The 72,089-nt window shown below is 38.7% G+C and overlaps 3 non-coding genes across 3 annotated transcripts; all 3 read left to right on the top strand.

Moving 5' to 3' along the window:
- Positions 1–25,979: 25,979 nt before the first annotated feature.
- Positions 25,980–26,087, top strand: LOC112739409 (small nucleolar RNA R71). Its single transcript, XR_003170346.1, has one exon. It is a non-coding gene; the product is annotated as a small nucleolar RNA R71 (small nucleolar RNA).
- Positions 26,088–48,938: 22,851 nt separating this feature from the next.
- LOC112739314 (small nucleolar RNA R71) lies at positions 48,939–49,046 on the top strand. Its single transcript, XR_003170246.1, has one exon. It is a non-coding gene; the product is annotated as a small nucleolar RNA R71 (small nucleolar RNA).
- Positions 49,047–61,931: 12,885 nt separating this feature from the next.
- LOC112738686 (small nucleolar RNA R71) lies at positions 61,932–62,035 on the top strand. The gene has a single exon (XR_003169632.1). It is a non-coding gene; the product is annotated as a small nucleolar RNA R71 (small nucleolar RNA).
- The last annotated feature ends 10,054 nt before the right edge of the window (positions 62,036–72,089 follow it).

Raw genomic sequence — 72,089 nt, 5'->3', positions numbered from 1 at the left:
AAAAACTAATAGAAATAGACTAAAAACTAACTAAAACATACTCAAAACTATATGAAATTATCCCCAAAAAGCGTATAAAATATCCGCTCATCATGTACATGAACTGGTTATTAGCAACCATGTCAATGAGTTCTTGAGCTTCTGCAGGCGTTTTCTTTAGGTGAATGGATCCACCTGCAGAAGTATCCAATGACATCTTTGATAGCTCAGATAAACCATCATAGAATATATCCAAGAAGGACCATTCTGAAAGCATGTCAGAAGGATACTTTTTGGTCAACTGTTTGTATCTTTCCCAAGCTTCATAGAGGGATTCACCATCTTTTTTTTTGAAGGTTTGAACATCCACTCTAAGCTTGCTCAGCTTTTGAGGAGAAAAGAACTTGGCTAAGAAAGCCATGACCAGCTTATCCCAAGAGTTCAGGCTGTCTTTAGGTTGAGAGTCCAACCATATTCTAGCTCTGTCTCTTACAGCAAAAGGGAAAAGCATGAGCCTATAGACTTCAGAATCTACTCCATTAGTCTTAACAGTATCACAGATCTGCAAGAATTCAGTTAAGAACTGAAAAGGATCTTCAGATGGAAGTCCATGAAACTTGCAGTTCTGCTACATCAGAGAAACTAGCTGAGGTTTCAGCTCAAAATTGTTTGCTCCAATGGTAGGAATGGAGATGTTCCATGTAAATTGGAATTAGGTGCAATAAAGTCACTAAGCATCCTCCTTGCATTATTGTTGTTGGGTTCGGCTGCCATCTCCTTTACTTGTTCGAAATTTTCAATAAGGTTGTCTCTGGATTGTTGTAATTTAGCTTCTCTTAGTTTCCTCTTCAGAGTCCTTTCAGGTTCTGGATCAGCTTCAACAAGAATGCCTTTTTCCTTATTCCTGCTCATAAGAAAGAGAAGGAAACAAGAAAAGAAGAGGAATCCTCTATGTCACAGTAAAGAGGTTCCTTATTGTTAGTAGAAGAAAAGAAGAAGAGAAAAATCTGAACTCAGAAAGAGAGAGAGAGGGTTCGGATTTTTGGTGGGTGAGGGAGAGATGTTAGTAGATGAATAAATAAATAGAGTAAGATGAGAGAGGAAAATTTCGAAAATAATTTTTGAAAAAGAGTTAGTGATTTTCGAAAATAGTTTTTGAAAAAGGTTAGTAGTTTTCGAAAATTAAATTCAAAAATTAAAATAATTAGTTAATTAAAAAGAAATTTGAAAAAGAGGGAAGGTATTTTCTAAAATTAGAGAGAGAGAGAGAGTTAGTTAGGTAGTTTTGAAAAGGATAAGAAACAAACAAAAAGTTAGTTAGTTAGTTGAAACAAATTTTGAAAATCAATTTTGAAAAGATAAGAAGTTAAGAAGTTAGAAAAGATATTTTGAAATCAAATTTTTGAAAAAGATATGATGAGAAGATATTTTTGAAAAGATATGATAGAAATTAGTTTTTAAAAAAGATTTGATTTTTAAAATCACAATTAATGACTTGATTCACAAGAAATCACAAGATATGATTCTAAAACTTAAAGTTTGAATCTTTCTTAACAAGTAAGTAACAAACTTGAAATTTTTGAATCAAAACATTAATTGATGATGTTATTTTCGAAAATTAGGAGATAAAGATAAGAAAAAGATTTTTGAAAAATATTTTTAAAATTTTCGAAAATAACTAAGAAAAATGAAAAAGATTTGATTTTTGAAAAAGGTAAGATTTTTAAATTGAAAATTTGATTTGACTCATAAAAACAACGAGATTTTAAAAATTTTTGAAAAAGTCAAATCTAATTTTCGAAATTTTAAGAGAGAAAAAGGGAAAGATATTTTTTTGATTTTTGAATTTTTTATGATGAGAGAGAAAAACACTAAAATGATGCAATGCATGAAATTTTTAGATCAAAACAATGAATGCATGCAAGAATGCTATGAATGTCAAGATGAACACCAAGAATACTATGAAGATCATGATGAACATCAAGAACATATTTTTGAAAAATTTTTAATGGAAAGAAAACATGCAAGACACCAAACTTAGAATTCTTTAATGCTTAGACACTAAGAATTCAAGAATTCATATGAAAAACAAGAAAAGACACAAAACATGCAAATGCAAAGATCAAACAAGAAGACTTACCAAGAACAACTTGAAGATCATGAAGAACACCATGAATGCATGAATTTTTCGAAAAAATGCAAGATGAAGATGCAATTGACACCAAACTTTCAACTTGACTCAAGACTCAAACAAGAAACATGAAATATTTTTTATTTTTATGATTTTATGAATTTTTTTGTATTTTCTTTTAATTTTTTCAAAAATCAGTTTGAAAAAGAAAAATAAGGATTCCAAAATTTTTAATATGAATTCCAGGAATCTTATGCTCTTTAGTCTAAAGCTCCAATCAAAGGGTCAGGCATGGCTTAATAGCCAGCCAAGATTTAGTAAAAATATGAGTGTAATTCATTCAACTTTTAGCCAAAACCTCTGTCCAAAAGAATTTAGACATGGTTTTATAGCCAGCATGCTTAAACATGCTTCATGAAACACTAGAATTCAGTCTTAAAAATTCTGAAGGAAAATATATTTTTGAAAACAAAATTTTTTTTTCGAAACCAGATGAGAAATTTTTTGAAAGATTTTTGAAAAATTTTTGAAAACAAAACAAAAAGAAAATTACCTAATCTGAGCAACAAGATGAACTGTCAGTTGTCCAAACTCGAACAATCCCCGACAATGGCGCCAAAAACTTGGTGCGCAAAAATTGTGATTACACTTTGATTATGTAAAATTCATTGCTCTTTCTTTCCCTGGCAATGGCGCCAAAAACATGATGCCAATACCATGGTTCACAACTTCGCACAACTAACCAGCAAGTGCACTGGGTCGTCCAAGTAATACCTTACGTGAGTAAGGGTCGAATCCCACGGAGATTGTTGGTATGAAGCAAGCTATGGTCACCTTGTAAATCTCAGTCAGGCGGATATAAAATAGTAATGGGGTTTTCGAAAATAATTAGTAAAATAGGGATATAAATACTTATGTAAATCATTGGTGAGAATTTCAGATAAGCGCATAGAGATGCTTTCGTTCCTCTGAACCTCTGCTTTCCTGCTGTCTTCATCCAATCAGTCTTACTCCTTTCCATGGCTGGCTTTATGCAAGGGCATCACTGTTGTCAGTGGATACATCCCCTCCTCTTGTGAAAATGGTCCAAGATGCCCTGTCACGGCACGGCTAATCATTTGAGGTTCCCGATCATGCTGGAATAGGATTCACCCTCCTTTTGCGCCTGTCACTACGCCCAGCAATCGCGAGTTTGAAGCTCGTCACAGTCATTCAATCATTGAATCCTACTCGGAATACCACAGACAAGGTTTAGACTTTCCGGATTCTCTTGAATGCCGCCATCATTCTAGCTTACACCACGAAGATTCCGATTAAGAGATCTAAGAGATACTCATTCAATCTAATGTAGAACGGAAGTGGTTGTCAGGCATGCGTTCATAGGGAATGATGATGATTGTCACATTCATCATATTCAGGTTGAAGTGCGAATGAATATCTTAGAAGCGAAATAAGATGAATTGAATAGAAAATAGTAGTACTTTGCATTAATCTTTGAGGAACAGCAGAGCTCCACACCTTAATCTATGGAGTGCAGAAACTCTAACGTTAAAATTACATAAGTGAAAGGTCCAGGCATGGCCGAGATGGCCAGCCCCCAAAATGTGATCTAAGATAGCATACCACTCATCAAAGATATCTAATACAATAGTAAAAAGTCCTATTTATAATAAACTAGCTACTAGGGTTTACAGAAGTAAGTAATTGATGCATAAATCCACTTTCGGGGCCCACTTGGTGTGTGCTTGGGCTGAGCTTGAGTGTTACACGTGTAGAGGTCATTCCTGGAGTTGAACGCCAGTTTTGGTGCCAGTTTGGGCGTTGAACTCCACTTTGCAACTTGTTTATGGCGCTAGACGCCAGAATTGGGCAGAGAGCTGGCGTTGAACACCAGTTTGCGTCATTTAAACTTAGGCAAAGTATGGACTATTATACATTTCTGGAAAGCCCTGGATGTCTACTTTCCAACGCAATTGAAAGCGCGCCATTTTGAGTTCTGTAGCTCCAGAAAATCCATTTTGAATGCAGGGAGGTTAGAATCCAACAGCATCAGCAGTCCTTCTTCAACCTCTGAATCTGATTTTTGCTCAAGTCCCTCAATTTCAGCCAGAAAATACCTGAAATCACAGAAAAACACACAAACTCATAGTAAAGTCCAAAAATGTGAATTTAACATAAAAACTAATGAAAACATCCCTAAAAGTAACTAGATCCTACTAAAAACATACTAAAAACAATGTCAAAAAGCGTATAAATTATCCACTCATCAACAAGATTTCTAAATCATTCAAAAACCAACTGAAGCCAGGGCATTTTGGCCAGTTTCACTGACCTTTTCTTTACTATTTTAGGGTAGTTTCATGCATTTTCTTAGGAAATAAGCAAGTTTTGGGTAAAAATTCACTTACATCTTGATTCAAGCAAGCATGGTGCACTTTACATGATTTCATGAGAATTTTGCATGAATTAAATGACAAATTGGATGATGCATGTCTCATGATGAGGATTAGAACTTTGACGCACTTTATTGCTTGATTTCAGGACAAAGGAAGCAAGAAAGAACCACGTTAGCAGCCACGTTAGTCTAACTAACGTGACCACTAACGTGGAATGGGAGCTAGCTTGCAACGTTAATGAGAAAAGTAATCGCCAATAATGTCCTCGAAGCCATCATAGCCCACGTTAAGAGTCACGTTAACTAAGTTAACGTGAACTCTAACGTGGAAGAAGAAAGTGGAGCCAACGTTAGTGACACTCACCTTTGTCACTAACGTTGGACCAATCTCATATTGGCCACGTTAGGGGCTACGTTAACTTAGTTAACGTGGACTCTAACGTTGGGAAGCAAAAGAATAGCCAACGTTAGTGACACTCACCTTTGTCACTAACGTTGGACTAAGCCACTTTAAGCCACGTTAACTCCCACGTTAACTTAGTTAACGTGGAAGCTAACATGGAGAAAGCAAATAACCGCCAACGTTAGTGACACTCACCTTTGTCACTAATGTTGGAATGAGCCACAATGAGCCACTATGAGCCACGTTAACTCCCACGTTAACTTAGTTAACGTGGAAGCTAACATGGAGGAAAGGATGATGAGCCAACGTTAGTGACACTCACCTTTGTCACTAACGTTGGAGATGGCTATCATCACCACGTTAGAAGCCACGTTAACTTAGTTAACGTGGATTCTAACGTGGGAAGTAGGGGCATCTTGGAACGTTAGTGACAAAGGTAAGTGTCACTAATGTTCTTGAAGGATTGGCAAGCCTACGTTAAGAGCCACGTTAACTAAGTTAATGTGGACTCTAACGTAGGGGGAAGGGAGGACTCTCAATGTTATTGGAAAAGGTGAGTCCCAATAACGTGTGCAAAGGACCAAGAGGCAATGTTAGTGGTCACGTTGGTGCCACTAACGTTGAAGTTAACGTGGATCATCCCTGGGTTAGGAACGTTAGTGAAAAAGGTGATTGTCACTAATGTTCTCGAACCCACACTCTTACTTAACGTTAACGCCACTAACGTCCTGAGCTAAATACCCTGCCTACTTCACACTTTCTCTCTGCAATTAAAGCTAAGCCCACTGAAGAAGATAACTGCTTCAAACTCAAGATCCAAAGGCCCATATCCAAGACTTGAAGAACCAACTAAAAGATCAGAAGAGTAGTATATATAGGGGTAGTTTTGAATTAGAGCAAGAGCTTTTGGGGAGTGGGAAATTTGAGAACTACTCTCTGTATAATTTACTCTGCACTTCTTGTTTATTTTTTGAGAATGTATCTTCCATCTTTGTTTTCCATTTCCAGAGCTATGAACAACTAAACCCCCTTCATTGGGTTAGGGAGCTCTGTTGTAATTTGATGGATCAATATTAATTTTCATTATTCTTCTTCTATCTTTTCTCTTGATTTTACTAGAAAGCTTTCAATCTTCATCCAATTGGGTAGTTATCTTGGAAAAGAAGCTATTCATACTTGGATCTCTTCTGAACCTTGGAAGAGGAATGAAGAGATCATGCTAGAAATGCTTTCTCATGTTGGACCAAATTGGGGTTGGAAGGATATGGTGACTATAATTCTACCAACACTTGATTTGGGAATGCATGTGGTATAATCAGTGACCATACTTCATCTCTTCTCATGAGCAATTGACCAAGGAATTGGCTATTGATCAAGATTTAAGAGATTGAATTACAAGGAATTGTAATTCGATCACTTAAGATTGCCAAGGAGATCAATGAACGCATTGATCGAGGAAGAGATGAAAATGAACTTTATCCGGAGAATGCAACATCTCCTAAACCCAATGAATTCCCCATTCTGATCTTACCCATTCTTTTTAATTTCTGCAATTTACTTTTATGAGCATCTTCCCCATTTCCATTTACAATCCTGCAATTTACTTTCTGCCATTTATTTTCAGCTCTTTACTTCCAGCATTTACATTTTCTGCTATTTACTTTCCCGCCATTTAATTTCCTGCAACTCTCAAACCAAATTCTGCTTAGCTCAACTAGAACATTCTTCCAATTAAAGTTGCTTGACCAATCAATCCCTGTGGGATTCGACCTCACTCTATTGTGAGTTTTTACTTGACGACAATTCGGTATACTTGCCGAAGGAAAATTGTTGAGAGACAAGTTTCCGTGCATCAAGTTTATGGCACCGTTGCCGGGGATTGATTTTGTATCAACACTGATTAAATTGGAGGATAACTAGATTGAGCATTTTTCTTTTGTTTGATTTAAGTTCATTTGAGTAATTTACTTTCTATTCAGTTATTTTCTTCCCCTTCCCCTACCCATTTTCTTAGTTGTTTACAATTTAGTCCACTAACCCACTAACTGTTTGATATATTGCATCACTCACACTAACAGTATTTCTGTAGAAATTACTTTCTGCATCTATTTCCTTGCTTGTGCCTTGTTGGTTGTATGACAGGGAGAAGAAGTGGGGCTTCAACTTCTTTTAATTTTGAACCTGAGAGGACCTTCCTTAGATTAAGGAGGGAAACAAGAGGAAAGAGAGTAGTTGGTGCTGAGGAAGAGGAGGAGTACTTTGAACCAGATATGGATGAGAATATGGAGAACCATCATGAAGAAGAGGCTCACAACCATGGCCGAGAAGGTCCAGCACATTAGGCTGGGCAAGAGAGAAGGGTTCTGGGTTCGTACATCAATCCAAACCCAGGAAATTGCAGGAGTAGCATCCAAAGGCCAACCATACAGGCCAACAACTTTGAACTAAAGCAACAACTCATCACCCTTGTTCAGAACAATTGTTCATTCGGAAGGAGTGTCCAAGAAGACCCCAATCAACATCTAACCACCTTCCTGAGGATATGCAATACTGTGAAGTCTAATGGTGTTCATCCTGACACCTATAGATTACTTCTGTTCCCTTTCTCACTCAAGGACAAGGCATCTAAATGGCTGGAATCCTTCCCAAAGGAGAGTTTAGCAACCTGGGAAGATGTGGTGAACAAATTCTTGGCAAGATTCTATCCTCCTCAACGGATCAACAGGCTGAGAGCTGAGGTGCAAACCTTCAGGCAGCAAGATGGTGAGACTCTATATGAAGCATAGGAGAGGTTTAAGGACCTGACAAGAAGGTGTCCACCAGATATGTTCAATGAATGGGTGCAGCTACACATTTTCTATGAAGGCCTTTCTTATGAATCAAAGAAGGCAGTAGACCATTCATCCGGGGGATCTCTGAACATGAAGAAGACCATTGAAGAAGCCATAGATGTCATTGAGACTGCAGCTGAGAATGACTACTTCTATGCTTCTGAAAGAGGCAACACTAGAGGAGCAATGGAGTTAAACAATGTGGATGCACTGCTGGCCCAAAACAAGCTTATTACTAAGTAGCTGGCTGACCTCACCAAGAAGATGGAGAGGAACCAAGTAGCAGCAATCACCACCTCATCAGCAACCCAAGAGGGAGTGAATGCAGAGGCAAAGGATGAGCAAGAACAAGCCAACTACATTGGAAACTCACCCAGGCAGACCCATGATCCATACTCCAAGACCTACAACCCTGGTTGGAGGAATCACCCAAACTTTGGGTGGGGAAATCAACAAGATCAAAGCCAAGATCAGAGACATCACAACCCCAACAACAATGCAGCTCACCAACAGTCCACACAGAGATCATATCAACACCACCCTAATAACACCTCTCCACATCCATACCAAAACGAAAACAACCCTTCTCATCACTCCAATCCCAACCCACCATCATCTGAAGATAGACTCTCCAGAATTGAGACTCTACTTGAGGGCATATGCAAAGAGATTCAAGATAATAAGGTATTCAAGGAGGAGGTGCGAGCCAATATCAAGAATCAGGGAGACACCATCAAGAGGCTGGAATTTCAAGTGGGATACCTCTCCGAGAAAATTCCCAAACCTACTGATAGCTTCCCAAGTGACACAGAGAAAAATCCGAGAGGTGAAGCAAAGAATGTTAGATGGGAAGATTGCAAGATGGTTACTATAAGTAATAAGGAGACTGAGGAAGAGCTGAACAACCCATTAGAACAACCTGAAGATACTTCAGCAGGAAAGCAGTGGGAGAATCATCAAGAAACCACAATTACACAGAAGGAGCTGACACAGAAGGAGCTGCTAAGACTCTATGCACCCTTTCCCCAATTACTAAATGGCTGTGTAGAGAAGAGACTATACTCAAGGTTTCTTGACATGTTTGCATCTCTCCATGTAAACATACCATTCATCAAGGCCCTCCAGCAAATGCCCACATACATTAAGTATATGAAGGAGCTGCTGACCAAGAAAAGCTCACTCAAGGGAGGACAAACAATACTGATGAATAAGGAGTGCAGTGCTCTCATTCAACCAGAGCTGCCTACAAAGAGGAAGGACCCAGGGAGTCTCTACATCCCCTGTGCTATAGGAGAAACAATGTTTGATAAAGGACTCTGCGATTTGGGAGCAAGCATCAACTTAATACCTTTATCCCTTGTGAAGAGGCTGCAGATCAATGAGATAATACCCACAGATGTAGTTATCAGGCTGGCTGACAAAACTCAAAAACAAGCAGTAGGAGTGGTTTAAAATGTGCTGGTGAAGGTTGGAAAATACTTTCTGCCCACAGACTTTGTCATCTTGGACATGGAAGAGAGTCACCTCCACCCAATCATATTAGGAAGACCATTCCTAGCTACAGCCAGAGCACTTATAGATGTGGAGCGAGGGGAGCTAATTTTGAGGATTCATGATGAACAACTCACTTTCAATGTTTTCAAGTCCTCACAAGAAACAGATCAAGAGAGCAAAGAACCAAGCAAAGATCACAGTGAGATACTGAAGGAAGAAACAAGTACTGAAGCACAACCAGTACATCTGGGAATCCCCTTAGTTGAGGAACAAGGCAATCAGTAGCTGTCACAGCTCAAAGAAAATCAGGAGGAACCTAAACCACCAGAGCTATATGAGACCATCAACAAAACCTACTTGGAAAAGGAGGTCACAAAGAGCAAGGCAACATCAAAAGGAACAAAGAAGAAGGTACCAAGGAGATGGAGGAACAAGAAGATCCCTACAGAGGACTTCTCCCCAGGGGATAAAGTAATCTCAGCTTACTTCCCAGCCATTCCCCCCGATCTCCCCACCATCCCATCTCAGCTACCTAAAGTTTTTACCATCAACAGAGTTCTCTCCTTGGAACATGTGGAGATCCTTGATGAAGCCAATGGAGATAGATTTACTGCAAGGGGGGAGGACTTGAAGCACTACCAACCACCCTGATGGAGGCAGAACGTCAAGCTAGTGACACTAAAGAAGCGCTTCATGGGAGGCAACCCATGTTTTACATGCTTTTAAAAATAGTTAATAATTCAAGGTTCATGAATTTCAAATCAACTTGATATGCACTTGACTAAATCATTGTGTGCAACCTATAGTGAGGAACAAGTTTGGTGTTCAAGGCACACTAAGAGAACATGAATGTAACCCACATCATGTCACTCTTAGGGGACTTGAACAAATCTTTTACACCATATGGCACCAAACTAAGTTTGGTGTTGCCAATGTTGCATACATGGATGTTGAGTTAGTCAGTTGGTTTGCACTCATGAGTAGCACTTAGTTAGTTAAAAACAATAATTAAAAAAAATAGTTAACCTTTTAATTTTGCCGCCAATTTCTAAAACTATGTTTTAATCACATTTCTTTTATTTTGTAGAAGCATTGATGGGGCAATTGAAGGGTTCGGATAACACAAAAGGAAGATACTACACACGTGTCTTCAAGGGGATTGCATTGGGAATGGTTGCCATGCAACATTGGAAGAAAAACAAGCTTGGAAACTGAACCAACCCATCATAAAGTTGGTGATCCTTGTGCTCACCATTGCTAAACCCCATCCGTCCATCACACAACCACCCCATCAATCCACACCTTTCATTCACTCATCACTTCCCTATATAAGTGAGTCCTAGTCTGTACTTCCCTTCACATTCCAATTCCCATTCCTCACACTACACACCTTCGGCATCCAAATCCCTTCATCACACCTTGTCCTAACCAACCGAATTCCTCATCTATCCGTACCTTCCACCCTTTCACACCTCAACTCAGACTCATGGCATCATCAAGCTCCAAGAGGCAAAAGAGGAAAGAACCAGTGGAGAGCATTCCTTTCGATGAGAGGAGATTCAAAACTGCATTCCATGAACTCGAATTTGAACGGATAAAGCTCAAGAAGATACTGCTCGAGTTAACATTCCAAATTGACGAGGATGAGTGCCCACATATTCGAGAGAAGATTGAACCAAGGGGTTGGCAAAGGCTTACGAACCCGGAGGGGAAGATAAATGCAAACCTCATCACAGAGTTCTATGCAAATGTGGTCAGAGAAGACAAAACCAAGGCCCCCACCTTCAAAAGTTACGTAAGAGGGAAAGAGGTGGACTTCAGCCCCAATGCTATAACAAGGACTCTTCAGTTGAAATCACCACATTTTGATGAGCTTGGTTATCAGGAAAGAGTGAGTAAGAGCCCTGACAATGATGAACTCGAACAAATTGTGAATGACATATGTGTTATAGGAGCTGACTGGGAAAGGTATGCGGATAAGAGACCCAGGTTCATCAAGAGAGGAGACCTCAGCCCTGAAGCCAAGGGATGGTTTGAACTCGTGAGGAGATCTATCCTCGCAGCAACTAACAATTCTGAGGTCAATGTCACTCGAGCTACTATGGTACATTGCTTAGTACAAGGTGGAGATATCAATATGCATGAACTTATAGCTGAGGGGTGATGACAAGTCATCTTAGCCTATTTTAACTAGCCTTTTTCTTTTGTTTTCAATTGAATTATGAACTTTCTTGAGCCATAAGCAAGCCAATTGGGTAGATTTTCATGTTTCCTTTGATTTAATCAACCATGTATGAATTCATGCTATTTCATGAGGTTTTATGCTAAAATTGTCACATATTATGAAAGAATGAATATCTCATGATTTTGAGCATAGCTTTGATGTGTTTGGTTGATTAATGATAGGTGAAGAAAGCTTGGAGAAAGGTTGAAGCAAAGAGGAATGGCTAGAAGTGAAGAATGGAATAAGTGAAATTGAACCTGGAGGCATGAAGTTAGCCCCAACGTTAGCCCCCTAACTTGGAGGCTAACGTTGGGCATGAAGATTACTCCCTGGGCTCCCCACGTTTGAGCCAACGTTAGCCCCCTAACTTGGAGGCTAACGTTGGCACATGAATTCCTCCCTGGCCATCCAACGTTTGCGCCAACGTTAGCCCCCTAACTTGGAGGCTAACGTTGGCACATGAAAACATAAGGGAGAAGGGCCAACGTTTGCGCCAACGTTAGCCCCCTAACTTGGAGGCTAACGTTGGCGCCACACACCACAAGGCATACAAGGGGTATACTTCCAACAAGAATAACTTGAGCTACAGAGCTCCAAATGAGGTGATTCAAGAAGCATTGGAAAGTAGGAATCAAGAGCTTTCCAAGCATATATGGCACTGCATGGTGGACACTAAAATTAAGGGAGAAAACTGCCCCGCAATGTGCATAAACGAACATGGTGGCAACCTGCAGTGAGGCCAACTGACCTCTACACCTTCAAAGGAGTATAACTCGAGCTGTAGAGCTCCAAATAATGTGCTCCCAACGGCATTGGAAAGTAGACATCCAGGGCTTTCCAAAAATGTATAATAGTATGGGGTGGACAATACATTTGAGCCTCCAGAACTGGCGTTTTCGCCAACGTTTGAGGGCTAACGTTACCTCAAACGCTGCACACCAAAGCCAGCGACCATGCCCTCTTCAAATGATCATAACTTGAGTTGTAGATGTCCAATTGAAGTGATTCCAAGTGGGTTAGAAAGCTGACATTCAGAGCTTTCCAACCATATATGATAGTCTATATTGGGCATAAAATTGGCAACATGATAAGAGGACAAAGTTGGCCCCATAAATGTGCATAAGGGAGGCCAACGTTAGGGTCAAAGTTAGACCCCTAACGTTGGCACCAACGTTCATACCAGCAAGTTTTGTGGGCTGCTATGAAAAGTTGGAGCCAAAGTTAGACCCCTAACTTTAGCTCCAACTTTTGGTCCAACTTTTGCAAACTCAACCCGGTTCAATTCGGTTCCTCCTCAAACTCCAAGAGCAATCAACCAAGGCCTTTATCAACCCAATTCCATCAAGAGCAATGGCCCAAATGATCATCACTCAAAGGCACAAGAAATAGATAAAATAGGAATTTCATTTAATTGTAATTTGTTTTTAATTTCATTTTCATTTCCATTTTGTAAAGCCTATATAAGGCATCATTTTCATATTTGTGAGGGGGCTGGCTCCAGAAGGGAGCACGAGGATTCAAGAGCTCTCTTTAAATTTTCTTTTCTTTGTTTTTGAATCTTGGGTTGAGAATTGAAGAAATTCTGTTTCAATCTCACCTTGAGAATTCTCTCTGTTTACTTGTCAGCATAATTTCAGTGAATTGTGATTTGAATCAAAACTCTCTTTACTGCTTTCTTCTCTATTTTCTTCTGCAATTATTCTCTGTTGGATCAAGGAAGGAATTGAGATCTAGACTTGGTCTCTAGTCTCATCCAACCCCTGAGATCTTCAACCTCTCATTTAGATTTTGCAATTGAGCCAAGTTGCTCTCTGTTTTGATTTTAAAGTGATTTTCCAAATCTGTTGAACCTGCTGCATCTTTTACTTCTCTGTTTGATTGTCATTTACACTTCCGTGTTTGATTTCATGAATCCCAGTACCTAATTTCCTTTATTCTTCTTGCAATTTAACTTTCCGTGATCTGCTGCTTTCTTTTAATTTCCAGCACCCACTCCCTTTTTAATTTCATGCAATTTACATTTCTTGCAATTTAAGATTCTTGCAATTTACATTTCTTGCTCTTTAAGTTTCAATGCAATTTACTTTCTGCACTTTAATTTTCCTTGTCATTTACATTCTGTTGGCTTCAATTGCCACTCAAATCACTCAATGTTAGCTTGACTAAACTAATCACCCACTAAAGTTGCTTGATCCATCAATCCCTGTGGGATCGACCTCACTCCCGTGAGTTTTTATTACTTGATACGACCCGGTACACTTGCCGGTTAGATTTGTGGTGTTTTGGAAGAGATTCGTTTCTCACCAAAATATCTCATCAAGTTTTTGGCGCCGTTGCCGGGGATTGATTAGATCCACAATGATTAAGTGGGTGAGAAGTCTAGATCAAGCATTTTCTTTGTTTTTGTTCTCTGCTCTAAGTTGAAACCAAGGTGTTTGAGTTTTTGCCTCACTAAGAAATTCTCATCTCTGATATGAGTAATTTCAATTTTCCTTGGTTGTGTGTTTTACAAAACTCAAATGGAGTTCAACTCATCTTATGATCAAACAAATTCTATGGGATATCACCCACCATCACCAAACTCTAATGATGACTGGGGATATCACCAAGAAACTTCAAATTCTGGGCACTCCAATTCATGGAGCTATGCTTCAGAACCACAAGATGAGAAAGAAAATCATATGGGATATTTCTCTCCACCACAAAATAATGCAAGTCATGATTCTAATGGTGGCTGGGAAGGGAATTCTAGTGCTCCATATGATAATCATCCAAAGATATCATCACTTGACCATACTTCAACCGAAAGCCCCTTTCAAAACTCACCACCCACACAAACTTCCATGAACCACTCAAGGCTTTCAGAGCTTGAGTCCAAGCTCGAAAAATATGCGAAAGAAGCACAAATATCCGAGAAAAGGCAAGAAGCTTTCTTCAAAAATATGAATGGAGAAGTAGAGAAAATAAAGAGGAGCTTAGAACCACTGAGCAAGAAAAATGAAGGCCAATTGATGGATATGAAGGAGAAAGTGGAAGAGCAAGATAAGGAGGCCACTGCATCAAGTGAACTTTCAATGAAGAATGAGGTGGTTGAACCTGAAACTACACTTGAGATGACAAGAGAACATGAAAACTCACAACTCTCACAAACCTCCCTGGACCAAAATGCCTCAATATCTGAATCCATGATTGAAAGGTATGATGAGGAGATGAAGAAATGTTGGGAAGATCGACAAACCTCCCCCATGATAGAGCGATTGAAACAAATGTTGGGTGTAAAAGAGGAAGTGGAGGAGCAAGAAAGTGAAGAAGTCATTCCAAACTCAAGTGAGGCAAAGAAGTACATGAAGGAAGAATTCACAGAACCACCATTGCAAGAGACTCTTGATGAAGACAAAACTCTAACAATCACACAACCACCAAAACATGGATTCAAAGAAGTGAAGGCAATTAACAAAAGCACCAAGAAGAGGATTGTGACCAAGACACCAAGGACAACATTCATAAGAAGGTCAACTGTAAACAATCCTCCCCCTGATCCAGCAAGCAAGATCAATCAAGCCAATTTCACAAGGAAGCTTGCTGAGGAGAGACCAAGACAGGGGGCACTAGCTGAAACTTCTCCTCCTTTGAAGTCATTTCTCTTAACAAATTGGAAGAAAAGGAAGAAAGTAAAGAACAGGTAGACAGTAGGTACAATTCTTCTCCTTGCTTTGTTTAAATTTCAATAAATTGGCATATGATTACATTCTAAGTTTGGCGTTGCCCTGCAACAAACTGTTTTCCATTTTCATGGATGATTGCATCAATTTTACATGAAAGTGACACACCAAGATTCTAAGTTTGGTGTGCCACCTATTTTTCTATGCAATTCAATCCAGCAACATCACTTGTCTGCATAATCATATTGCCTTTTACAGTGTTAATTTTCTTCTTAGTTGGATAATTTTTGTTTTCCCTTTGTTTCATTTATTTACTTATTTTTAATGCTTTCCTTCATTAACTGTTTTTGTTAATACATCACCAAGACATCCTTATTCATAACAGACTCTTCATTTGGTGATTGTATTTAACATATAACAGTTTCTTTTGTTTAGTTTTAGTTTAAATAAATTGACATAGGATTGCATTCTAAGTTTGGTGTTGCTATGCAACACAGTTTGCTTCAAATCTTTACTGGATACTTGCATTAATTCCAAGTGAAAGTGTCACACTAAGTTTGGTGTGCCACTTATCTTTTATGCAAAGTATTATGCTCACCTTCTTAAGCTTGCAATCACAATGTCTCTGTCTCTTGTGCCTTGATTATTATCTTTAATTTTGCTTGGTTGAAACACATGTACTACTAACATTCCTTGTGAAAGACATTCATGATCCATCTTAGCCCCATAGCCACGGTTCTAATAGTTGCTTGAGGATGAGCAAGCATTCTGAGTTTGGTATGGGAAGGAGGAGAATGGGAGGAAAATGACAACAATAGAGAAGATGAACTACAAGGTTGTAAAGTTCCTTTTCCTCTCATTTGTTTCAAGCACTATAAACTGCATGATTGTCTTTACCTTCTCTGTATGCATGTGTGTTAGAAAAGGCATAGTTTGATTTCTAAATTGCAACATGGTGCTATGTCATGATGATTTCCAACTTGAGTTTTGTGAATTCAAAAGCAACAAAGTATCATGATCATAAACAAACAAGGCATTAAAGAAGATTTTAGCATGTGCATAAAAGTATTGGGAAGCTAGTATGTTTGATTGTTGCTTAATTGCATTGGATTTTATTTAATTGAAGTTTTCATCTAGGACATTTTGTGAAATCTTTTGAAAATCATGAAAACCTTGAAGAAGCAAATGCAAAATAAAGCAAGAAAAGAAAAAGGGAAAAAATGAGAAAGCTGAAGGCTCTGAGTACCAATGGCAATTTATTTGCTAAGTACTTGTGGTGTTTATGTATCAAGCCAAATGCTTGAAAACAAAACACTTAGAAGTCAAGGCTAGGCTCAAAGTGCAAAAGCACTCCCTCAAAGCTCAAGGCTCTGAGCATCAATGATTAGAGAGTTAAGAAAAGAAAAGAAAAATGAGCTTAATGAAGTCCTCTAATCAAATGCTTGTGGTGCTTATGTATCAAGTGGTAATACTTGAAAACAAAGCATTTAGAAGTCGTAGCTTTGTTATCAACTCATGGGGCAAAGCACCCAAAAGGAGAAGCTAAATAAAAAAATCAAAATCTTGTTTCAAGGAAGAAATATAAAAGAAAGATTTCATAAATTGAGCTAGATGGAAGCATCAATCATTTACATTTCTTTTGTGATTGTAGCATGCTTAGAAAACTAGCTTACCATGAACATTGAGTTGCTATCCTTCTTGCCTTGGATTGTCAATCTTTATTGCATGATTCTTTTCTTGCTTGGGGACAAGCAAGCTTTAAGTTTGGTGTTGTGATGACAAGTCATCTTAGCCTATTTTAACTAGCCTTTTCTTTTGTTTTCAATTGAATTATGAACTTTCTTGAGCCATAAGCAAGCCAATTGGGTAGATTTTCATGTTTCCTTTGATTTAATCAACCATGTATGAATTCATGCTATTTCATGAGGTTTTATGCTAAAATTGTCACATATTATGAAAGAATGAATATCTCATGATTTTGAGCATAGCTTTGATGTGTTTGGTTGATTAATGATAGGTGAAGAAAGCTTGGAGAAAGGTTGAAGCAAAGAGGAATGGCTAGAAGTGAAGAATGGAATAAGTGAAATTGAACCTGGAGGCATGAAGTTAGCCCCAACGTTAGCCCCCTAACTTGGAGGCTAACGTTGGGCATGAAGATTACTCCCTGGGCTCCCCACGTTTGAGCCAACGTTAGCCCCCTAACTTGGAGGCTAACGTTGGCACATGAATTCCTCCCTGGCCATCCAACGTTTGCGCCAACGTTAGCCCCCTAACTTGGAGGCTAATGTTGGCACATGAAAACATAAGGGAGAAGGGCCAACGTTTGCGCCAACGTTAGCCCCCTAACTTGGAGGCTAACGTTGGCGCCACACACCACAAGGCATACAAGGGGTATACTTCCAACAAGAATAACTTGAGCTACAGAGCTCCAAATGAGGGGATTCAAGAAGCATTCAAAAGTAGGAATCAAGAGCTTTCCAAGCATATATGGCACTGCATGGTGGACACTAAAATTGAGGGAGAAAACTGCCCCGCAATGTGCATAAACGAACATGGTGGAAACCTGTAGTGAGGCCAACTGACCTCTACACCTTCAAAGGAGTATAACTCGAGCTGTAGAGCTCCAAATAATGAGCTCCCAACGGCATTGAAAAGTAGACATCCAGGGCTTTCCAACAATTTATAATAGTATGGGGTGGACAATACATTTGAGCCTCCAGAACTGGCGTTTTTGCCAACGTTTGAGGTCTAACGTTACCTCAAACGCTGCACACCAAAGCCAGCGACCATGCCCTCTTGAAATGATCATAACTTGAGTTGTAGATGTCCAATTGAAGTGATTCCAAGTGGGTTAGAAAGCTGCCATTCAGTGCTTTCCAACCATATATGATAGTCTATATTGGGCATAAAATTGGCAACATGACAAGAGAACAAAGTTGGCTCCATAAATGTGCATAAGGGAGGCCAACGTTAGGGTCAAAGTTAGACCCCTAACGTTGGCACCAACGTTCATACCAGCAAGTTTTGTGGGCTGCTATGAAAAGTTGGAGCCAAAGTTAGACCCCTAACTTTAGCTCCAACTTTTGGTCCAACTTTTGCAAACTCAACCCGGTTCAATTCGGTTCCTCCTCAAACTCCAAGAGCAATCAACCAAGGCCTTTATCAACCCAATTCCATCAAGAGCAAGGGCCCAAATGATCATCACTCAAAGGAACAAGAAATAGATAAAATAGGAATTTCATTTAATTGTAATTTATTTTTAATTTCATTTTCATTTCCATTTTGTAAAGCCTATATAAGGCATCATTTTCATATTTGTGAGGGGGCTGGCTCCAGAAGGGAGCACGAGGATTCAAGAGCTCTCTTTAAATTTTCTTTTCTTTGTTTTTGAATCTTGGGTTGAGAATTGAAGAAATTCTGTTTCAATCTCACCTTGAGAATTCTCTCTGTTTACTTGTCAGCATAATTTCAGTGAATTGTGATTTGAATCAAAACTCTCTTTACTGCTTTCTTCTCTATTTTCTTCTGCAATTATTCTCTGTTGGATCAAGGAAGGAATTGAGATCTAGACTTGGTCTCTAGTCTCATCCAACCCCTGAGATCTTCAACCTCTCATTTAGATTTTGCAATTGAGCCAAGTTGCTCTCTGTTTTGATTTTAAAGTGATTTTCCAAATCTGTTGAACCTGCTGCATCTTTTACTTCTCTGTTTGATTGTCATTTACACTTCCGTGTTTGATTTCATGAATCCCAGTACCTAATTTCCTTTATTCTTCTTGCAATTTAACTTTCCGTGATCTGCTGCTTTCTTTTAATTTCCAGCACCCACTCCCTTTTTAATTTCATGCAATTTACATTTCTTGCAATTTAAGATTCTTGCAATTTACATTTCTTGCTCTTTAAGTTTCAATGCAATTTACTTTCTGCACTTTAATTTTCCTTGTCATTTACATTCTGTTGGCTTCAATTGCCACTCAAATCACTCAATGTTAGCTTGACTAAACTAATCACCCACTAAAGTTGCTTGATCCATCAATCCCTGTGGGATCGACCTCACTCCCGTGAGTTTTTATTACTTGATACGACCCGGTACACTTGCCGGTTAGATTTGTGGTGTTTTGGAAGAGATTCGTTTCTCACCAAAATATCTCATCAAGGGGATTCAAGAGTCAGCTGAGAAGATTGATTCGGGTGCCAGCCTTTGGTACCTGGTATGCGAAATTGTTACTCAGGTTGTGAATTGTTGTTCGAAATTGATTCCCTGGCGATGGCACCAAAAACGGATGCATAGAACCATGGTCTAAACATATCTTCACAACTTCGCATAACTAACCAGCAAGTGCACTGGGTCGTCCAAGTAATAAACCTTACATGAGTAAGGGTCGATCCCACAGAGATTGTTGGTATGAAGCAAGCTATGGTCACCTTGTGAATCTCAGTCAGGCGGATATAAAATAGTTATGGAGTTTTCGAAATTAATTAATAAGTAAACATAGAATAGGGATAGAAACACTTATGTAATTCATTGGTGAGAATTTCAGATAAGCGTATAGAGATGCTTTCGTTCCTCTGAACCTCTGCTTTCCTGCTGCCTTCATCCAATCAGTCTTACTCCTTTCCATGGCTGGCTTTTTGCAAGGGCATCACCGTTGTCAGTGGCTACATCCCCTCCTCTTGTGAAAATGGTCCAAGATGCCCTGTCACGGCACGGCTAATCATTTGAGGTTCCCGATCATGCTGGAATAGGATTCACCATCCTTTTGCGTCTGTCACTACGCCCAGCACTCGCGAGTTTGAAGCTCGTCACAGTCATTCAATCATTGAATCCTACTCGGAATACCACAGACAAGGTTTAGACTTTCCGGATTCTCTTGAATGCCGCCATCATTCTAGCTTACACCACGAAGATTCTGATTAAGAGATCTAAGAGATACTCATTCAGTCGAAGGTAGAACGGAAGTGGTTGTTAGGCACGCGTTCATAGGGAATGATGATGATTGTCACGTTCATCACATTCAGGTTGAAGAGCGAATGAATATCTTAGAAGCGAAATAAGATGAATTGAATAGAAAATAGTAGTACTTTGCATTAATCTTTGAGGAACAGCAGAGCTCCACACCGTAATCTATGGAATGTAGAAACTCTACCGTTGAAAATACATAAGTGATAATGGAGTTCATTGGTCTCAGCCCCAGAGGGGAACCGGAGTAACCAAAGCTACTATGATCCAAAGATAAAACTCAGGATGTCTAATACAATAGTAAAAGGTTCTATTTATACTAAACTAGTTACTAGGATTTACAGAAGTAAGTAATTGATGTATAAATCCACTTCCGGGGCCCACTTGGTGTGTGCTTGGGCTGAGCTTGAATGTTACACGTGTAGAGGCTCTTTGTGGAGTTGAACGCCAGGTTGTAACGTATTTCTGGCGTTCAACTCTGGTTTGTGACTTGTTTCTGGCGTTTAACTCCAGACAACAGCGTAGAACTGGCGTTCAACGCCCTTTTACGTCATCTAAACTCGGCCAAAGTATGGACTATTATACATTGATGGAAAGCCCTGGATGTCTACTTTCCAACGCAATTAAAATCGCTCCATTTTGAGTTCTGCAGCTCCAAAAAATCCACTTTGAGTGCAGGGAGGTCAGAATCCAACAGCATCAGCAGTCCTTCTTCAACCTCTGAATCTGATTTTTGCTCAAGTCCCTCAATTTCAGCCAGAAAGTACCTGAAATCACAGAAAAACACACAAACTCATAGTAAAGTCCAGAAATGTGAATTTAACATAAAAACTAATGAAAACATCCCTAAAAGTAACTAGATCCTACTAAAAACATACTAAAAACAATGCCAAAAAGCGTATAAATTATCCGCTCATCACAACACCAAACTTAAATTGTTGCTTGTCCCCAAGCAACTGAAAATCAAATAGGATAAAAAGAAGAGAATATACTATAAATTCCAAACTATCAATGAAACATAGCTTCAATCATATGAGCGGGACTTATAGCTTTTTTCCTCTTGAATAGTTTTGGCATCTCACTCTATCCATTGAAGTTCAGAATGATTGGCTTCTTTAGGAGCTCAGAGTTCAGATAGTGTTATTGATTCTCCTAGTTCAGTATGATGATTCTTGAACACAGCTATTTTATGAGTCTTGGCCGTGGCCCTAAGCACTTTGTTTTCCAGTATTACCACCGGATACATAAATGCCACAGACACATAATTGGGTGAACCTTTTCAGATTGTGACTCAGCTTTGCTAAAGTCCCCAATTAGAGGTGTCCATGGTTCTTAAGCACACTTTTTTTTTTGCTTTGGACCTTGACTTTAACCGCTCAGTCTCAAGTTTTCACTTGACACCTTCACGCCACAAGCACATGGTTAGGGACAGCTTGGTTTAGCCGCTTAGACCAGGATTTTATTCCTTTAGGCCCTCCTATCCACTGATGCTCAAAGCCTTGGGATCCTTTTTATTTTCCCTTGATTTTTGGTTTTAAGGGTTATTGGCTTTTTGCTCTTGCCTCTTGGTTTTAAGAGCTTTTGGCTTTTTCTGTTTGCTTTTTCTTTTTCTTTCTATATATATTTTTTTTTCGCCTATTTTTTTTTCTCTGCAAGCTTTGTTCTTTGCTGCTTTTTCTTGCTTCAAGAATTATTTTTATGATTTTTCAGATTATCAAATAACACGTCTCCTTGTCATCATTCTTTCAAGAGCCAACATATTTAACATTCTTAAACAACAACTTCAAAAGACATATGCACTGTTTAAGCATTCATTCAGAAAACAAGAAGCATTGTCACCACATCAATATAATTAAACTAAGTTCAAGGATAAATTCGAAACTCATGTACTTCTTGTTCTTTTGAATTAAAACAGTTTTCATTTAAGAGAGGTGATGGATTCATAGGACATTCATAACTTTAAGACAAAGTTACTAACTACTAATGATCATGTAATGAAGACACAAGCATAGATGAGCACTTAACATAGAAAATGAAAAACAGAGAATGTAAGAACAAGGAATGAGTCCACCTTGGTGATGGTGACGTTTCCTTCTTCAGGAACCAATGATGTCCTTGAGCTCTTCTATGTCTTTTTCTTGTCTTTGTTGCTCCTCCCTCATTGCTTTTTGATCTTCTCTAATTTCATGAAGGATGATGGAGTGCTCTTGATATTCCACCCTTAATTGTCCCATTTTGGAGCTTAGTTCTCCTAGGGAGGTATTGATTTGCTCCCAATAGTTTTGTGGAGGAAAATGTATTTGAGGCATCTCCAGGATCTCATGGTGATGAGATTCATGCGCCTCTTGAGCTCCATGAATGGGCTCTCTTGCTTGCTCCATCTTTTTCTTAGTGATGGGCTTGTCCTCTTTAATGAGGATATCTCCCTCTATGTCAATCCCAACCGAATTGCATAGGTGGTAAATGAGGTGAGGAAAGGCTAACCTTGCCATAGTGGAGGACTTGTCAGCCACCTTGTAGAGTTCTTGAGGTATAATCTCATGAACTTCCACCTCTTCTCCAATCATGATGCTATGGATCATGTGGCCCAGTCTATAGTAACTTCAGACCGGTTGCTAGTGGGAATGATTGAGCATTGAATGAACTCCAACCATCCTCTAGCTGCAGGCTTCAGGTCCAGTCTTCTTAGTTGAACCGGTTTGCCTTTTGAGTCAATCTTCCATTGAGCTCCTTCTACACATATGTCCATGAGGACTTGGTCTAACCTTTAATCAAAGTTGACTCTCCTTGTGAAGGGGCGTGCGTTCTCTTCCATGTTTGGCAAGTTGAACGCCAACCTCACATTTTTCGGACTAAAATCTAAGTATTTCCCCGGAACCATGGTGAGATAATTCTTTGGGTTCGGGTTCTTACTTTGATCATGGTTCCTAGTGATCCATGCATTAGCATAGAACTCTTGAACCATTAGGATGCCGACTTGTTGGATGGGGTTTGTTAGAACTTCCTAACCTCTTCTTTGAATTTCATGTCGGATCTCCGGATACTCATTTCTTTTGAGTTTGAAAGGGACCTCGGGGATCACCTTCTCTTGGCCACAACATCATAGAAGTGGTCTTGATGGGCTTTGGAGATGAACCTTTCCATCTCCCATGACTCGAAGGTGGAAGCTTTTGTCTTCCCTTTCCCTTTTCTAGAGGATTCTCCGGTCTTAGGTGCCATCAATGGTAATGGAAAAACAAAAAGCTTATGCTTTTACCACACCAAACTTAGAATTTTGCTCGCCCTCGAGCAATAGAAGAAAGAATAGATGAAGAAGAAGAAGAAATGGAGGAGAGGGAGAAGGGGATGTGTTTCGGCCAAGAAGAGAAGAGAGGGTTGTGTTGTGTGAAAATGAGGAAGAATGGAAGGCTTTATATAGGGGAGGGAGGGGGGGTTAAGTTTCGGCCATATAGGGTGGGTTTGGGTGGGAAATTGATTTTGAATTTTGAAGGTAGGTGGAGTTTATGAGGTAGGTTTATGGGGAAGAGTGGATGGATGTGAGTGGTGAAGAGGTGATGGGGAAGAGAGATTGAGGTGATTGGTGAAGGGTTTTGGGGAAGAGTGTTTATGGGATTGTGTGAAAGATGGGTGAGAAGAAGTGAGTGGAGGTAGGTGGGGATCCTGTGGGGTCCACAGATCCTGTGGTGATCTTGTGGGGTCCACATATCCTGAGGTGCTTAAGGATTTACAACCTTGCACCAAATTAGGCTTGTAAAATACCTTTGCACACAACTCTGGGCGTTCAGGGCCAGGTTGGTGCTTGTTCTGGGCATTGAACGCCCATTTGTAGCCTATTTCTGGCGTTGAACGCCCATTTGTAGCCTATTTCTGGCGTTGAACGCCAGAACCATGCTTGTTCTGGGCGTTCAGCACCAGTTCTCCTCCAGGGTGCATTTCTGGCGTTCAAACGCCCAGATGCTGCCCATTTCTGGCGTTCAACGCCAGAACCATGCTCTGTTCTGGCGTTGAACGCCCAAAACATGCTTCTTACTAGCGTTTTAATGCCAGTAAGGTCTTCCTCCAGGGTGTGATTTTTCTTCTGCTGTTTTTGATTCCGTTTTTAATTTTTATATTTATTTTGTGACTCCACATGATCATGAACCTAATAAAACATGAAAAACAATGAAAATTAGATAAATAAACATTGGGTTGCCTCCCAACAAGCGCTTCTTTAATGTCAATAGCTTGACAGTGGGCTCTCATGGAGCCTCACAGATGTGCAGAGCTTTGTTGAGACCTCCCAACACCAAACTTAGAGTTTGGATATGGGGGTTTAACACCAAACTTAGAGTTTGACTGTGGGGGCTTTGTTTGACTATGCTTTGAGAGAAGCTTTTTATGCTTCCTCTCCATGGATGCAGAGAGAGATCCTTGAGTTGTAAACACAAGGTTGTCCTCATTTATCTGAAGGATCAATTCTCCTCTGTCCACATCAATCACAGCTCTTGCTGTGGCTAGGAAAGGTCTTCCTAGGATGATGGATTCATCCTCTTCCTTTCCAGTATCTAGGACTATGAAATCAGCAGGGATGTAAAGGCCTTCAACCTTTACTAACACGTCCTCTACTTGTCCATAAGCCTATTTTCTTGAATTGTCTGCCATCTCTAATGAGATTTTAGCAGCTTGCACCCCATAGATTCCCAGTTTCTCTATTACAGATAGGGGCATGAGGTTTATCCCTGAACCAAGGTCACACAGAGCCTTAAAGATCATGGTGCCTATAGTACAAGGTATTATGAACTTTCCAGGATCCTGTCTCTTCTGAGGCAATGTCAGTTGATCCAGATCACTTAGTTCATTAGTGAACAAGGGAGGTTCATCTTCCCAAGTATTAATGCCAAATAATTTGGCATTTAGCTTCATGATTGCACCAAGGAACTTGGCAGCTTGCTCTTCAGTAACATCCTCATTCTCTTCAGAAGAGGAATACTCATCAGAGCTCATGAATGGCATAAGGAGGTTCAATGGAATCTCTATGGTCTCTAGATGAGCCTCAGAGTCCTTTGGTTCCTTAGAGGGAAGCTCCTTATTGATCACTGGACGTCCCAGGAGGTCTTCCTCCTTGGGATTCACGTCCTCTCCTTCCCTTACAGGTTCGGCCATGGTGCTTATGTCAATGGCCTTGCACTCTCCTTTTGGATTCTCTTCTGTATTGCTTGGGAGAGTACTATGAGGGATTTCAGTGATTCTTTTACTCAGCTGGCCCACTTGTGCTTCCAAATTTCTAATGGAAGACCTTGTTTCATTCATGAAACTTACAGGGGCCTTGGATAGATCAGAGACTAAGTTTGCTAAGCTAGATGGATTCTGCTCAAAATTCTCTGTCTGTTGCTGAGTAGATGATGGAAAAGGCTTGCTATTGCTAAACCTGTTTCTTCCACCATTATTAAAGCCTTGTTGAGGCTTTTGATCCTTCCATGAGAGATTTGGGTGATTTCTCCATGATGGATTGTAGGTGTTTCCATATGGTTCACCCTTGTATTTTAACTCTGCTATTGCAGGGTTCTCAGGATCATAAGCTTCTTCCTCAGAAGATGCCTCTTGAGTACTGTTGGATGCAGCTTGCATTCCATTCAGACTCTGAGAAATCATATTGACTTGCTGAGTCAATATTTTTTTCTGAGCCAATATGGCATTCAGAGTATCAATTTCAAGAACTCCCTTCTTCATAGGCATCCCATTATTCACAGGATTCCTCTCAAAAGTGTACATAAACTGGTTATTAGCAACCATATCAATGAGTTCTTGAGCTTCTGCAGGCGTTTTCTTTAGGTGAATGGATCCACCTGCAGAAGTATCCAATGACATCTTTGATAGCTCAGATAAACCATCATAGAATATATCCAGGATGGTCCATTCTGAAAGCATGTCAGAAGGACACTTTTTGGTCAGCTGCTTGTATCTTTCCCAAGCTTCATAGAGGGATTCACCTTCTTTCTGTCTGAAGGTTTGAACATCCACTCTAAGCTTGCTCAGCTTTTGAGGAGGAAAGAACTTGGCTAAGAAAGCCATGACCAGCTTATCCCAAGAGTTCAGGCTATCTCTGGGTTGAGAGTCCAACCACACTCTAGCTCTGTCTCTTACAGCAAAAGGGAAAAGCATGAGCCTGTAGACTTCAGGATCTACTCCATTAGTCTTAACAGTATCACAGATCTACAAGAATTCAGTTAAGAACTGAAAAGGATCTTCAGATGGAAGTCCATGAAATTTGCAGTTCTGCTGCATCAGAGAAACTAGCTGAGGTTTCAGCTCAAAGTTGTTTGCTCCAATGGCAGGAATGGAGATGCTTCTTCCATGTAAATTGGAATTAGGTGCAGTAAAGTCACCAAGCATTCTCCTTGCATTATTGTTGTTGGGTTCGGCTGCCATCTCCTTTACTTGTTCGAAATTTTCAATAAGGTTGTCTCTGGATTGTTGTAATTTACTTCTCTTAGTTTTCTCTTCAGAGTCCTTTCAGGTTCTGGATCAGTTTCAACAAGAATGCCTTTTTCTTTGTCCCTGCTCATAATAAAGAAAAGAGAAAAAGAAAAGAAGAGGAATCCTCTATGTCACAGTAAAGAGGTTCCTTATTGTTAGTAGAAGAAGAAGACAAGAAGAGAGAAAATTCGAACACATATAGAAGAGGGGGTTCGAATTTGGTGAGTGATGTGGGGAAGAGATGTTACTAGATGAATAAATAAATAGAATAAGATGAGAGAGGGAGAGGATTTTCAAAAATAATTTTTGAAAAAGAGTTAGTGATTTTTGAAAATAGTTTTTGAAAAAGGTTAGAAATTTTCGAAAATTAAAATCAAAAATTAAAAAAATTGGTTAATTAAAAAGAAATTTTGAAAAAGAGGGAAGATATTTTCGAAAATTAGAGAGAGAGAGTTAGTTAGGTAGTTTTGAAAAAGATAAGAAACAAACAAAAAGTTAGTTAGTTAGTTGAAACAAATTTTGAAAAGATAAGAAGTTAGGAAGTTAGAAAAATATTTTGAAATCAACTTTTTGAAAAAGATATGATGAGAAGATATTTTTGAAAAGATATGATTGAAATTAGTTTTGAAAAAGATTTGATTTTTAAAATCACAATTAATGACTTGATTCACAAGAAATCACAAGATATGATTCTAGAACTTAAAGTTTGAATCTTTCTTAACAAGTAAGTAACAAACTTGAAATTTTTGAATCAAAACATTAATTGATGATGTTATTTTCGAAAATATGATGTAAAATTAAGAAAAAGATTTTTGAAAGATATTTTTGAAATTTTTGAAAATAACTAAAAAAAATGAAAAAGATTTGATTTTTGAAAAAGATTTTGAAAAATATGAGATTTTTAAATTGAAAATTTGATTTGACTCATAAAAACAACTAGATTTTAAAAATTTTTGAAAAAGTCAAATCTAATTTTCGAAATTTTAAGAGAGAAAAAGGGAAAGATATTTTTTTGATTTTTGAATTTTTATGATGAGAGAGAAAAACAAGAAAAATGATGCAATGCATGAAAGTTATGGATCAAAACAATGAATGCATGCAAGAATGCTATGAATGTCAAGATGAACACCAAGAACACTATGAAGATCATGATGAACATCAAGAACACATTTTTGAAAAAAAAATTTTTATGCAAAGAAAACATGCAAGACACCAAACTTAGAAATCTTTCATGTTTAGACTCTATGAATGCAAGAATGCATATGAAAAACAAGAAAAGACACAAAACATGCAAATGCAAAGATCAAACAAGAAGACTTACCAAGAACAACTTGAAGATCATGAAGAGCACTATGAATGCATGATTATTTTCGAAAAATGCAAGATGCACATGCAATTGACACCAAACTTATAACATGACTCAAGACTCAAACAAGAACACAAAAATATTTTTGATTTTTATGATTTTATGATTTTTTTTGTATTTTCTTTTAATTTTTTCGAAAATCATTTTGAAAAAGAAAAATAAGGATTCCAAAATTTTTAATATGAATTCCAGGAATCTAGCATTCTTAGTCTAAAGCTCCAATCAAAGGGTCAGGCATGGCTTAATAGCCAGCCAAGCTTTAGTATGTAAATCAGGAACAGCAGCAGGTGGATTAGCAACAACTAGCTTGCTCTTGATAACAAATTGGAAGCCTCAGTCCAAATGAATTTAGACATGACTTTACAGCCAGCCAGGCTTCACATGTTTCATGAAACACTAGAATTCATTCTTAAAAATTCTTAAGAAAAATATATTTTTGAAAACATTTTTTTTTATTTTTTGAAAACAAAGGAGAAAATTTTGAAAGATTTTTGAAAAATTTTTGAAAATAAAACAAAAAGAAAATCACCTAATCTGAGCAACAAGATGAACCGTCAGTTGTCCAAACTCAAACAATCCCCAGCAACGGCGCCAAAAACTTGGTATGCGAAATTGTTACTCAGGTTGTGAATTGTTGTTCGAAATTGATTCCCTGGCGATGGCACCAAAAACGGATGCACAGAACCATGGTCTAAACATATCTTCACAACTTCGCATAACTAACCAGCAAGTGCACTGGGTCGTCCAAGTAATAAACCTTACATGAGTAAGGGTCGATCCCACGGAGATTGTTGGTATGAAGTAAGCTATGGTCACCTTGTGAATCTCAGTCAGGCGGATATAAAATAGTTATGGAGTTTTCGAAATTAATTAATAAGTAAACATAGAATAGGGATAGAAACACTTATGTAATTCATTGGTGAGAATTTCAGATAAGCGTATAGAGATGCTTTCGTTCCTCTGAACCTCTGCTTTCCTGCTGCCTTCATCCAATCAGTCTTACTCCTTTCCATGGCTGGCTTTATGCAAGGGCATCACCGTTGTCAGTGGCTACATCCCCTCCTCTTGTGAAAATGGTCCAAGATGCCCTGTCACGGCACGGCTAATCATCTGAGGTTCCCGATCATGCTGGAATAGGATTCACCCTCCTTTTGCGTCTGTCACTACGCCCAGCACTCGCGAGTTTGAAGCTCGTCACAGTCATTCAATCATTGAATCCTACTCGGAATACCATAGACAAGGTTTAGACTTTCCGGATTCTCTTGAATGCCGCCATCATTCTAGCTTACACCACGAAGATTCTGATTAAGAGATCTAAGAGATACTCATTCAGTCGAGGGTAGAACGGAAGTGGTTTTCAGGCACGCGTTCATAGGTAATGATGATGATTGTCACGTTCATCACATTCAGGTTGAAGAGCGAATGAATATCTTAGAAGCGAAATAAGATGAATTGAATAGAAAACAGTAGTACTTTGCATTAATCTTTGAGGAACAACAGAGCTCCACACCTTAATCTATGGAGTGTAGAAACTCTACCGTTGAAAATACATAAGTGATAATGGAGTTCATTGGTCTCGGCCCCAGAGGGGAACCGGAGTAACCAAAGCTACTATGATCCAAAGATAAAACTTAGGATGTCTAATACAATAGTAAAAGGTTCTATTTATACTAAACTAGTTACTAGGGTTTATAGAAGTAAGTAATTGATGTATAAATCCACTTCCGGAGCCCACTTGGTGTGTGCTTGGGCTGAGTTTGAATGTTACACGTGCAGAGGCTCTTTCTGGAGTTGAACGCCAGGTTGTAACGTATTTCTGGCGTTCAACTCTGGTTTGTGACTTGTTTCTGGCGTTTAACTCCAGACAACAGCGTAGAACTGGCGTTCAACGCCCTTTTACGTAATCTAAAATCGGCCAAAGTATGGACTATTATACATTGCTGGAAAGCTCTGGATGTCTACTTTCCAACGCAATTAGAAGCGCACCATTTTTAGTTCTGTAGCTCCAGAAAATCCACTTTGAGTGCAGGGAAGTCAGAATCCAACAGCATCAGCAGTCCTTCTTCAACCTCTGAATCTGATTTTTGCTCAATTCCCTCAATTTCAGCCAGAAAGTACCTGAAATCACAGAAAAACACACAAACTCATAGTATAGTCCAGAAATGTGAATTTAACATAAAAACTAATGAAAACATCCATAAAAGTAACTAGATCCTACTAAAAACATACTAAAAACAATGCAAAAAAGCATATAAATTATCCGCTCATCTGTACCCCAGCACCATCCTCAGACTGTGCACAAAAGCCAAGGTTGTCTTCGAGGATAGCAACCTAGATTGGTTAAATCCTGGGAGGCTAATTACGTTTCAGCGTCTAACTCATGTGACACCAGCCCAACAACAAAGAAGACCTCACATAGGAAAGCCAAAACCAAAAGGAGGATCTCACCAAGAAGAGTCTCATCAGGAAGAACACCAACAAAGAGAATATCATGACCCAACCAACATAAACCTGAACTACATTCATGGAGCCATTGAGGAGCTAGCAAGGAGTTATATGGGGGGGGACAAGAACAACAACTGCACATTCAAGCTCAAAGGATGGATCGTCAAGAAGAGCTCCTTTCTAATTGGATGAATCAACAAGGAGAATGGCAAAAACAACAAATGGAACACTATTCCCAGCTTACCCAAGCCATAAATCAAGTGACTAAAAAACAAGAGCGACAAGACAAGCGCCTTCAAGAACTCAATCAACGACAACTAGCTCAGGCGAAGGCATTCAATGAGTTCAGCGTACTGAACGAAGGACGGCAACTACATAGGGAGGAATTCTACACAAACACTCAAGTCAAGTTGAACTATATGTCTAGTCATATATATAATCTGCACTCTGCAATCCCCAGGTATGATGAAGTCCAAAAAGAGCTAACAGAACAAGTGGAGAAGAGTCATGAATCAGTAAAGAAGGCACTTGAAGACTGGAAAAGAGCCAGACTAGCACGGATACAAGGAAGCACAAGTGGACACAAAGAGGACAAACAAGAGGGAGAGCAGAAGCAACCCCATGAGTAAAAGTTGGTGGAGTTCCCTCATTGTCCCATCTTTTTCAAGTTTTAAATAAAGAAAATCATGTATGAAATAAAACATGCTTCCATGGTAGTTTAGGATTTTCAATTCTGTTTTTAGTATTATCCTTGCTTAGGTCTGTGATTGCTAGTCAAATTGCCTGTTTTCAATTCCATCTTGCTTATTGTGTTGCTTGTTTCCTTTTTTAATCAAATAAAAAGAGAATGTGTGTTATCAAAGACCAGAGTGGAATCCATATTGTGGAGTAAGTTCCTAATTTTATGGTGTGGTCATAGATTAGCTAAGTTAGTTCACCATTAAGGTGGGAAGGCAACTATCTGTCCTAAATCATATGCTTGAAACACACCCCATGAGACTAGCTGAATAACAAGATCCCCAAAAAAAAAGGGAAAGAAAAATGAAAGTTAAAGAATAAAAGAAAAAAGAGTAAGAAATAAGGCTAGGCACCAAGGGTTTGAATCTTGAGGGATATGTTTGTGGTGCTCTTGTGTAAGGGATTTACTTGGATGAATAAGCTCTTAGGGGTGCCTTATCACTTGGTAACTTGGGTTAACTAACCCGGGATTATCGGCTGAAAGTCCACTATCAAGAGTAACCCTTGCTACAGAACACTTAGTAACCCAAAGAGGTGGTGGACACCAAGGTCTCAAGAAAAGAAAATAACAAACCATGTGCCTGTGGTGTGTCTGTATGGGGGAAAGAGACTTGAGGGAGTAAGTCCTTAGGAGTGTCTTAACACCTAGCACCTTGAACCAACTGGTTTGGGAGTGCTGGCTGAAAGCTTATGTTAAAGAGTCGCCCCCTCACAGAGCACCTAGTCTAAGAACACAAATAAGCCCTGAAATGACAAAAAAGATCAATGAATAAAAGTTTCATAAGGTGCAGTCAAGTGGGTATTCCAAGACATGATAAAGGTCTGAAAGCCAGTGAAGGAATGAACCTAAGTTGCTATTCATGAAACCACCATAAAACCAAGGACATGACTTCCACAATAATGACTCATTTCTCTTGGCATTTCATTCATCATTCTCTTGTTCAAGTACTTGCTTAGGGACAAGCAAGCTTTAAGTTTGGTGTTGTGATGCCAGGACATTTTGGCCAGTTTCACTGACCTTTTCTTTACTGTTTTAGGGTAGTTTCATGCATTTTCTTAGGAAATAAGCAAGTTTTGGGTAAAAATTCACTTACATCTTAATTCAAGCAAGCATGGTGCACTTTACATGATTTCATGAGAATTTTGCATGAATTAAATGACAAATTGGATGATGCATGTCTCATGATGAGGATTAGAACTTTGATGCACTTTATTGCTTGATTTCAGGACAAAGGAAGCAAGAAAGAACCACGTTAGCAGCCACGTTAGTCTAACTAACGTGACCACTGGTGCACAGAAATTGTGATTACACTTTGATTATGTAAAATTCATTGCTCTTTCTTTCCCTAGCAATGGCACCAAAAACATGATGCCAATACCATGGTTCACAACTTCACACAACTAACCAGCATGTGCACTGGGTCGTCCAAGTAATACCTTACGTGAGTAAGGGTCGAATCCCACGGAGATTGTTGGTATGAAGCAAGCTATGGTCACCTTGTAAATCTCAGTCAGGCAGATATAAAATAGTAATGGGGTTTTCGAAATTAATACTAAAATAAGGATAGAAATACTTATGTAAATCATTGGTGAGAATTTCAGATAAGCGTATGGAGATGCATTCGTTCCTCTGAACCTCTGCTTTCCTGCTATCTTCATCCAATCAATCTTACTCCTTTCTATAGCTGGCTTTATGTAAGGATGTCACCGGTGCCAATGGCTACTTTCGATCTCTCTCGGGAAAATGGTCCAAATGCTCTGTCACAGCACGGCTAATCGTCTGGAGGCATCACCCCTGTCGTTGGTTGCATCCTATTCCTCTCTGTGAAAATGGTCCGATGCGCTGTCACTGCATGGCTAATCATCTTGGAGCTTCTCGATCATACTGGAATAGGATTTACTATCCTTTTGCGTCTGTCACTACGCCCAGCACTCGCGAGTTTTGAGTTCGTCACAGTCATTCAATCCCAGAGTCCTACTCGGAATACCACGGACAAGGTTTAGACTTTTCGGACTCTCATGAATGCCGCCATCAATCTAGCTTATACCACGAAGATTCTGATTAAGAGATCTAAGAGATACTCATTCAATCTAATGTAGAACGGAAGTGGTTGTCAGGCACATGTTCATAGGGAATGATGATGATTGTCACGTTCATCACATTCAGGTTGAAGTGCGAATGAATATTTTAGAAGTGGAATAAGTTGAATTGAATAGAAAACAGTAGTACTTTGCATTAATCTTTGAGGACCAGCAGAGCTCCACACCTTAATCTATGGAGTGTAGAAACTCTACCGTTGAAAATACATAAGTGAAAGGTCCAGGCATGGCCGAATGGCCAGCCTCCAAAATGAGATCACAGGATCAAAATACAATCCAGGATGTCTAATATAATAGTAAAAGGTCCTATTTATAATAAACTAGCTACTAGGGTTTACAGAAGTAAGTAATTGATGCAAAAATCCACTTCCGGGGCCCACTTGGTGTGTGCTTGGGCTGAGCTTGAGTGTTGCACGTGTAGAGGTCCTTCTTGGAGTTGAACGCCAGCTTTTGTACCAGTTTGGGCGTTGAACTCCACTTTGCAACTTGTTTCTGGCGCAGGACGCCAGAATTGGGCAGAGAGCTGGCGTTGAACGCCAGTTTGCGTCGTTTAAAATTGGGAAAAGTATGGACTATTATATATTTCTGGAAAGCCCTAGATGTCTAATTTCCAACGCAATTGGAAGCGCGCTATTTTGAGTTATGTAGCTCCAGAAAATCTATTCTGAGTGCAGGGAGGTCAGAATCCAACAGCATCAGCAGTCCTTCTTCAACCTCTAAATCTGATTTTTGCTCAAGTCCCTCAATTTCAGCCAGAAAATACCTGAAATCACAGAAAAACACACAAACTCATAGTAAAGTCCAGAAATGTGAATTTAACATAAAAACTAATGAAAACATCCCTAAAAGTAACTAGATCCTACTAAAAACATACTAAAAACAATGCCAAAAAGCGTATAAATTATCCGCTCATCACAACACCAAACTTAAATTGTTGCTTGTCCCCAAGCAGCTGAAAATCAAATAGGATAAAAAGAAGAGAATATACTATAAATTCCAAACTATCAATGAAACATAGCTCCAATTAAATGAGCGGGACTTATAGCTTTTCTGCCTCTTGAATAGCTTTGGCATCTCACTTTATCCATTGAAGTTCAGAATGATTCGCATCTATAGGAACTCAGAGTTCGGATAGTGTTATTGATTCTCCTAGTTCAGTATGATGATTCTTGAACACAGCTGTTTTATGAGTCTTGGCCGTGGTCCTAAGCACTTTGTTTTCCAGTATTATCACCGGATACATAAATGCCACAGACACATAATTGGGTGAACCTTTTCAGATTGTGACTCAGCTTTGCTAAAGTTCCCAATTAGAGGTTTCCAGGGTTCTTAAGCACACTCTTTTTTTGCTTTGGACCTTGACTTTAACCGCTCAGTCTCAAGTTTTCACTTGACACCTAAACGCCACAAGCACATGGTTAGGGACAGCTTGGTTTAGCCGCTTAGACCAGGATTTTATTCCTTTAGGCCCTCCTATCCACTGATGCTCAAAGCCTTGGGATCCTTTTTATTTGCCCTTGCCTTTTGGTTTTAAGGGTTATTGGCTTTTTGCTCTTGCCTCTTGGTTTTAAGAGCTTTTGCCTTTTTCTGCTTGCTTTTTCTTTCTAATTTTTTTTTCGCCTATTTTTTTTTTCTGCAAGCTTTGTTCTTCGCTGCTTTTTCTTGCTTCAAGAATTATTTTTGTGATTTTTCAGATTATCAAATAACATGTTTCCTAATCATCATTCTTCCAAGAACTAACATATTTAACATTCTTAAACAACAACTTCAAAAGACATATGCACTGTTCAAGCATTCATTCAGAAAACAAGAAGCATTGTCACCACATCAATATAATTAAACTAAGTTCAAGGATAAATTCAAAACTCATGTACTTCTTGTTCTTTTGAATTAAAACATTTTTCATTTAAGAGAGGTGATGGATTCATAGGACATTCATAACTTTAAGACAAAGTTACTAAATACTAATGATCATGTAATGAAGACACAAACATAGATAAGCACTTAACATAGAGAAAACGAAAAACAGAAGAAATAAGAACAAGGAATGAATCCACCTTAGTGATGGTGGCGTTTCCTTCTTGAGGAACCAATGATGTCCTTGAGCTCTTCTATGTCTCTTCCTTGTCTTTGTTGCTCCTCCCTCATTACTTTTTGATCTTCTCTACTTTCATGAAAGTTGATGGAGTGCTCTTGATGTTCCACCCTTAATTGTCCCATGTTGGAACTTAATTCTCCTAAGGAGGTGTTGATTTGCTCCCAATATTTATGTGGAGGGAAGTGCATCCCCTGAGGTATCTCAGGGATCTCTTGATTTGCAGTCACATGTTCTACCACTGAGCTATAGACCCTTGAGATGAATCTTTCCATCTCCCATGACTCGGAGGTGGAAGCTTTTGTCTTCCCTTCCCCTTTTCTAGAGGTTTCTCCGGTCTTAGGTGCCATCAATGGTAATGGAAAAATAAAAAGCTTATATGCTTTTACCACACCAAACTTAGAATGTTGCTCGCCCTCGAGCAAAAGAAGAAAGAATAGAAGAAGAAGAAGAAGATATGGAGGAGATGCAGGGATATGAGTATGGATGTGAGTGGTGAATGGAAAACAGAAGGGATGATCATAAATGGAGAGAGAGAGGGTGAGGTGGGTGGGGATCCTGTGAGATTCACAGATCCTGAGGTGATCCTGTGGGGTTCACAGATCCTGAGGTGTTCAAGGATTTACAACCTTGCACCAAATTAGGCATGTAAAATGCCCTTGCACACAACTCTGCGCGTTCAGCGCTAGGTTGGTGCTTGTTCTGGGCGTTGAACGCCCATTTGTAGCTTATTTCTGGCGTTGAACGCCAGAACCATGCTTGTTCTGGGCGTTCAGTGCCAGCTCTTCTCCAGGGTGCATTTCTGGCGTTCAAACGCCCAGATGCTGCCCATTTCTGGCATTCAGCGCCAGAACCATGCTCTGTTCTGGCGTTGAACGCCCAAAACATGCTTCTTACTGGCGTTTAAACACCAGTAAGGTCTTCCTCCAGGGTGTGATTTTTCTTCTGCTGTTTTTGATTCCGTTTTCAATTTTTTTATTTATTTTGTGACTCCACATGATCATGAACCTATAAAGACATATAACTAAGAAAAATATAGTTAGATAAATAAAAATTTGGTTGCCTCCCAAAAAGCGCTTCTTTAATGTCAATAGCTTGACAGTGGACTCTCATGGAGCCTCACAGATGTGTGATGACAAGTCATCCTAGCCTATTTTAGCTAGTCTTTTTCTTTAGTTTTCATTAGAATTATGCACTTTCTTGAGCTACAAGCAAGCCAATTGAGTAGATTTTCATGTTTCCCTTGATTGAACCAACCATATATGAATTCATGCCATTTCATGAGGTTTTGTGCTATATTTGTTGCATATTATGAAAGATTGAATATCTCATGATTTTGAGCATAGCTTTGATTAGTTTGGTTGATCAATGATAGGTGAAGAAAGCTTGGAGAAAGGTTGAAGCAAAGAGGAATGGCTAGGAGTGAAGAGAGGACAATGGAATAAGTGAAATTGAACCGGGATGCATGAAGTTAGCCCCAACGTTAGCCCCCTAACTTGGAGGCTAACGTTGGGCATGAAAATCACTCCCTGGGCTCCCCACGTTTGAGCCAACGTTAGCCCCCTAACTTGGAGGCTAACGTTGGCACATGACATTGAAAGGAAGTGGCCAACGTTGGCTCCAACGTTAGCCCCCTAACTTGGAGGCTAACGTTGGAACTTGAGAAGTTTCTCCCCTGGGCACCAACGTTTGCGCCAACGTTAGCCCCCTAACTTGGAGGCTAACGTTGGCACTTAAATTACAAAGGAGGAAGGCCAACGTTTGCGCCAACGTTAGCCCCCTAACTTGGAGGCTAACGTTGGCGCCACTAGCACTAAGCATTGCCAACGTTAGGGTCAAAGTTAGACCCCTAACGTTGGCACCAACGTCCAAACCAGAAGGATGTGGCTTGCTGCTATGAAAAGTTGGGGTCAAAGTTAGACCCCTAACTTTGGCCCTAACGTTAAGTCCAGCTTTGGCTAACTTCAAAACCGGTTCAATTGGTTCACTTCGGTTCTTCTTCAATCTTCAAGAGCAATCAACCAAGGCCTCTTTCAACCCAATTCCACCAAGAACAAAGGCCCAACTCAAGGCTTGAAGATCATTTTGGAAAGTGTATAAATAGTATAGAATTCAAGTTATTAAGAGAGTTTTTCCTTTTAGAATTTTCATAATAGTTTTCGGAGAGCTTTTGAACTTGAGTGAACTTTAATTTCTTGTTTTCATTGCTTTCAATTTCATTTTACTTTTGTCTTGGATCTTGGATTGGAGAATTGAAGAAATTCTGTTTCAATCTCAATCTTGGATCTCTCTGTTTCTTTACTGTTAATTGAATTTCATTTTCGGTTCATTGTTCATCATCTCTTTTCTTTGCAATTTACAATTTCCTTGCTATTGTTCTTGTTGGATCTAGGAAGGCATTGAGATCTAGACTTGGTTTTCTAGTCTCTGGGTCCTGAGATCTGAATTTCTCATTTCAATTCCATGTTTATCGCTTTTTCTGTTCATTTACTTTACTGCTTCAAAATCCGGTTCAATCCCATTTCCCTTTCCCTCTTCTGTTTGATGCAATTTAGTTTTTCCTTATTTAAATTCTGCAAATCCATTCCCCAATTCCCTTTACATTTCAAGCAATTTATATTCCTTGCACTTTAAGATTCCGCAATTTACATTTCTTGCACTTTAAGTTTCTGCCATTTAATTTCTTGTTCTTTAAGTTTCAGCAATTTATTTCTTGTTCTCTTTACTTCAATGCAAATTATATTCTGCAAGTCACACAATCATCAACCAAATCTTGATTCGCTTGACTAAATCAACCACTAAACTAAAATTGCTCAATCCTTCAATCCCTGTGGGATCGACCTCACTCCCGTGAGTTTTTATTACTTGATACGACCTGGTACACTTGCCGGTTAGTTTTGTGATGCTTTGTGAGAGATTCGTTTCTCAACAAAATATCTCATCAAGTTTTTGGCGCCGTTGCCGGGGATTGATTAGATTGACAATGATTAAGTGAGGTGGTGGTCTAGATCAAGCACTTTTTCTTTATTTTTGACTAACCCACTAACTGTTTGAATTTTTGCTTAAGCTAACTAAAACTTCATTCTAGCAGAAGATTGAAGTGTAACTGGTTTGTGTGCTCTTATGTTCTGCCTGTATGTCAGGTACAAGAAGAGCCATACCCAATTTTCATGAACAAGACGAAAGAACTCTCAGGAGGTTAAGAAGAGCTGAAAGAGGGAAAAGTATTGTTGGAGAAGAGGAATCAGACGAAGAATTCCACGAGATGGAAGGAGATACATCTAATCCAGAAGGAGGAGTCAATAATCAACCACAACAGAGGAGAGTATTGGCTTCCTATACCTTTGCAAATGCTAGACATTGTGGAAGTAGCATTCTCACCCCTAATGTCAATGCAAATAACTTTGAACTGAAGCCACAACTCATCACATTGGTCCAGAACAATTGCTCATTTGGGGGAGGACCATTGGAGGATCCAAATCAACATCTATCTACCTTCTTAAGGATCTGTGACACTGTCAAATCCAATGGCGTGAATCTTGAAACTTACAAGCTTCTATTGTTCCCATTCTCATTAAGGGATAAGGCTGCACAATGGCTTGAAACTTTTCCCCAAGGAAGTATCACTAGTTGGGATGACTTGGTGACTAAATTTCTAGCCAAATTCTATCCACCCCAAAGAGTCATCAGGCTGAAAACCGAGGTGCAGACATTCACACAATTAGATGCCGAATCCTTGTATGAAGCATGGGAGAGGTACAAAGCCTTAATCAGAAAGTGTCCTCCAGAGATGTTCAATGAATGGGACGTGTTGCAAAATTTCTATGAAGGCCTGACATTAAAATCTCAGGAGGCATTAGATCATTCTGCTGGAGGTTCACTACAACTAATGAAAACTGCTGAAGAGGCTCAGAATCTTGTGGATATGGTGGCCAACAACCAATATTTCTTTGCTCATCAAAGAAGCCGCCAACCATCACAAAGAAGAGGAGTAATGGAACTAGAAGGAGTGGATTCAATCCTAGCTCAAAACAAGATGATGCATCAGCAAATTCAACAACAATTTGAGCAAATGGCCAAGAGGATTGATAGTCTCCAAGTTGCAGCAGTCAACACTAGCCAACCATCAACCACATGGGGACAGAGTGAAGAAACTCAAGAAGAACAACAACAAGAGCAAGTTTAGTATATGCACAACCAAGGACCAAATGAAGTGTATGGTGATACATACAATCCATCCTGGAAGAACCACCCAAACCTCAGATGGGGAGATAACCATACCCAAAACCAACAACCATGGCAGAGGAACTCAAACCAACATAATCCAAGAAACAACCAAAATCACAACCAGCAGCAGACTAACCAAAACCCCTTCAGAAAACCTCAAAACAACTACCCCAACATCAACCAATACCAATCTAATAACCAATCTACCAACCAAAATGCCTACCATCCACCACCCACATCTCATAACCCACCTCAAGTATCACCTGAAGCCCAAAGAATCACCCACTTGGAAGCCATGATAGACAAAATGTTGAAACACCAAGAAATGGTAGCAAAGAATCAGGAAGCCTCTATAAAGAGCCTAGAGAGACAGATGGGGCAAATCTCCAAGCAAGTATCTGTTGAGAGATCTTCAAACTCACTGCCCAGTGACACAATTCCAAATCCCAAGGAAGAATGCAAGGCAATACAATTGAGGAGTGGGAGAACATTGATAAGCAACAATGACACTACAAGGAAGCAAGCAGAGAACATCAAAGAACCAACAGAGGATGAGAATCAAACAAAGGCAGATGAGGCTAAGGAGCAAGATGTGATGCCAAACAAAGACACTGAGAAACTCAAAGAGAAGAACAACCAGCCACATAGCTCAAGGGAGGTAGCTCAGGGGCAGCAGCAAGTAGGAAAAAGCATCACACCTCCAATGCCTTACCCTCAGAGGTTCAACAAAGAGATGAAAGACAAGCAGTTCCACAAATTCCTTGAGATTTTTAAGAAGCTGGAAATCAACATTCCCTTGGCTGAAGCACTTGAGCAAATGCCTCTATATTCCAAGTTTCTGAAGGATCTTATCAACAAGAAAAGAAGTTGGCTTGAAAGGGAAACCATATTACTCACCGAGGAATGCAGTGTGGTGATTCAACGGGGTATTCCACCAAAACTTAAGGATCCAGGAAGCTTTGTAGTCTCATGCACTATTGGTAAGATAATTCTCAACAAGGCTCTCTGTGACCTGGGTGCCAGCATCAATTTAATGCCTCTCTCAATGATGAGAAAACTTGCCATAGAAGAACTTAAACCCACCAGGATGTCACTAGTCATGGCTGACAGATCAATCAAGACACCTAATGGAATTGTGGAGAACCTGTTAGTGAAGATTGGGGAGTTTATTTTCCCAGTAGATTTTGTAATTTTGGACACTGAAAAAGAAGGAAACGACTCAATCATTCTGGGAAGGCCATTTCTACACACAGCAAGGGCCATCATTGATGTAGAAAAAGGAGAAATGACCTTCAGGGTCCATAATGAACAAATGATCATAAATGTGTTCAAATCAATGCAAAACGCTCCTGAGCAAGAGGATTACGTGAGAGTGGATATGATAGACAATTTGGTGGAAGAAACATTGGAAGAAAATTTTCAAGAGCAAGAAGGAAATAAAGGAGCAAGAGAGGAACAAGTGGCTGAGACCTCTACGGAGCAAGATAAAAGGCAAGATAAGAAAGAAGATGTACGAAGACAAGAACTGAAACCTTTACCCACCCATCTCAAATATGCATTCCTTGGCACATCGGAGAGCTTCCCAGTAATCATTAATTCATCCCTAACAAAGAAGGAAGAAGGAGAACTTCTTGATGTACTCAAGGCTCACAAAGATGCTTTAGGATGGACCATTGATGATCTGAAGGGAATCAGCCCTGCAGTATGTATGCATAAGATCCTCTTGGAAGATAATTCCAAACCAGTGGTTCAACCGTAAAGAAGGCTAAATCCTATAATGAAGGAAGTTGTCCAGAAGGAAGTAATGAAGTTGTGGAATGCAGGGATAATCTTCCCAATATCTGACAGCCCATGGGTAAGCCCGGTTCAAGTTGTACCAAAGAAGGGAGGGATGACGGTCATCACTAATGAGAAGAATGAGTTGATCCCTACTAGAACAGTGACTGGGTGGAGAATGTGCATAGACTATAGAAGATTGAATGATGCCACCAGGAAGGATCATTTCCCTCTCCCATTCATTGATCAGATGCTGGAAAGGTTAGCCGGCCATGCCTATTACTGTTTTTTGGACGGATATTCTGGGTATAATCAAATCGTGGTGGACCCCAAGGACCAAGAGAAAACTGCCTTCACATGTCCATTTGGAGTTTTTGCATATAGGAGGATGCCTTTTGGGCTCTGCAACGCCCCTGCCACATTTCAAAGGTGTATGCTCTCCATTTTTTCTGATATGGTCGAAAAATTTTTAGAAGTCTTCATGGATGACTTCTCTGTTTTTGGTGATAATTTCAATGCTTGCCTAAACCATTTAACTCTTGTCTTGAAATGGTGCCAAGAAACTAATTTGGTTTTAAACTGGGAGAAATGCCATTTTATGGTACCCGAAGGAATTGTTCTTAGCCATAAAGTTTCAAGAAAAGGGATAGAGGTTGATAAAGCAAAGGTTGAGATTATAGAAAAACTCCCTCCACCAATTAATGTGAAATCTGTTAGAAGTTTCTTGGGGCATGCCGGATTTTACAGAAGGTTTATCAAGGACTTTTCAAAAATAGCCAAACCTTTAAGTAATCTGTTAATGCTTGATAACCCTTTTGTTTTTGATAAAAACTGTCAGCATGCATTTGAAACTTTAAAAAATAAACTCACAACAGCACCAATCATCACACCTCCAGATTGGGAATTACCTTTTGAACTCATGTGTGATGCAAGTGACATTGCAATTGGTGCTGTACTTGGGCAAAAGAAGGGGAATTTGCATCATGTCATATATTATGCAAGTAAAGTGTTGAATGAGGCCCAAAGAAATTACACTACAACAGAAAAAGAGTTGCTAGCTGTAGTCTATGCATTCGATAAGTTTAGATCATATCTGATAGGATCAAAAGTTGTGGTTTACACTGATCATGCTGCACTTAAGTATTTGATGTCAAAGCAGGATGCTAAACCAAGACTCATCAGGTGGATACTGCTCCTACAAGAATTTGACATTGAGATAAGAGATAGGAAGGGCACTGAAAATCAGGTCGCTGATCATCTGTCAAGGCTACCACATGAAACAAATCAAAAAGCATCCCAGCCCATAAATGAAAGCTTCCCAGATGAGCACCTTCTGCAGATCCAGCAAGCACCTTGGTTTGCTGACATAGCAAATTACAAAGTGGGAAGGAAGATACCGCAAGAATTCTCTAAGCAACAAGTGAAGAAGTTGATCAAAGAAGCAAGGAAATTTTCATGGGATGAACCCTTCTTATTCAAGAGATGCTCTGATGGAGTGATCAGGAGGTGTATTCCTGAAAGTGAAGTGAGGGACATCTTGTGGCATTGTCATGGTTCAGCTTATGGTGGACACTTTGGCCCAGAAAAAACAGCCGCAAAAATACTACAGAGTGGCTTCTATTGGCCAACTATTTTCAAGGATGCCAGAGAATATGTACACCAACGTAATGAATGCCAGAAAGCAGGAGGATTAACAAGAAGGAATGAGATGCCTCAAAATTTTATCCTAGAATTAGAATTGTTCGATCTATGGGGAATTGATTTCATGGGGCCTTTTCCTCCTTCCTATTCTTTTAGATACATCCTGGTAGCAGTGGAATATGTCTCAAAATGGGTAGAAGCCATAGCCACAACCACCTGTGATGCACAAATCGTCCTCCAATTCCTCAAAAAGCACATCTTCACTAGGTTTGGAGTGCCCAAAGGTCTTATTAGTGATGGTGGTAGTCACTTTTGCAACAAACAAATGGAGAAACTCCTTCACAAATATGGAGTAATTCACAAAGTAGCCACACCCTACCATCCTCAGACTAACGGCCAAGCTGAAGTTGCAAATAGAGAATTAAAGAAGATCCTAGAGAAAACAGTGGGAATCACAAGAAAAGATTGGGCTAGAAAGCTAGAGGATGCATTGTGGGCGTATAGGACAGCTTTTAAAACTCCTATTGGCAAGTCACCCTTTCAGCTATTATATGGCAAATCCTGCCACCTCCCTGTAGAGCTTGAACACAGAGCTTTTTGGGCCACTAAACTCCTCAACCTTGATCCCCAAGCTGCAGGAGAAAAAAGGCTGTTACAACTAAATGAACTGGATGAATTCAGACTGGAAGCTTATGAAAATGCGAAGATATACAAGGAGAAAGCTAAGAAGTGGCATGACAAGAAGATCACAAAGAAGGAATTCAAGCCAGGACAACAAGTGCTCCTGTATAATTCGAGGCTTAAAATCTTCCCTGGCAAACTGAAGTCTAAGTGGATTGGCCCATACTTGGTGACAAAGATTTTTCCCTATGGGAATATTGAGCTGCTAGATGAGGCAACAAAGAATCAATTCACTGTAAATGGTCACAGAGCAAAGTTGTACTTGGGAGGACAATGGGTTAAGGAAAAAGAGGTTCAACACCTACAGCCCTCTTAAAAAGAATTGAAAGGTGTCAAGCTAGTGACAATAAAAGAGCGCTTGTTGGGAGGCAACCCAACCTGAGGTAGTTTTCTTTTCATAGTTAGTCCAATAAAAAGGTTAAATGAGTGGTATGTATTGCAAGGAGCTAAGTTTGGTGTTTCACACCAAAACATATTAAGGGAGAATAAAGGATTCTAAGTTTGGTGTTCCACCAAAATCTTACTTAAAAGCACATTCTCACTTTCTATATAAAGGGTTACTAGCTCCAGGCAATCTGACAAATCATTTAAGCATTGTCTGTTTCTAGTTTTCAGTTTTATTACCTTTAGCAAAGATTTAGGCTTTCACATATGGTTATGCATAAGAAACAAGGCAAGAGACTAAGTTTGGTGTTCACACACCAAAGTAAGTTCAAACGCCTACAAGAAAGTCTTGCACACTAACAAATCATCTAAGGGCTTGAGAAACAAGCAACTTCCATTAACACTGCAGAAATTCAATCACTCTTCTGGGAGGACTACTCACCATTAGCTGAGATGAAAGAAGAAGAAACCACCAAGAGGTTGTATTGTCACTTAACTCCATCAGTATTGAATTGCTCTAAATTGGAAGTGTGAATATGCCCATTTTAACAGAAACTGTTAGTGTAGTATGCATCAATTATGTTTTTGTTTTTTTAATAAGTAGGCTGGTTTTTATGTTGGCTTGTGTGTTCATTTTCACTTAACAAGAAGTATGTATTGTCCCCTGCATCTTTAAATTCAATAAAGGAACAGTTTGAATGTGAAGTGAAATGGTCTCTGTTAGATAGAAATGGAATAAAAGTAAGTGGTGGTATGTGTGTGATTGTATAATAGCTCACTTTTAGTGAATAAAGAGCTAGGATATCTCCTTCTAAGTAAAGAGTCGCCTACTGTCTAGGAATCTCAATTGAATTAAATTCCTTGGTTAGAAAGAAAAACAAAAAGAAGGAAAGAACAAAGAGAGCCAAAAAGTGGCAAAACAAAAGAAAAACAAAAAGAAACAAAGCTGGACACCAATAGCTTGAACCTTAAAATACATGCCTGTGATGTCTTTGTACTAGGATCTGCTTGGATTATTAAGCTCTTTGGAGTGCATCAACACTTGGTGACTTGGGTTAACTAACCCGGGATCATCAGCTGAAAGTCCACTATCAAGAGCAACCTAACTACAAGGCATTTAGTAGCCCAAAGAGGTGCTGGGCATCAATGTTTTAAGAAGGAATGTGAGCCAAGTGTCTATGGTGAATAATGTGTCAAGTATAAAGAAAAGAAAATGAACTTGCTACACATGACACTCAAATAAAGCTTTTGAATAAAGTAATAGCCAAGGATAAAGGAATAATGAGAGGTTATAGCAGTATGTCACTTGAAGCTTGAAGGAGACTTTCTAGGCCTAGGAGTCAATAAGAAGTGAGTATTTGCATATCCACATAAAACCCCATGAACTATCAATAACACTCTGCTAGCATGAACTTCCTCTTCCATTTCATTCTTTCTTCTTAATAATTCATTTCTTGCTTGGGGACAAGCAAGCTTTAAGTTTGGTGTTGTGATGACAAGTCATCCTAGCCTATTTTAGCTAGTCTTTTTCTTTAGTTTTCATTAGAATTATGCACTTTCTTGAGCTACAAGCGAGCCAATTGAGTAGATTTTCATGTTTCCCTTGATTGAACCAACCATATATGAATTCATGCCATTTCATGAGGTTTTGTGCTATATTTGTTGCATATTATGAAAGATTGAATATCTCATGATTTTGAGCATAGCTTTGATTAGTTTGGTTGATCAATGATAGGTGAAGAAAGCTTGGAGAAAGGTTGAAGCAAAGAGGAATGGCTAGGAGTGAAGAGAGGACAATGGAATAAGTGAAATTGAACCGGGATGCATGAAGTTAGCCCCAACGTTAGCCCCCTAACTTGGAGGCTAACGTTGGGCATGAAAATCACTCCCTGGGCTCCCCACGTTTGAGCCAACGTTAGCCCCCTAACTTGGAGGCTAACGTTGGCACATGACATTGAAAGGAAGTGGCCAACGTTGGCTCCAACGTTAGCCCCCTAACTTGGAGGCTAACGTTGGAACTTGAGAAGTTTCTCCCCTAGGCACCAACGTTTGCGCCAACGTTAGCCCCCTAACTTGGAGGCTAACGTTGGCACTTAAATTACAAAGGAGGAAGGCCAACGTTTGCGCCAACGTTAGCCCCCTAACTTGGAGGCTAACGTTGGCGCCACTAGCACTAAGCATTGCCAACGTTAGGGTCAAAGTTAGACCCCTAACGTTGGCACCAACGTCCAAACCAGAAGGATGTGGCTTGCTGCTATGAAAAGTTGGGGTCAAAGTTAGACCCCTAACTTTGGCCCTAACGTTAAGTCCAGCTTTGGCTAACTTCAAAACCGGTTCAATTGGTTCACTTCGGTTCTTCTTCAATCTTCAAGAGCAATCAACCAAGGCCTCTTTCAACCCAATTCCACCAAGAACAAAGGCCCAACTCAAGGCTTGAAGATCATTTTGGAAAGTGTATAAATAGGATAGAATTCAAGTTATTAAGAGAGTTTTTCCTTTTAGAATTTTCATAATAGTTTTCGGAGAGCTTTTGAACTTGAGTGAACTTTAATTTCTTGTTTTCATTGCTTTCAATTTCATTTTACTTTTGTCTTGGATCTTGGATTGGAGAATTGAAGAAATTCTATTTCAATCTCAATCTTGGATCTCTCTGTTTCTTTACTGTTAATTGAATTTCATTTTCGGTTCATTGTTCATCATCTCTTTTCTTTGCAATTTACAATTTCCTTGCTATTGTTCTTGTTGGATCTAGGAAGGCATTGAGATCTAGACTTGGTTTTCTAGTCTCTGGGTCCTGAGATCTGAATTTCTCATTTCAATTCCATGTTTATCGCTTTTTCTGTTCATTTACTTTACTGCTTCAAAATCCGGTTCAATCCCAATTCCCTTTCCCTCTTCTGTTTGATGCAATTTAGTTTTTCCTTGTTTAAATTCTGCAAATCCATTCCCCAATTCCCTTTACATTTCAAGCAATTTATATTCCTTGCACTTTAAGATTCCGCAATTTACATTTCTTGCACTTTAAGTTTCTGCCATTTAATTTCTTGTTCTTTAAGTTTCAGCAATTTATTTCTTGTTCTCTTTACTTCAATGCAAATTATATTCTGCAAGTCACACAATCATCAACCAAATCTTGATTCGCTTGACTAAATCAACCACTAAACTAAAATTGCTCAATCCTTCAATCCCTGTGGGATCGACCTCACTCCCGTGAGTTTTTATTACTTGATACGACCTGGTACACTTGCCGGTTAGTTTTGTGATGTTTTGTGAGAGATTCGTTTCTCAACAAAATATCTCATCAATGTGCAGAGCTTTGTTGAGACCTCCCAACACCAAACTTAGAGTTCGGTTGTGGCCTCCCAACACCAAACTTAGAGTTTAACTGTGGGGGCTTTGTTTGACTCTGCTTTGAGAGAAGCTTTTTCTGCTTCCTCTCCATGGATGCAGAGAGAGATCCTTGAGTTGTAAACACAAGGTTGTCCTTATTCAATTGAAGGATCAATTCTCCTCTGTCCACATCAATCACAGCTCTTGCTGTAGCTAGGAAAGGTCTTCATAGGATGATGGATTCATCCTCTTCCTTTCCAGTATCTAAGACTATGAAATCAGCAGGGATGTAAAGGCCTTCAACCTTTACTAACACGTCCTCTACTTGTCCATAAGCCTGTTTTCTTGAATTATCTGCCATCTCTAATGAGATTTTAGCAGCTTGCACCCCATAGATTCCCAGTTTCTCTATTACAGAGAGAGGCATGAGGTTTATCCCTGAACCAAGATCACACAGAGCCTTAAAGATCATGGTGCCTATGGTACAAGGTATTATAAACTTTCCATGATCCTATCTCTTCTGAGGCAATGTCAGTTGATCCTGATCACTTAGTTCATTGGTGAACAAGGGAGGTTCATCTTCCCAAGTTTCAATACCAAATAATTTGGCATTCAGCTTCATGATTGCACCAAGAAACTTGGCAGTTCGCTCTTCAGTAACATCCTCATTCTCTTCAGAAGAGGAATACTCATCAGAGCTCATGAATGGTATAAGGAGGTTCAATGGAATCTCTATGGTCTCTAGATGAGTTTCAGATTCCTTAGGTTCCTCAGAGGGAAGCTCCTTATTGATCACTGGACGTCCCAGGGGGTCTTCCCCCTTGGGATTTACGTCCTCTCCTTCCCTTACAGGTTCGGCCATGGTGCTTATGTCAATGGCCTTGCACTCTCCTTTTGGATTCTCTTCTGTATTGCTTGGGAGAATACTAGGAGGGATTTCAGTGATCCTTTTACTCAGCTGGCCTACTTGTGCTTCCAAATTTCTAATGGAAGACCTTGTTTCATTCATGAAACTTACAGTGGCCTTGGATAGATCAGAGACTAAGTTTGCTAAATTAGATGTATTTTGTTCAGAGTTCTCTGTCTGTTGCTGAGTGGATGATGGAAAAGGTTTATTATTGCTAAACCTGTTTCTTCCACCATTATTAAAGCCTTGTTGAGGCCTTTGATCCTTCCATGAGGGATTTGGATGATTTCTCCATGATGGATTATAGCTGTTTCCATAAGGTTCACCCATGTAATTTACCTCTGCTATTGCAGGGTTCTCAGGATCATAAACTTCTTCTTCAGGGGAAGCCTCTTGAGTACTGTTGGATGCAGCTTGCATTCCATTCAGACTCTGAGAAATCATATTGACTTGCTGAGTCAATATTTTGTTCTGAGCCAATATGGCATTTAGAGTATCAATTTCAAGAACTCCCTTCTTCATAGGCGTCCCATTATTCACAGGATTCCTCTCAGAAGTGTACATGAACTGGTTATTAGCAACCATGTCAATGAGTTCTTGAGCTTCTGCAGGCGTTTTCTTTAGGTGAATGGATCCACCTGCAGAAGTATCCAATGACATCTTTGATAACTCAGATAGACCATCATAGAATATATCCAGGATGGTCCATTCTGAAAGCATGTCAGAAGGACACTTTTTGGTCAACTGTTTGTATCTTTCCCAAGCTTCATAGAGGGATTCACCTTCTTTCTGTCTGAAGGTCTGAACATCCACTCTAAGCTTGCTCAGCTTTTGAGGAGGAAAGAACTTGGCTAAGAAAGCCGTGACCAGCTTATCCCAAGACTTCAGGCTGTCTTTGGGTTGAGAGTCCAACCACACTCTAGCTCTGTCTCTTACAGCAAAAGGGAAAAGCATGAGCCTGTAGACTTCAGGATCTACTCTATTAGTCTTAACAGTATCACAGATCTGCAAGAATTCAGTTAAGAACTGAAAAGGATCTTCAGATGGAAGTCCATGAAACTTGCAGTTCTGCTGCATCAGAGAAACTAGCTGAGGTTTCAGCTCAAAATTGTTTGCTCCAATGGTAGGAATGGAGATGCTTCTTCCATGTAAATTGGAATTAGGTGCAGTAAAGTCACCAAGCATTCTCCTTGCATTATTATTATTTTCGGCTGCCATCTCCTCTTCTCATTCGAAAATTTCTGAAAGGTTATCTCTGGATTGTTGTATTTTAGCTTCTCTTAGTTTCCTTTTCAGAGTCCTTTCAGGTTCTGGATCTGCTTCAACAAGAATATTCTTGTCTTTGCTCCTGCTCATATGAAAAAGAGAGAACAGAAAAATAATAATAATAGGGGTCCTTTTTACCACAGTATAGAGGTCCCAGTGTGAGTAGAAGAAAAGAAGAAGAAGAAATTCGAACACAGATGGAAGAGAAGGTTCGAATTTGGGTGAGATGAAGTGTTAGTAGATGAATAAATAAATAGAAGGAGATGAGAGAGAAGGAGAATTTTCGAAAATAATTTTTGAAAAAGAGTTAGTGATTTTTGAAAATTAAGATTTAAAAATTGAAATAATTAGTTAATTAAAAAGAAATTTTGAAAAAGAGGGAGATATTTTTAAAAATTGGAGAGAGAGAGAGAGTTAGTTAGGTAGTTTTGAAGAAGATGAGAAACAAACAAAAAGTTAGTTAGTTAGTTGAAACAAATTTTGAAAATCAATTTTGAAAAGATAAGAAGATAGGAAGTTAGAAAAGATATTTTAAAATCATATTTTGAAAAAGATAAGATAAGGAAGATATTTTTGAAAAACTATGATTGAAATTAGTTTTGAAAAAGGATTTGATTTTTAAAATCACAATTGATGACTTGATTCACAAGAAATCATAAGATATGATTCTAGAACTTAAAGTTTGAATCTTTCTTAACAAGTAAGTAACAAACTTGAAATTTTTGAATCAAAACATTAATTGTTATTGTTATTTTCGAAAATTTGATATAAAATTGAGAAAAAGATTTTTGAAAAATATTTTTAAAATTTTCGAAAATAACTAAGAAATTTGAAAAAGATTTGATTTTTGAAAAAGATTTTGAAAAAGATAAGATTTTCAAATTGAAAATTTGATTTGTCTCATAAGAAACAACTTGATTTTAAAAATTTTTGAAAAAGTCAATTCAAATTTTCGAATTTGATGAGAGAGAAAGGGGAAGATATTTTTTTTTTATTTTTGAATTTTTAATGATGAAAGAGAAAAACATGAAAAAGATGCAATGCATGAAAATTTTTAGATCAAAATATGTGATGAATGCAAGAACACTATGAATGTCAAGATGAACACCAAGAACACTATGAAGATCATGATGAACATCAAGAACATATTTTTGAAATTTTTTTTTTTAATGCAAAGAAAACATGCAAGACACCAAACTTAGAATTCTTTAATGCTTAGACACTAAGAATCCAAGAATGCATATGAAAAACACCATACAACACAAAACAAGAAAACATCAAGATCAAATAAGAAGATTTACTAAGAACAACTTGAAGATCATGAAGAACACTTTGAATGCATGAATTTTCGAAAAAATGCAAGATGAATATGCAATTGACACCAAACTTATAACATGACACATGACTCAAACAAGAAACATGAAAAATATTTTTGATTTTTATGATTTTATGATTTTTTTTTTTGTATTTTCTTTTAATTTTTTTCGAAAATCATTTTGAAAAAGAAAAAAAATAAGGATTCCAAAATTTTTAATATGAATTCCAGGAATCTTATGCGCTTTAGTCTAAAGCTCCAATCAAAAGGTCAGGCATGGCTTAATAGCCAGCCAAACTTTAGTATGTAACTCAGACATTACACGTCTAACATGCCCTACAGTCGTGGCTTTACAGCCAGACATGCTTTATGAAACACTAGAATTCATTCTTAAAAATTCTGAAGAAAAACATATTTTTGAAAACATTTTTATTTTTAAAAAAAATTTTTTTTTCGAAAACAAAGGAGAAAATTTTGAAAGATTTTTGAAAAATTTTTTTGAAGAGAAAACAAAAAGAAAATTACCTGATCTAAGCAACAAGATGAACCGTTAGTTGTCCAAACTCGAACAATCCCCGGCAACGGCGCCAAAAACTTGGGGCGCAGAAATTGTGATTACACTTTGATTATGTAAAATTCATTGCTCTTTCTTTCCCTGGCAATGGCACCAAAAACATGATGCCAATACCATGGTTCACAACTTCGCACAATTAACCAGCAAGTGCACTGGGTTGTCCAAGTAATACCTTACGTGAGTAAGGGTCGAATCCCACGGAGATTGTTGGTATGAAGCAAGCTATGGTCACCTTGTAAATCTCAGTCAGGCAGATATAAAATAGTAATGGGGTTTTCGAAATTAATACTAAAATAAGGATAGAAATACTTATGTAAATCATTGGTGAGAATTTCAGATAAGCGTATAGAGATGCATTCGTTCCTATGAACCTCTGCTTTCCTGCTATCTTCATCCAATCAATCTTACTCCTTTCTATGGCTGGCTTTATGTAAAGATGTCACCGGTGCCAATGGCTACTTTCGATCTCTCTCGGGAAAATGGTCCAAATGCTCTGTCACAGCACGGCTAATCATCTGGAGGCATCACCCTTGTCGTTGGTTGCATCCTATTCCTCTCTGTGAAAATGGTCCGATGCGCTGTCACTGCATGGCTAATCATCTTGGAGGTTCTCGATCATACTGGAATAGGATTTACTATCCTTTTGCGTCTGTCACTACGCCCAGCACTCGTGAGTTTTGAGTTCGTCACAGTCATTCAATCCCAGAGTCCTACTCGGAATACCACGGACAAGGTTTAGACTTTCCAGACTCTCATGAATGCCGCCATCAATCTAGCTTATACCACGAAGATTCTGATTAAGAGATCTAAGAGATACTCATTCAATCTAATGTAGAATGGAAGTGGTTGTCAGGCACGCGTTCATAGGGAATGATGATGATTGTCACGTTCATCACATTCAGGTTGAAGTGCGAATGAATATCTTAGAAGCGGAATAAGTTGAATTGAATATAAAACAGTAGTACTTTGCATTAATCTTTGAGGAACAGCAGAGCTCTACACCTTAATCTATGGAGTGTAGAAACTCTACCGTTGAAAATACATAAGTGAAAGGTCCAGGCATGGCCGAATGGCCAGCCCCTAAAACGAGATCACAGGATCAAAATACAATCCAGGATGTCTAATATAATAGTAAAAGGTCCTATTTATAATAAACTAGCTACTAGGGTTTACAGAAGTAAGTAATTGATGCATAAATCCACTTTCGGGGCCCACTTGGTGTGTGCTTGGGCTGAGCTTGAGTGTTGCACGTGTAGAAGTCCTTCTTGTAGTTGAACGCCAGCTTTTGTGCCAGTTTGGGCATTGAACTCCACTTTGCAACTTGTTTCTGGTGCTGGACGCCAGAATTGGGCAGAAAGTTGGCGTTGAACACAAGTTTGCGTCATCTAAGCTTGGGCAAAGTATGATCTATTATATATTGCTGGAAAGTCCTGGATGTCTACTTTCCAACGCAATTGGAAGCGCGCCATTTTGAGTTCTGTAGCTCCAGAAAATCCATTTTGAGTGCAGGGAGGTCAGAATCCAACAGCATCAGCAGTCCTTCTTCAACCTCTAAATCTGATTTTTGCTCAAGTCCCTCAATTTCAGCCAGAAAAAACCTGAAATCACAGAAAAATAAACAAACTCGTAGTAAAGTCCAGAAATGTGAATTTAACATAAAAACTAATGAAAACATCCCTAAAAGTAATTAGATCCTACTAAAAACATACTAAAAACAATGCCAAAAAGCGTATAAATTATCCGCTCATCAACCACTAACATGGAATGCGAGCTAGCTTGCAATGTTAATGAGAAAAGTAATCGCCAATAACGTCCTCGAAGCCATCATAGCCCACGTTAAGAGTCACATTAACTAAGTTAATATGAACTCTAACGTGGAAGAAGAAAGTGGAGCCAACGTTAGTGACACTCACCTTTGTCACTAACGTTGGACCAAGCTCATATTGGCCACGTTAGGGGCCACGTTAACTTAGTTAACGTGGACTCTAATGTTAGGAAGCAAAAGAATGGCCAACGTTAGTGACACTCACCTTTGTCACTAACGTTGGACTAAGCCACTTTAAGCCACGTTAACTCCCACGTTAACTTAGTTAACGTGGAAGCTAACATGGAGAAAGCAAATAATCGCCAACGTTAGTGACACTCACCTTTGTCACTAACGTTGGAATGAGCCACAATGAGCCACTAACGTTAGGATTTTTGCCAGTAAAGAATGTCATAAAAACAGTCGCGTTGTAGATATAGTCTCTAAACCGACAGAAATCCCTTTGTACAAACGTTTTGGTTGTCACAGGTAATAAACCCCTTTGAAATTGATAACCGAGTATTCAAACCTCGGGTCGTCTTCTCAAGGAATTGTGATGCGCATAAACTAGTTATGCTACGATTTAGGAAATTGCACAATCGGCAAAATTCCTTCCGGCAAGTGCACCGGTTATCGTCAAGTAAAAACTCACAATAGAGTGAGGTCGAATCCCACAAGGATTGGTTGAATGAGCAATTCGGATTAGAAGTGTGTCTAGTTGAGTGGAATCAAGAATTAGATGAGAATTGCGGAATGTAAAATTGGCGGGAAACGTAAATGGCAAGAAAATTAAATGGCGGAATCTTAAATTGCATGAATTAAAGAGCAGAAGCTAAATTGCTGAAATTAAAAGGGAATGGGGGTGATTGTATGAATTGAGTTGCAGAATGTAAAGAGAAAGTGGAAATCAGAAATGGGGAATTCATTGGGTGTTAGGAGATATTGAGATCTCCGAATCAAAACATTTTTATTCCTTCCTCAACCAATGCATTCATTGAATTTTGCTTGGCAATCTTATATGATTGGATCCCAATCCCTTGGCTCACCAATTCTCTCTAAAAACGAACAAATTCCCAATCCCTTGGTTTAAATGTTCATAAGAAGAGATGATGCTCGATCACTGATTATACCACACAGTATCATGAACCACAATTTGGTAGGATTACATGTCACAATATCCATCCAAACCCCAATCCAATTCACTGTGAGAAAGCTTCTCTAGCATGAATCCTCCATTCCTTTCCCAAGGTTCCGAAGGATTCCAATTATGGGTAGTTTCTTTCCCAAGACAACTACCCAATGGAATTAGATCGAGAAGCTTTCTAACAAAATTCAAGAGAAAAGATTGAAGAAGAAGATAAAACTATTATTGATTCATTGAATTACAATAGAGCTCCCTAACCCAATGAAAGGGGTTTAGTGAGTCATAGCTCTGAATTCAATTACAAAGGTATGAAAACTAGCAAAATGAAAAGGTAAAAGTTCATTTTCTAACTTAAATTCTATCCTATTTATACACTTTCTTCATTGAGCTTCTGTTGTGTTTCTTGGGCTTTGAGGCCTCTCCCTGCTTTCCTTTTGCTTTGGGTTTATGATCCATAATCTTGATGAGGCTGCTGATCCAAATTCTGTAACATTCATTGAGCCAACTTAGTGATAATCAAGTAATGACACATGACTCAACAAATTGAAATTCCAGACTCATCAATCCTTCAGGCCCAATCCCATAAACCATGATATTCAATTGGGTTTCATACCAGAGTAAGTTTAAGTTAATGTTTGTGCTCAAATGCTAACTTAAACTGCAATATTTTTGGCCCAGAAACCTTTTTCAAGAGTGGCGTTTAAGTTGCAGTTTAAGCTTAAACTGCAACTTAAACGCCAGACACTTCCAGTGATGCCTTTTGTGGAAGCACGTTTAAGCTTCAGTTTAAGGTTAAACTGAAGCTTAAACGTGGAAATGGAAGAAGGCAGCCCTGGAAGGTAACGTAGTCGAACACGTTTAAGCTTCAGTTTAAGGTTAAACTGAAGCTTAAACGTGGATATAGGAAAAGCAGCCCTGGAGGTCGAACACGTTTAAGCTCCAGTTTAAGGTTAAACTGGAGCTTAAACGTGGAAATAGAGAAAGCCATCCTGGAGGTCGAACACGTTTAAGCTTCAGTTTAAGGTTAAACTGAAGCTTAAACGTGGATATAGGAAAAGCAGCCCTGGAGGTCGAACATGTTTAAGCTCCAGTTTAAGGTTAAACTGGAGCTTAAACGTGGAAGCGGAGAAAGGTAGCCCTGGAGGTGTCGAACACGTTTAAGCTCCAGTTTAAGGTTAAACTGGAGCTTAAACGTGGAAGCGGAGAAAGGTAGCCCTGGAGGTGTCGAACACGTTTAAGCTCCAGTTTAAGGTTAAACTGGAGCTTAAATGTGGAAATGGAGAAAGCAACCCTGGAGGAGAAAACTTGGTCGAACACGTTTAAGCTCCAGTTTAAGGTCAAACTGGAGCTTAAACGTGGAAATGGCTCCCTGGTGCATTTCCCATTTCTGGCGTTTAACTTCCAGTTTAAGGTTAAACTGGAGGTTAAACGCCACTTTCACCCTTTCCTCAGCTTTCATGATTTTGGCGTTTAAGCTCGAGTTTAAGCTTAAACTGGAGCTTAAACTCCACATGTGATATTCAAGCTTCCTTTATTGATTTTTGTTGCTTCCTTGCCTAGCCTCTTCTTTCCTGAAATCATCCAAACAACTGCATCAAAGTCTTGCAAATTTTCATGAGAATCTTCCATTCATAGCATTCAAGTAATATAACTAAAAACTCATGGAATTTGCATCAAAATCATACTGTTTGGATGGTTCATTGTTTTGTTATTCATTTAACCATTCTTGGTTACTTTAAGCTCAAGAAAATGCATAAAACAACTAAAACTAACAGAAAAATGCTAGTGAAACTAGCGTAAGATGCCTTGGCATCACAACACCAAACTTAATACTTGCTTGTCCCTAAGCAAGTCCTGAGTTATTTGAGAAGAAAGTATGAAACAGAAAGCAATTAAATTGGCTACATTAGTAAGCACTTGAAGTTCATCAGAAGGGTTTTATGCAGAAAGTTGCAGTATCACTTTTTCATTCTTATCAGGTAAGATTATCACTTTTTCATTGCATCAATCAAACACTTCTATGGCCTCTTGTTACTCTTATGTCCTTGGCACTTTTCTCTTCTTTGTTTTTCTTTTCTTTTTCTTAGAGCTCCTTTGCTCCTTGTTTGCTTAGTGTCATGTGTTGCACAAGCCTTTGGCATTTTCTTTTTCTTATCACTGCACTACACATATCCACTCCAGGCATTTTAGTTCACATTTCTTCTTGAGACATTGGTGCCCATCACCTCTTTGTGTGACTAAATGTTTTGTATTTAGGTTGCTCTTGATAATGGACTTTTGGTTGATAATCCCGGGTTAGTTAACCCAAGTTACCGAGTGTTGAAACACTCCTCAGAACCTATTCATCCAAGCATATCCTAAATACATAAACACCACAGGCATTTGTCTCAGAAGTTCAACCCATTGGTGCCTAGCTTATTTTCTCAATTTTTTTGCTTTTTGGTTGCCCTTTTTCAGTGGCTTTTTCTTCTTCTTTTTCTTTCTTTTTCATGGCCAAAGACATTTATTCATCAAGATCCATAGACAGTTTTCAATTTCTACACAAAAAATGATAATTCTACACTCTATTTCCAGTGATCTGACTAAACAATCAAGCACGCATACCACCACTTAATTCTACTTGATTTGTCACTAATTGAGCCAAGTTACTTTTGTTCAAACTTTTCTTTTATTTTTTTGGAAACAGAACAAGCATGGCAAGCACTTGTTTAAGAAGGTGAAGTTATATCCAAACATCTAGGCATTCACTTTATTCAAAGCAATAAACAGACAAACATACTAGAGACTTCACATTAAAACTTAAATGACTTATAATGAAAGAAAGCTCATAAAGACAATTCACCAATTATCATTTGATTATTAAGGAGAGAGACCACCTCTCATTTATTGCTTGGTTCTTCTTGATTCTTGGGATCCTGCTTCTTCTTGCTTCCTACCCCTTTTTGACCACTTGAACTTCCTTTGTCTTTTCTTATGAGCTTTTTCCAGAATCCAGCCTTTTTCATTGTTTCTTCCACTCCTTTTTCAAGGATCATTGCCTTGTTTATTTCTCCTTCTTTCCTCCCTTTGAAATACTCATCAAAAGCTGGGAATGCTGGGTCTATCTTGTGTAAATGTTCCCCTATGTAGTTAAGCTTGATTTGCGAACTGATGTTGTAATAAGCTTGAACTGAGTATCTTGCATTCTGTAAAGTGGTGGCTTCCTTGATTGCCAAGACATTGGCATCTTGGTGTTGGCATATGTGGCTGAAGGATTCCTGTAAGTGTAAATTCTGTTCCCTTTGCAAATCTAAGAATCTTGATTCAAAGTTCCTTTGCATATCCATCATTTTTAGGTGAAAGTCCTCTTGTCTCTCCTGAGACCTCATGTATTGTTGAGACATTCCTTCTATGATTTCTTGCATTCTGCTCATATCCATGGGGTCTCTGGGAATTCGTTGTCTTCTTTCTGGAATTCCTTGCTCTTCTTGCTCTTCTTCTCCGTCTTCTCCTTCCTGTCCTTCTTGTTCCGCTTCTTGCTCTGCTTCTGCTTGTTGCCCTTCTTCATTTCTTCTTTTTGTATGTCTTGGAGCAATTGGGCCAAGAGTCATTCTGTACGCAGTTATAGCCAATCCAGGATATAGCCAATTAGGTCTTTCGTCTTCAAGTGGTACTTGGGCATCGATGCATAGTCTAATGATGGTGCTAGGGAAGTGGAGCCAGGATTCAGGGTCACTATTCTCACTAAGCTCTTGTATCTGTTCAGCAATGAGTTTATGAACTTTAATCTCCCCTCCCACCATAATGCAATGTAGCAAGATGGCTCTTTTAGGGACTATTTCTGAAGAGTTTGCAGTGGGTAGGATGGATCTCCTAACTATTGCATACCACCCTTTAGCTTCAGGTGTTAGGTCTCCCCTTCTCAAGACTCTTGGAGCCCCTCTTGTTTTTCTCACCCATTCAGCTCTGATGGCACAAAGGTCTTCAGCAATAGTTGTATAGTCAGGTTCTCCTATCATCCTTTCTTCATAACTTGCTTAGCTGAAACGTATGTTTTTCAGGCCAAGAGTTTTCATGATTGCCTTGGGACTGAAGTCAACTTCCACCCCTCTCACATAGCTTTTGTATGTGGGTTTCATGGTTGAGTCTTCCCTCACTGCATTTGCATAGAACTCTTTCACCAAGTTGATGTTGATTTTAGTGATTGGCTTAGTCAGGAGCTCCCACTTCCTCTTTTTGATCTTCTCCCAAACACCTGGGAACTCATCCTTTTCAAGGTCAAAGGGAACCTCAGCTAGTACCGTTTTAGGTCTCATCCATTCGGCTTGAATCTCATGGAAAACTGATTTGTATCTCCATGCATCGAATTCCCTGTTCTCCTCCATTGGCTGCTTGTCTTTTCTTCTTTTGTGGCTAGATGAGGCTGCCATTGGTTCTTTAGTTTTGGTAAGTGACAAGCTAAAGTTGACAAGGTAAAGCAAGAAGTGTTGTTGGAAGTGTGGTGAGGTTGTTTTCGGCAAGAGATAGTTATGCTATGATGAAAGAAAATGTGCATGAAGGAGATTTGGTGGTGTGGAACTCGTTCCCCAAGTGGTTCTTTATAGTGCCCGTAAGTGAAAAATGGACGGCTAGGGTGATTTGTGAAGGGTAGCCTGATGGTAAATATATGAATTAGGGAGAAGGACGAATTGCTTTTCATTTTCTTGGAAGTATTCTGAGTGCATTAGGTTGTACATGTAGCTATCTTTTCATGCAGAACTTCCTTTTCCCATGTGTTAGTTTCAAAGACTTGTGAACTTCCTTTTTGACCAAGCACCGTACCTCCCCCTTGTCTTTTTCCTCCATTCTTATCTTTCCTTTTGTACCTGCACAAACAAACAAATTTGCTATCATTTTTTTTCGGTCATGTGAATAATGAATAGTACTTGTACATGTTTTTCCTTCTTTTTGAATTGTAAATCAATGATTGACTTCCTGAGCTTATAGCCGTGACCTTTGTATGTATGCACACTTATTACTGGACACCAAACTTAGTGTTTGGTAATGTCTCCTGATGACATGAAATCCATGTTGGTTGTCCTTAATGAATGTGCATAATTCTAATAAATCCTAGTCACTTTGGCGCTTTGATCCTAAACAATTTTACTGCCCAAAGTAATTGAAATCAAAGTATTAAAACATGCAAATGGTATACTTGTCATGAATTTCTAAATCCAGAGGAACTTCTTGCTTTTCATTAACTGTGTTCAAAAGGAACACCAAACTTAATGTTTGGTAGTGCACCTTGAATGAAAGATTGAATACAATTTGAATAAGATTTGGGAGTGCCTTCAGGCACACCAAACTTAGAGACCAATTGTAATTTACATGCAATGTTTAGTGCACTTTATCAACAGTTGTCCTGAGGATTCAAGTTCATGCATAAGAGACCATGCTTTATTAGATGTAAAGCAAAACAATAAAGAGTAAGGATACTAAAACATGGGTTTCCTCCCATGAAGCGCTTCTTTAACGTCACTAGCTTGACGGTTGTCCCTTGTTAGGGTGGATTGTAGTGCTTGATGTCTTCTCCTCTCACTATGAAAACGTCCCCATTTGATTCCTTCATGACTTCTAAATGTTCCATAGAAAGAACTTTCCTGATTGTGAACACTTGAGGGAGCTGGGAAGGAATGGTTTTGAGGCCAGGTGGGATTGGCAGATAATGACTTGATATCACTTTATCTCCCGGAGAAAAACCTTCAGTGGGAATTTTCTTGTTTCTCCACCCTCTTGGCAATTTCCCTACCATTCTTCCCTTTCTCTTGAGGATTTCTTCATTGACCCTTATGCCAGGAGGATCCTTCTGATCTGTTTCCATTGATTCTTGTGGCTTTAACTCTTGCAACTCTTGTTTGCCTTCCAAGGACTGTTTTAGAGTTTCAGCTGCTGGATTACTTTCCTCCAAACACAGATGGCTACTATCATCCTTAGGCTTTTCAGGTTCTGGTTCAGGCTCAGATGCAGGTTTGAAAACTTTGAAAATGAGCTGTTCATCATGTATTCTCATAATTAGCTCTCCTTGTTCTACATCTATGAGCGCTCTAGTAGTGGCTAGGAATGGCCTGCCCAGAATGATAGGGTGTAAGTAGCTTTCCTCCATGTCCAAAATGACAAAGTCTGTGGGGAAGTAATAATCTCCCACTTTCACCAGCACATTCTCAACTACCCCTTCAGCTTGCTTCTGAGTTTTGTCAGCCAGTTGTATGATTACATCAGTGGATCTCACCTCATTCAGTTGTAGCCTCTTCATAAGAGTTAGAGGCATCACATTTATGCTAGCTCCTAGATCACAGAATCCTCTGTCAATTTTTGTTTCCCCTATGATGCAGGGGATATGAAAACTTCCTGGGTCTGTTTTCTTAGAGACTGTGTCCTTCTTGATGAGGGCACTGCATTCTTTGTTCATTGTTACCGTTTGTCCTCCCTTCAAAACTCTTTTCTTGCTCAACAATTCCTTTAAATACTTGATATGTGTAGGCATTTGCTGGAGAATCTCAAGAAAGGGAATATTGATATGGAGAGACTTAAATGTCTCTAAAAACCTTGAATAGGTTTTCCCTTTTTCACCTCCTCCTAACCTCTGAGGAAATGGTGCTTTTGGTTGGTATGTTTCGATCGTGCCTTTTTGCAGTTCCTTGGCTTGCTCAGTTTCACTTTCCTGCTTAGCTTCTTCCACACCTTCCTTCGAGATTTCTGGCTCCTGTTCTGAGGGTCTAATTCCTTCTTCTTCTGAGACTTCCTTCAATATGGTGATGGCCTTGCATTCTTCCCATCTTACTCTCTTTTGTTCCCCTTTAGGATTCTTTTCTGTCTCACTAGGGAACACTGCAGTTGATTTGGGGGCCTGTTGAGATAGCTCTCCTACTTGAGACTCCATCCTCTTGAGTTTTTCACCATGGTTTCTTAAGGTAGATCTCACATCATCCCTGAAGCTTTTCAACTCAATTATGTCCTGACCCATGTGTGCCAGCATTCCTTCTATCCTGTTTAATTGATCTTGAAATTGTTGGTTCGGATTAGGTTGGGTAGGTTGATTATTTTGGCCATGATATGATGGTTGGGAGTAAGTGTTTTATGTGGCTTGGTATGATCTTTGGTTGGAGTTTTGGTATGTGGACTTGTTATGTTGGTTTTGTTGGTTTCCCCACCCAAAGTTTGGGTGGTTTTTCCAGCCTGGGTTGTAAGTGTTGGAATGTGGATCATATGGTTGCCTTTGTTGATTTCCTACATAATTGGCCTCTTCCCAATCACCTCCTTCAGTGCTTTCTTCCTCTTGATCTTGTGTGTGTATTGCAGCCACTTGTTTTGTTTCTAATTTCCCGGTGAGCTCTGCTAGTTGCTTGGCAAACACCTTGTTTTGGGCTAGAATTGTATCAACATGGTTCAGCTCCATGACTCCCTTAGTGTTGTGTCTCTCTGATGCATAGTAGTACTCATTCTCAGCCACTGTCTCAACCACTTCAATGGCTTCTTCCACAGTCTTTTTCCTGTTCAATGAACCTCCTGATGAATGGTCTACAGCCTTCCTTGATTCATAAGAGAGTCCATCATAGAAAATATGCAATTGCACCCAGTCATGGAACATGTCTGGTGGGCATTTCCTTGTCAAATCCTTGAATCTCTCCCATGCCTCGTAGAGAGTTTCACCATCTTGTTGTCTAAAAGTCTGAACCTCAGATCGAAGCCTATTGACCTTTTGTGGGGGGTAGAAACGTGCCAGAAACTTGCTTTCCACCTCGTCCCATGTTGTTAGGCTCCCCCTTGGGAATGATTCCAGCCACTTAGCTGCCTTGTCCCTAAGTGAAAATGGGAACAAAAGCAGTTTATAGGCATCTTCCTGGACTCCATTGGACTTCACAGTGTCTCAAATTCTCAGGAATTTTGTGAGATGTTGGTTTGGGTCTTCATTAGCACTCCCACCAAATGAACAATGATTCTCCACAAGTGATATTAGCTGTGGTTTGAGCTCAAAATTGTTGGCCTGAATGGGTGGTTTCTGAATGCTGCTACCACAATTCCCAGAGGTTGGGTTTATGTATGAACTAAGAACCCTCCTCTCAGGAATGGCATTGTTTCCATCAGCTCTCTCATGGTTGTGAACTTCTCTATCCATGTTGAGATCTAAAGCTTCCTCAAAGTTGTCCTCAGATTCTTCTTCAGATTCTTCTTCTCCCATTACTCTCTTCCCTCTTGCTTCCCTTCTAAGTCTATGAAGGGTCCTCTCTCGTTCGGTATATGGAGGAGTTGATGTCTCTCCTCTCCTACCTGTCATACAAGAACACAGCACAGGCAACAAACAAGTGAAATACTCTTGGTTAATGGAAGAGTATGGTTAGAGCAGTTGAGGAATTAATTCAAACAGTTAGTGAGTCAGTGAGTTAGTTGCTTGAATTTAAAGGCATAAAGAAAGAAAGCATGTAACAGAGTGCAGAAATTAAAATTCAACAAGTAACTTGTACTGAATTAATCAAAACAAAAAAAAAATGCTCAATCTAGTTAACTTCCAATTTGAGAATTGTCAATCGAAAACCAATCCCCGGCAACGGCGCCATAAACTTGATGCGCATAAACTAGTTATGCTACGATTTAGGAAATTGCACAATCGGCAAAATTCCTTCCGGCAAGTGCACCGGTTATCGTCAAGTAAAAACTCACAATAGAGTGAGGTCGAATCCCACAAGGATTGGTTGAATGAGCAATTCGGATTAGAAGTGTGTCTAGTTGAGTGGAATCAAGAATTAGATGAGAATTGCGGAATGTAAAATTGGCGGGAAACGTAAATGGCAAGAAATTGAAATGGCGGAATCTTAAATTGCATGAATTAAAGAGCAGAAGCTAAATTGCTGAAATTAAAAGGGAATGGGGGTGATTGTATGAATTGAGTTGTAGAATGTAAAGAGAAAGTGGAAATCAGAAATGGGGAATTCATTGGGTGTTAGGAGATATTGAGATCTCCGAATCAAAACATTTTTATTCCTTCCTCAACCAATGCATTCATTGAATTTTGCTTGGCAATCTTATATGATTGGATCCCAATCCCTTGGCTCACCAATTCTCTCTAAAAATGAACAAATTCCCAATCCCTTGGTTTAAATGTTCATAAGAAGAGATGATGCTCGATCACTGATTATACCACAAAGTTTCATGAACCACAATTTGGTAGGATTACATGTCACAATATCCATCCAAACCCCAATCCAATTCACTGTGAGAAAGCTTCTCTAGCATGAATCCTCCATTCCTTTCCCAAGGTTCCGAAGGATTCCAATTATGGGTAGTTTCTTTCCCAAGACAACTACCCAATGGAATTAGATCGAGAAGCTTTCTAACAAAATTCAAGAGAAAAGATTGAAGAAGAAGATAAAACTATTATTGATTCATTGAATTACAATAGAGCTCCCTAACCCAATGAAAGGGGTTTAGTGAGTCATAGCTCTGAATTCAATTACAAAGGTATGAAAACTAGCAAAATGAAAAGGTAAAAGTTCATTTTCTAACTTAAATTCTATCCTATTTATACACTTTCTTCATTGAGCTTCTGTTGTGTTTCTTGGGCTTTGAGGCCTCTCCCTGCTTTCCTTTTGCTTTGGGTTTATGATCCATAATCTTGATGAGGCTGCTGATCCAAATTCTGTAACATTCATTGAGCCAACTTAGTGATAATCAAGTAATGACACATGACTCAACAAATTGAAATTCCAGACTCATCAATCCTTCAGGCCCAATCCCATAAACCATGATATTCAATTGGGTTTCATACCAGAGTAAGTTTAAGTTAATGTTTGTGCTCAAATGCTAACTTAAACTGCAATATTTTTGGCCCAGAAACCTTTTTCAAGAGTGGCGTTTAAGTTGCAGTTTAAGCTTAAACTGCAGCTTAAACGCCAGACACTTCCAGTGATGCCTTTTGTGGAAGCACGTTTAAGCTTCAGTTTAAGGTTAAACTGAAGCTTAAACGTGGAAATGGAAGAAGGCAGCCCTGGAGGGTAACGTAGTCGAACACATTTAAGCTTCAGTTTAAGGTTAAACTGAAGCTTAAACGTGGATATAGGAAAAGCAGCCCTGGAGGTCGAACACGTTTAAGCTCCAGTTTAAGGTTAAACTGGAGCTTAAACGTGGAAATAGAGAAAGCCATCCTGGAGGTCGAACACGTTTAAGCTTCAGTTTAAGGTTAAACTGAAGCTTAAACGTGGATATAGGAAAAGCAGCCCTGGAGGTCGAACACGTTTAAGCTCCAGTTTAAGGTTAAACTGGAGCTTAAACGTGGAAGCGGAGAAAGGTAGCCCTGGAGGTGTCGAACACGTTTAAGCTCCAGTTTAAGGTTAAACTGGAGCTTAAACGTGGAAGCGGAGAAAGGTAGCCCTGGAGGTGTCGAACACGTTTAAGCTCCAGTTTAAGGTTAAACTGGAGCTTAAACGTGGAAATGGAGAAAGCAACCCTGGAGGAGAAAACTTGGTCGAACACGTTTAAGCTCCAGTTTAAGGTCAAACTGGAGCTTAAACGTGGAAATGGCTCCCTGGTGCATTTCCCATTTCTGGCGTTTAACTTCCAATTTAAGGTTAAACTGGAGGTTAAACGCCACTTTCACCCTTTCCTCAGCTTTCATGATTTTGGCGTTTAAGCTCCAGTTTAAGCTTAAACTAGAGCTTAAACTCCACATGTGATATTCAAGCTTCCTTTATTGATTTTTGTTGCTTCCTTGCCTAGCCTCTTCTTTCCTGAAATCATCCAAACAACTGCATCAAAGTCTTGCAAATTTTCATGAGAATCTTCCATTCATAGCATTCAAGTAATATAACTAAAAACTCATGGAATTTGCATCAAAATCATACTGTTTGGATGGTTCATTGTTTTGTTATTCATTTAACCATTCTTGGTTACTTTAAGCTCAAGAAAATGCATAAAACAACTAAAACTAACAGAAAAATGCTAGTGAAACTAGCCTAAGATGCCTTGGCATCAAATTGCAGGGAAGTATGTTCTTATTATTGGTTATGCAAAGGTATGTTTTGGGGTTTTTGGATCAAGGTAAAAAGTTAGAAAAGCAATGGCAGAGGGAATAAAATAATAACAATAAACATAAACTCTTGGCAAGGTATTAGAAATTGGAAGTCCAGATCAAGTTATCCTTATCAATGATAATGAAAATTGAATCTTAATTTCACTTAGTTAACCTTTGCTGTAACAAGGGAAGGTCAAGTGACTAATTAGTTAGATCTTTGAATCCGAGTTAATTCCTAAGAAAAAGTTGGGATTATTGAAGATCAATTCAATTGGCAAGATAATAATTAACAATTATGCTATTGAGTTGGATAATTCCTGAGTTACTGATTTCTTAACCAAAGCCCAAAGGAAAAGAATAAATTTACTAGAATAAAGATGTCTTCAGATGGGAAGCAGTAATCATGTAAATAAAAGAAAGCAGTCATGAATTGAAATACCTCAAATAACATTAATTAAGAAAATTACATGTAACATGGAAGAGTTCATAAATTATATAAAAATAAAGAACCTGGGATTGAGAGTCACTCCTAAAACTAAGAGAAGTCCTAAATTCTAAGAGAGAGAGGGGAGAACCTCTCTCAAAACTAATCTAAATCATGAGAAGTGAATTATTAGAGCCTCCTTATGAATGGATGCAATCCCCCACTTTATAGCTCTAATCTGTGTTTTCTGGGTCGCAAACTGGGTCCAAAACCATCCCAGAATTCGCTGGTCTCGAATTTAATCACGCTGGATTTCTGTTACTGCGATGCGGCCGCATGGATCACGCAGTCGCGTCACCTAGCGTCAAGGAAACTATAGCATATTAAATATAAAATCGAAGCCCCGGACGTTAGCTTTCCAACGCAACTGGAACCGCATCGTTTGGACCTCTGTAGCTAAAGTTATAGCCATTTGAGTGCGAAGAGGTCAGGCTAGACAGCTTAGCAATTTCTCCAACTTCTTGTATTCCTTCCATTTTTGCATGCTTCCTTTCCATCCTCTGAGCCATTCCTGCCCTGTAATCTCTGAAATCACTTAACACACATATCAAGGCATCTAATGGTGATAAGAGAGGATTAATATTAGAAATATAAAGGCCAAAGAAGCATGTTTTCAATCAAAGCACATAATTAGGAAGGCAAATGTAAAACCATGCAAATAGTATGAATAAGTGGGTAAAGAGTAGATAAAAACCAATCAAATGAGCACAAGATAAACCATAAAATAGTGGTTTATCAACCTCCCCACACTTAAACATTAGCATGTCCTCATGCTAAGCTCAAGAGAAACTATAAAGATGAAGAGGAATGATAGAGAGTATGCAATGCAACCTATGAATGTAACTACATGCTAAGATGTTTCTACCTACTTGGTTAAAAATAAACAAATCTTTCAAGAACAAATATGAACTGGATTTCACTAATTCAAATCATAAAATGAAGCACAAATAGACTTGCAAGAAGAAAATAGCTTATGAAAGCAGGGATCAATGAATTGAGCATCGAACCCTCACTGGTAGTGTATACACTCTAATCACTCAAGTATTTTTTTTTTAGGTTCAATTCTCTCAATTCTCTAATCACCTTGCTTTCTAAGGCTTACTCTTCATCTAACAATCAACATAAATTTAATGTACAGATACACATATCAAGAGGTCTTTTAAGGGTTGTAATGGGGCTAGGGTCAAGGTAGGATTGTATTTGGCCAAGTGGACTAAAAATCTGAATCCTTAATTAACTTAAACTTTCCACCCAACTTTAGACAATCCATGTAATCATAATACCACATCTAACTATCCATTAACCATGTTTTCCACATATTCATGCATTCTAATTTCAAGTACAACTCATATGCATTGCTTTCACCACTTACTTTGGGGCATTTTGTCCCCTTTTATTATTTGCTCTTTTTTTTTTCTTTTTTTCCTTTTTTTCTTTTTTTTTAATATTATTTTTTTTTCTTTTTTTTTCTTTTGTTTTTCTCAATGCATATGATTAAAGTATTGAATGCATGAACATATTCTCAACATTCTTTCACATTTTCAGAAAATTCTAACATACTCAATTCTCAAACCAAATGTTTCCAAACCCACTTTTCCCACACTTAATTCATGAGCACTCTCACTAGTCTAAGCTAACCAAGGATTCAAATTAAGGACATTATTGTTTTCCGCTTAGAGTTAATGATGTGCTAAAGTAAAGAACAAAGGGGTATAATAGGCTCAAATTGGTTTGCAAGGGATAATGAAGGGTTAAGGCCATATGGGTATGTAAGCTCAGTGAAACAAAGGCCTTAATCATATAAGTGCATGCATACATCAAACCATGGAAATATAGAATTAAGCAAGACAAAGATCACAATTTTAGAGAGAAAAACACACACCAAAAATAAAATGTTGGTTGACAAAATGCAACCAATTCACATAGGCTCAAAAATCTCACAGGTTTTGTGTGTTCGAGCTCTAAACCATGTTCCAGTATAATATTTCTTCAAACAAGTGTAACATTAAATTTTTATTCAAATTAGTGAAATACTCTAAAAAGTTTCTTGAAAATGAAAATATTACTTCAACCAAGTGGTAAAATATGCACAAAAATCAAACAAACATGCAAATGCAACAACTAACAAGGAAAATAAAACATTGGTGTTTGAGAAGGAAATACTAACCCATGGAGATCGGTATCGATATCCCCACACTTAAAGATTGCTCCGTCCTCGGTGCATGCTGAGATGTGCAGGTGGACGGGTTGTTCCAACTGATGCTTTTCTTCAAGGACTGTGCAGATGGACTTGTCTGTCTCCCCATGTAAAATGTCTTCCGTTTTCCTTCCGGGTGGCCATCCTGAAAGAAAAAAGGAAGAAGAGTAACCCAGAAATATAGATAAGAAAATAAAAGAACTATGGGTTAATGCCAAATGATAAGGGTCTCAATTACATGGTAGCTACAACATGCAAGTGAGAAAACAATAGAAGCACATGGCATACTAGTGGTGCAAAAAAAATGTTGCAACAATGAGGGAGAGTGTGGGTAAGGAGAGATAATATAAATTCATATCAATGTAAAAGTAATACAGGTATAAAGGATTGGCATTGATTTAAATAATATTACCTAACCAGAATAAAACAAGTCATAAGCACCAAGATAAAACCAGAAAAGAAATAACAGTTGAATAAGAACATTTAAACACCAATGGTAAAATAATAAATTTAGAAAAATAAAAATATGCAATGAATGAAAGTATGCAAATAAATAAAATAAAATAAAATGAGAGGGAAAAAGGATGAGAAGAAGAAAAAGAAAGTGAGAAAGGAGAGAGAAGGAAGAAATTAGGATTAGAAAAGAGAAGATAAGAAAATTGGCACTAATCTGGATAGGTTGTGCGACGCTGGCGACGCGATCGCGTGGGTGACGTGGTCACGTGGTGCGCGATATGGTTGGGTGACGCGGACGCGTGGGGCACGCGATCGCGTGCCTCGATCTGTGCTAGTGGCGCGAGTGCAGCCTCGCGGTCGCACAACTCTCTGTTCAAAACTTAGTATTGCCAAAATCCAGGGTGGCGCGGTCGCGTGGTCGACGCGATCGCGCGGGTGGCCTTATTTCCAATATGACGCGGACGCGTGGATGATGCGTTCGCGTGGCAGGGTTTGTGCTACTAGCACGGGTCCAGCCCAACTCCAGCTCAACTCACTACAACAAATATGGCCTTTAGCAACGCCAAATTTTGCAACGCCTTAAAACCATTCTCTTAGATAGGTTTAGACAACGGTTTTTTAAAGTGTTACTGTTGAATTCAATTTTTCATCAATTTATAGCAACAAATTAAAACCGTTTTGTTTGACTATTTTAAAGAACGGTTTTATGACCGTTACCATGATTTGGCTTTAAGCAACGGTTTTTTATCGTTGTTTAAAGAATTGCACAAAGAAAACGCATTAAAACCGTTGCCGAAATGCTACACTTTAAAACCGTTCCATTAGATGGTCTTAGATAACGGTTTTTACAGTGTTGCTGTTGAAGTTTATTTTTTCATTATGCTATAGTAACCAAATAAAACCATTCTCTTTGCCTATTTTAAAGAACGGTTTTACAACCATTACAACAATTAATTATGAAACAACCATTTTTTAAATTATTTAAATAATTAGACAAATTAAATAATACTAATAAAAATAATTTCAGATAATTATATAAATTGAAACTGTTTTTTTATAAATATTGAATTTATAAAATACTCAAAAATTATTTTTATAAATAAATAACAAATATTATTTAAAAAAAATAAAAATAAAATAAATTTATTATAAATATTATATATTATTATAAATATATAAAAAATATTATATTTTTAACACATATAGCTAAAATAAATTTATAATAAATATTATATATTTTTATTATAAATATATAATAAATATGAATATAAAAAAATAAAATTAAAATAATTTTAAAATAAATATTATATATCTATTATTGATTATTAATTTTTTCCTAATTAATAAAGGAATGAAACATAACAGCGCAAATAAGGCTGGCTAATAAGCTAAGTAGTCACCAAGAAAATAAGGCTAATAAGAAAGCCCTCATTCTCTTCGAAACCAAAGAGCTTCCTCCCCCTCCACCGTACCGAACCCTAACCCACGCCTCAGAATCGGAGAAGTCATCGCACCGCAGCTCTCCATGAAGCCGTAAATGGCACCATCATAGCAAGTCACCAGGAAGCCCCAAATCGCCACTCACCATCGTCGCACCATCATCATCACTCCATTCTTCCCGATATCGTCCTTGCCTCCTTCTTCCCAGCGTCGCTGAGTCTCTCCGCGGCGTCGCTGCTTCTCCCCGCTCCGAGGCTTCACTGCTTCTCCACGGCGTCCTTGCTTCTCCCTGTTCTGTTTCTACGTCGCTATTTCTGCTTCACTGTCTTCGCTGGTTGTGGATTGTGCTTCGCTGGTGCTTCGCTGCTCTGGTGCTTCGTTGCTGCTGCTGCTGCTTCGTTGCTGCTACTGCTTCGCTGCATTGGCCGTGGTTTATCATCTGTGGTAAGTGGTCTTCATCTCTGATTTCTGTTATATATTAGGGTTTGTTTGGCTGTTGGGTGATTTTGTTGGCTGTGGAAAGTGGTGATGTTTGTGAACATGAGCAAGATGAGTGTTGAATGTCGACTGAGTTTCTGGTCTTGTTTGAATTTGGACTGTGTACTTGTGAAATGAACCTGGGGCTTAGGTTAGTCTGTTATTTAAGGTAGCAAAATTTTTATTATCTACTAGTAGTGTGTTCTGTGGCATTATGGTTCTATTTCTTTGCTTTCTTTGAGGTGTTCTATGGTGGATGGCCAATTATTTATCTGCTTTGTTTATTTTAGCCTTATTTTATAATGTTATTATTTCAGTGAGTTGTGGACTGCTTTTCATATTGGTTGGTTTCATCTGGGATAGCAGAGGAATTTCATGCTTATTCCAACTATTTGACTTAGAGATCAGCATAAATTCTGCTATTCTTCCTACATGCCTCAATTAATCAGGAGAAATATTTGTTATTTTAAATATTTGATGGAATAGATATTTATTTTTCATTTGAATTAGTTTAATGAGAATAAAATTTATCATTTTATTCTTTGAACTACCCTGATAATTGCTTGCTAGTTGCTACTTGCTATCCATAAGTGTACTACCATGTAAACCAGTTGCCACTCCTGTAAAAAAAGTTACAAAACTCCTTTCTCTTTTATTTTGGTCATGGGTTCTGTTCTGAAACTTCATCAGAACTAAATTTTATATAAAAGACCTTCAATTGACAAACTTAAATATACTTTATTAAAAGTCCTTTAGTTTAAAAGTGGGCCAAATTATATTAACAAAATAATTTTTTAGACCTCAATTATAGAAGGCATTTGAGAAGAGTTTCAATTGAAATACTTTTTGGTACAATGCTATTCTAATTTTGATTTGGCAATTTGTTATCTCAAAATGCTGTTCTCATTTAAAGAAAAGTTATCCATTATTTGGTCTTTGTCAGTTTACACTTAGTTAGAACAGTTTATTTAAAGTTTCAAAAAATGCATTTATATATCATTCATTTCATCTCTGAGTAATTTATTTATATACTTCGTTCACTTTGAATGGTTTGTTGTTTATTTTGAGAAATCAATTTATTTCAGGCATGAAAGTGATAGTTACGTTAGTATTACAGTTATGGTTATGAATTGCTTATATTTTTATTCTTTGTTGCTGTTGTAGTTTGTCTCTTTAAAATAAAAAAAAGGGTTGTCATCTGTGGGTTGTCTCTTTGCTGCTGCTGCTTCACTGCATCGCCCGTTTGTGGGTTGTCATCTGTGGTAAGTGTTCTTCTCTGAGTTTCTGTCGCTTAGTTAGGGCTTTGGATGTTGGGTATTTTTGTTGGATTTAAGAAGAAGAAAGGAAAGTGGTGATGTTTGTGCATTGTTCAAAAACTGTTTTGAGGCTTTATTTAGCTAATAAGATAGAAAGGGAAATTTGTATTTGGCCGTTTCTGCATTGTTCAAATTCAAAAACTGTTTGTGCATTGTTCATTAATTTGAGTTCTGGTTAGCAAAACTCATCATTGTACTAATTGTTTTAGATTTTTTCTTGGGGATAGAGTGTAGTAGAAGAAACATATGATGATGCTGTCTATTTGAAGATGAACACGTTTTGTTAGTGCATTGTGTTCTGGATTTCTGTGTTGCTAAACTTGATAATTCTATTGTTTGATTTTTTAGTTATATATCACTTTTGAAAAT

The sequence above is a fragment of the Arachis hypogaea genome, chromosome 13 (genome assembly GCF_003086295.3).
Source record: "Arachis hypogaea cultivar Tifrunner chromosome 13, arahy.Tifrunner.gnm2.J5K5, whole genome shotgun sequence".
Classification (NCBI taxonomy): Eukaryota; Viridiplantae; Streptophyta; class Magnoliopsida; order Fabales; family Fabaceae; genus Arachis; species Arachis hypogaea.
The sequence above is the reverse complement of the archived record's forward strand: the minus strand, read 5'-3'. Positions and strand labels throughout refer to the sequence as shown.